The sequence below is a fragment of the Solanum dulcamara genome, chromosome 10 (genome assembly GCF_947179165.1).
Source record: "Solanum dulcamara chromosome 10, daSolDulc1.2, whole genome shotgun sequence".
In the NCBI taxonomy this organism is placed as follows: Eukaryota; Viridiplantae; Streptophyta; class Magnoliopsida; order Solanales; family Solanaceae; genus Solanum; species Solanum dulcamara.
Genome location: NC_077246.1, coordinates 1,112,580 through 1,173,527, shown reverse-complemented (window position 1 = coordinate 1,173,527; position 60,948 = coordinate 1,112,580). Strand labels below are relative to the sequence as shown.

The 60,948-nt window shown below is 33.1% G+C and overlaps 10 protein-coding genes, 1 non-coding gene and 1 pseudogene across 14 annotated transcripts in view; 6 read left to right on the top strand and 6 right to left on the bottom strand.

Annotated features, from left to right (window-relative positions):
• Positions 1 to 546: 546 nt before the first annotated feature.
• LOC129871323 (RING-box protein 1a) lies at positions 547 to 4,065 on the top strand. Its single transcript, XM_055946222.1, has 5 exons — positions 547 to 738; positions 1,643 to 1,693; positions 1,818 to 1,877; positions 3,602 to 3,673; positions 3,764 to 4,065. Exons 1-5 carry the CDS (start codon positions 609 to 611, stop codon positions 3,799 to 3,801), a joined length of 351 nt encoding a protein of 116 aa, XP_055802197.1. The 5' UTR covers positions 547 to 608; the 3' UTR covers positions 3,802 to 4,065.
• Positions 4,066 to 4,763: 698 nt separating this feature from the next.
• Positions 4,764 to 4,845, bottom strand: TRNAS-GCU (transfer RNA serine (anticodon GCU)). Its single transcript has one exon. It is a non-coding gene; the product is annotated as a tRNA-Ser (tRNA).
• A 1,162-nt stretch (positions 4,846 to 6,007) lies between these two features.
• LOC129871377 (protein LURP-one-related 6-like) lies at positions 6,008 to 8,280 on the top strand. Its single transcript, XM_055946278.1, has 3 exons — positions 6,008 to 6,241; positions 7,168 to 7,413; positions 8,072 to 8,280. The coding sequence occupies exons 1-3, from the start codon at positions 6,023 to 6,025 to the stop codon at positions 8,213 to 8,215; spliced, it is 609 nt and encodes a 202-aa protein (XP_055802253.1). The 5' UTR covers positions 6,008 to 6,022; the 3' UTR covers positions 8,216 to 8,280.
• A 1,086-nt stretch (positions 8,281 to 9,366) lies between these two features.
• LOC129870765 (proteasome subunit alpha type-6) lies at positions 9,367 to 14,532 on the bottom strand. The gene is made up of 9 exons (XM_055945627.1): positions 14,349 to 14,532; positions 14,129 to 14,223; positions 12,803 to 12,884; positions 12,235 to 12,331; positions 11,804 to 11,862; positions 11,590 to 11,672; positions 10,638 to 10,733; positions 10,096 to 10,155; positions 9,367 to 9,681 (listed from the first exon to the last, which is right to left on the bottom strand). The coding sequence occupies exons 1-9, from the start codon at positions 14,422 to 14,424 to the stop codon at positions 9,589 to 9,591; spliced, it is 741 nt and encodes a 246-aa protein (XP_055801602.1). The 5' UTR covers positions 14,425 to 14,532; the 3' UTR covers positions 9,367 to 9,588.
• A 5,179-nt stretch (positions 14,533 to 19,711) lies between these two features.
• LOC129870814 (protein trichome birefringence-like 16) lies at positions 19,712 to 24,819 on the top strand. 4 transcript variants are annotated; one of them, XM_055945680.1, is made up of 7 exons: positions 19,712 to 19,949; positions 20,093 to 20,211; positions 21,365 to 21,589; positions 22,245 to 22,403; positions 22,642 to 22,791; positions 22,954 to 23,149; positions 23,600 to 24,819. In XM_055945680.1, exons 3-7 carry the CDS (start codon positions 21,445 to 21,447, stop codon positions 24,426 to 24,428), a joined length of 1,479 nt encoding a protein of 492 aa, XP_055801655.1. In that variant the 5' UTR covers positions 19,712 to 19,949; positions 20,093 to 20,211; positions 21,365 to 21,444; the 3' UTR covers positions 24,429 to 24,819. The 4 variants fall into 4 exon arrangements, with proteins under 4 accessions (XP_055801655.1, XP_055801656.1, XP_055801654.1 ...); XM_055945681.1 differs by lacking the exon at positions 20,093 to 20,211 and having other exon boundaries at positions 21,371 to 21,589; XM_055945679.1 differs by lacking the exon at positions 20,093 to 20,211.
• Positions 24,820 to 26,027: 1,208 nt separating this feature from the next.
• Positions 26,028 to 34,225, top strand: LOC129870689 (uncharacterized). Its single transcript, XM_055945535.1, has 13 exons — positions 26,028 to 26,661; positions 28,000 to 28,152; positions 28,229 to 28,441; positions 28,523 to 28,612; positions 28,813 to 28,929; positions 29,316 to 29,585; positions 30,322 to 30,478; positions 30,871 to 30,948; positions 31,572 to 31,672; positions 31,854 to 32,024; positions 32,740 to 32,814; positions 32,968 to 33,072; positions 33,519 to 34,225. Exons 1-13 carry the CDS (start codon positions 26,266 to 26,268, stop codon positions 33,855 to 33,857), a joined length of 2,265 nt encoding a protein of 754 aa, XP_055801510.1. The 5' UTR covers positions 26,028 to 26,265; the 3' UTR covers positions 33,858 to 34,225.
• Positions 34,226 to 36,867: 2,642 nt separating this feature from the next.
• Positions 36,868 to 39,348, top strand: LOC129870905 (sm-like protein LSM1B). The gene is made up of 5 exons (XM_055945781.1): positions 36,868 to 37,066; positions 37,336 to 37,404; positions 37,534 to 37,649; positions 38,475 to 38,537; positions 39,141 to 39,348. Exons 1-5 carry the CDS (start codon positions 37,003 to 37,005, stop codon positions 39,216 to 39,218), a joined length of 390 nt encoding a protein of 129 aa, XP_055801756.1. The 5' UTR covers positions 36,868 to 37,002; the 3' UTR covers positions 39,219 to 39,348.
• A 999-nt stretch (positions 39,349 to 40,347) lies between these two features.
• Positions 40,348 to 43,514, bottom strand: LOC129871376 (uncharacterized). The gene is made up of 3 exons (XM_055946277.1): positions 43,306 to 43,514; positions 41,793 to 41,914; positions 40,348 to 40,910 (listed from the first exon to the last, which is right to left on the bottom strand). Exons 1-3 carry the CDS (start codon positions 43,445 to 43,447, stop codon positions 40,584 to 40,586), a joined length of 591 nt encoding a protein of 196 aa, XP_055802252.1. The 5' UTR covers positions 43,448 to 43,514; the 3' UTR covers positions 40,348 to 40,583.
• Positions 43,515 to 46,175: 2,661 nt separating this feature from the next.
• Positions 46,176 to 49,176, bottom strand: LOC129871227 (pollen receptor-like kinase 3). The gene is made up of 2 exons (XM_055946123.1): positions 47,616 to 49,176; positions 46,176 to 46,925 (listed from the first exon to the last, which is right to left on the bottom strand). The coding sequence occupies exons 1-2, from the start codon at positions 48,949 to 48,951 to the stop codon at positions 46,354 to 46,356; spliced, it is 1,908 nt and encodes a 635-aa protein (XP_055802098.1). The 5' UTR covers positions 48,952 to 49,176; the 3' UTR covers positions 46,176 to 46,353.
• On the bottom strand, positions 46,966 to 47,057 carry LOC129871836 (U6 spliceosomal RNA; annotated as a pseudogene).
• A 548-nt stretch (positions 49,177 to 49,724) lies between the features above and the next one.
• LOC129870396 (photosystem I chlorophyll a/b-binding protein 6, chloroplastic) lies at positions 49,725 to 52,493 on the bottom strand. The gene is made up of 5 exons (XM_055945170.1): positions 52,352 to 52,493; positions 51,382 to 51,543; positions 51,007 to 51,044; positions 50,006 to 50,520; positions 49,725 to 49,906 (listed from the first exon to the last, which is right to left on the bottom strand). The coding sequence occupies exons 1-5, from the start codon at positions 52,396 to 52,398 to the stop codon at positions 49,889 to 49,891; spliced, it is 780 nt and encodes a 259-aa protein (XP_055801145.1). The 5' UTR covers positions 52,399 to 52,493; the 3' UTR covers positions 49,725 to 49,888.
• A 2,572-nt stretch (positions 52,494 to 55,065) lies between these two features.
• LOC129870264 (probable polygalacturonase) overlaps positions 55,066 to 60,948 on the top strand; it is a 9,076-nt gene continuing 3,193 nt past the window's right edge. The window contains exons 1-2 of the mRNA XM_055944983.1: positions 55,066 to 55,857; positions 60,427 to 60,547. Coding sequence (XP_055800958.1) covers positions 55,420 to 55,857; positions 60,427 to 60,547 — 559 coding nt within the window. The 5' untranslated portion in view covers positions 55,066 to 55,419. The remainder of the gene's footprint in view (positions 55,858 to 60,426; positions 60,548 to 60,948) is intronic.

Sequence of the window (60,948 nt, the reverse complement as noted above, 5' to 3'; positions counted from 1 at the left end):
AGCAATATATAGCAATATTATGATAAATCTACACTTGTATTAAAAGTGAATTATGTATACAATATAAATGTATTATAAGTGTTTTAAAATATATATTATGTTTGTGTAGTAAGAAATTAACATAATATATTATAAGTCTATTAAAATATATGATAAATGTATTATTCATCTATAAAACTTGTATTATATATGTTTTATAAATAGTCTTCTGCAATATGTATTAAAACTGTATTATAAATGTATTATAAGTGTTCAATAAAATTATTTTTTTATTGCTATAAATGATAAATATTTTTTTAATATTGTATATTTATGTAAGTTTCCCTTAATGTTATCGATCGAGTGATCAAATGTGTAACTCCCCGAAAAGTAGCATCTTTGTAGGAAGAATTCACATTTTGTTTGGACAATTGGTCCAAAATAGTAGGCTTAAAGTCTTATTCAAACGGGCTTCGGTTAAGCCCAATTCATCTCAGGCCCAGGCCCAGGACCAGGACTGGCCATTAACTTCTCTTTACTTAAATCTCTCAATTTACAAAATTTTTCAGCTAAACGCACTACGAAATAATTTTGAATAATCCGTGAACTCTTCGAAGCTTAAAAATTCAATGGCGTCACCGGATAATGACGTGCTGATGGTTCCCGCCGGCGAGGGTACTACCGGAGTTGGAACGTCTAATAAAAAGCCAAAGCGATTTGAGATCAAAAAGTGGAACGCTGTTTCTCTCTGGGCTTGGGGTTAATTTCTAACCCTAATTAATTCCATCGTAGTTGTTATATGTATTTTTTGATGTAGATTTAACGATTTTATGCTGGTTTTTTAAAGTACCGGAATCCGGTGATCTATTCAGATTTTAAATCAGTGATTGCGAAGTACTATTGCTCTTTGCTAGTTTTTTCTGACATTGTTGTGAACTTAGTGTGTATATATGTTTAGGAATCCCGTGGAATTAGTTGAGTTGTGCTCAACCTAGACCACACACCACGGTTATTAGGAATTTTAAACTATATGTAATTTTTTTTAGGCAAAGGTAGTGAATATACCTATGCTGGCTGCCGAAAAATTGGATGTATGATGGATAGTTGTATGGTTTTTGATTCGGAAACAGCAGGTCTATGTATATTTGCTTACGTGAAATTAGTGGTGAATGTTAATCCAAAAATCTGAAGTCAGATATGTACTAATGGTAATACTGTTTTGTTACCTGCGCTTGTAGTTGCTATCCGTGAATCGGAATTAGAAAGGAACATTGACTAGAAGGTGCTTACAGCACTTTGAAGTTATTTGTAATTCCTTTTAGGAGGTGGTTTGATCATAGAGGCTTAGTTTACAGACAATTTACCATCTATGTTTAAGTTTGAGTGTTTTCAATGTACTCTTCTCCTTGTATTGCTTATTGTTACCTCAATAAATAAAAATTGTTACATCTTACAATTACTATTTCCAATTCACATTCAAATATATTATAAATGTAAGAGCAGTTCTGTCTTCCATGATTTTGCATTACACATAATATGCAATTGTTGTATTTTTTTTTGTTTGGTCGTGTGAATTTGATTTTATTCAACATGCACATTGTCTGAATTGCATTGGGCTGATCTTTCTGATTCTTTTAATCAATCTTGTGATTTCTGCTTGCAGATATTGTGGTAGATAACTGTGCAATCTGTAGGAATCACATTATGGATCTGTGTAAGTTTTGGTTCTCTTTTCAATACTGTTCAAGTCAATGGTTTCTTTTTCATTGGTATGATATCGTCACAAAATATCTTTTCCTCTCAATAGTTAATTTAAGTTATATGCTAATTTTTATTAGGTATCGAGTGTCAAGCTAATCAGGCTAGCGCAACAAGTGAGGAATGCACAGTTGCTTGGGGTATGTAGCTCTTGTTATGTGTGAGAATATCGATTTAGCATTTTAGTTTGTCAACTTGCCCCGATTTTTATGCTTTTTATGAAATTAATTTTCATAGTAATTGACTTTTATCAACTTTTGCTGCATCTTATGTGTATTACTATTTGATGCCTTAGATTTTGTCTAGACAAAAACTACTTGATTCTGCTCAATTGTTGAGATAATAAGAAGGATGTATTTGTGCCAATGGCCATGCAATTAGTGTTTGATTCAGTGCTATTAAAAGTGGGTGTCCGTTATTCATAGTGTTTAGGCGTTTGTTGTACCTTAATTGTTGGACGGTATTGGAATAATTAATACACACTGTAATCCTCCCATTTAAACATGAAACTAGGTTAGTACTTAGTAGAAAAGGACCAGTATTTGTATATCACTACAGTATGGATGAAGTAGGAAGTCATGTAGTAACTAGGGGAGAAAACGAAGAAAGTTTTTTTTTGGAGGGGAAATGATTTTTTTTTAAAACAATTTTTGTTGCCTGGAGTGTACTTCCTTTTGTTTCTTAGAATAACAATGAAAACCTGTTATCTGTTTCTTCTTTTGATCCTCAAAACAAAGCAAAACAAAATACTTCTTGTGGTCATGTTTTTGAGAAAACCTCTTTTCTTTTTTGAGAATATTGCTTTCCTCGAATTTGTTTTTGGGGGAGGGTTGTAGTTGAATTGTTGAAGGTTGCTGAAGAAATAGATAATTGGAAGCCATTCCATTGTGTAAGAAGTAGCACAGTAATACTGAGTTAGCACTTGGCTGGAGCATATGATTACAAGCTTGGGAAAGTGTTCTTTCAATGAGAGTGCTCTTTGTATGAGTATGGTGTGCCACTGTGCTGCATATTCTAATACAAGTCAAAGTGATTGTGTCTGTTTTAAATGGGATTTTACTTGTCACCATCCACAATGTATTAAAATAACCTCCTTCCTGCAATTTGTCACAATTGATATTGTGGTAGCTCAAGATATGCAAGCCATTTGTTGATGGCATTAAACTTCACATCGTTCAGCTGGTCATCCACTTGTATGTTTCCATGTTAACAACCATGTTAAACTTTTCCTCAAGTTTTGGTAACTCACCAGATTTGTAGTAGTCAAAAACCGAAATATTATTCTGCAGTTAGATTATTGTTGCTTTCATTATTTGAGTAATGTGCTTTAGTAAAGTCTGGTGGCTGAATGTCTACTATAATTGTGTTATAGTGCTTCTACTGTTTGTAGAATAAGATGTTAATTAATAGAGGTGCAGACTGATAAGGCATTAGTCACAAAAAGGTAGAAGGATCTTCAGAATTCAGATCATGCCTCTCCCTCAAGGCTTTCGTTCTAGCTAGTGTTAAGGATCTTCTGAATTCAGATAGTGCACATGTCTTTGGATCATTAGATAATCGATACTTTCCATTACTTGAGTGTGTTATTTCCCTCCTAAGCTGGTATCAGCTCTGTGCCTATAAAATTGTGGCATCCTTTGCCAAGAATTCTGGAAGATAACAAATAAGATACTCTTGGCAATGTACAGAAGGTGTCAAATATTCCTCTGTGAAGAATTTACATTTTCTATTAAGTGTATGAAATTAATGTTGGTGTAAAAGTTACACTACACTCACTATTGCTGTTTACGCCATTTTGGAATGGATTTCAATCTGTTGGGAGATCATCTTTTTTTTTTGTTGCCATATCTGCTGATCATTGCAGGGGTTTGCAACCATGCATTCCACTTCCATTGCATTAGTAGGTGGCTCAAGACTCGTCAAGTGTGTCCACTTGGTAAGTTGTGTATATATTGCCGTTTCTGCATATGTAAGCCACCAATGTATGTTGCCTGCTAATTAATGTACAACCTGCTTTATCTTGCAGATAACAGCGAGTGGGAGTTTCAGAAGTACGGTCACTAGAATTTACTGTTGGGGTAACAGTGAACGAGAGGAGTATCAGAAGTATGGTCACTACAGTTTTTCTGTCATCGACGTTGAAAAGAACAATTCTACTGCCTTCTTATGTTCCTTTCGTTTTTGCTCTGCAAATATCCAAAGCAATGACTCAAACTATGCTTTTAATTGTCGCATAACTATTTCAGGTTGCCTCAAAACTCAAAAGAATGAAATGTGATCGGAGACTTGAACCATATCTTATTCGTAATCATATTCAGGAATCACAAATTTTCTGTGTTTTGGTGTTTATTACTATTTGTTCTATCTGTTTTGTATCCTTTTTTTTGCCGTCTTATTTTCTTATAACCATCTTAACATATATCTAAAGGTATTTTTATAAGTAATATCATTTGCCTCCTGGGGTATTGATTATCAAATCTATTTGGTTGTCTATTAAAAATAATGAACCATTTATTATATATCAAATCGTAAATATTTTATTGGTTCATAAAAGTAAATATGAAATTAATCAAAGTTATCGAGAACAAAGATACGTTGATAAAAGGGGTCATAATAAAGTTTACCAGTCATTTTGTGATGTAACTAAAGGGAAGGAGTGTGATGTAACTAAAGGGAAGGAGAGGATTTCGTGAGACCTTGTTAGCAAACGAGTTAATCATTTACGACATCCTACCAATGCTGCTACTCCTCCACCAAGGAAGAACCAATTATAACAACATATCCAGTTTAATTTCACGTGATAGAGTTTGTAGAGGGTAGATCTTGTACGTAAATCTTACCACTACCTTAGAAGTAAATAGAGAATCTATTTTCAATAGACTCCCATTCCACAAGGTGAAATTTAGGGAGGATAGAGTGTACGCAAATCTTACCACTATCTTATAGGTAGATAAAGAGAGTATGTTTTTGATGGACCCTCAGCTCGAAAGAACCAAAAAACGTAAAAATAAAATAAAAATTAGATACGTCGCCTGAGAGATTCGAACTCTCGCGGGGAAACCCCATGTACTTAGCAGGCACACGCCTTAACCACTCGGCCAAAGCGACGGTTATTATTTTTTCACATCATATATATATATATATAAAATATATTCAATAAAAGAAAGGAAAGTCCTAGAAAGATTTTTCAATTTTCAAAGCATTTAGAATCATCTTTTTCCACTAATGATAATTAATGCACATATGGTTATTCTTAGTTATTATAATCATATGTATACACTTTAAATATTTTTATTATATATATTTATATAATTTAAGGTGAATATAGAATTCAACTGACAAAACAATAGATCGAACCTGTTTATATGAAAAAAAGGTAAGGTAAAATTATTAGTGCTTCTAAATTTAGTTTATTTATTTACTTTAACTCAAAGTCAAAAAGATTCTACTACCTATAAAGTCTACCCCTATTGAAGAAATATCATGCACACAAGTAAAAGAACATTTTTAGGGTCTATTTTCAACTAGATAATATTCCTTATACAATTATTAGGCAACCAAACTTCAAAAGGGTCAAGTACCCTTTATTGAATTGCTTGTAAAAGACATTTCATTATAATTAAACTACTATTATAAGGTTAAAATAGAAAAAAGAAAGCATACCTTTTTTGAATATATATATATTGCTTGTAAAACACATTCAATTATATATTAGTAATATGAGAAAAAATGGAAAAGTAAAACATATATTACTTTTGTTTTTTGAATTGATTGTAAAAGACATTCAATGAATTAAATTACAATTAATTAACATAACTTAGTGCGAATGTGATATGATGATACCGTGAATTACCAAATGTTGCATTAAATAATGCAACTCATTATATATTGGGGTTTGCAAACATTAGAAATTAATTAGTTACGAACTTCATCACTAGTTTATCGCTAATTTTTTTGTAGCTAACAAAAAGTTTTGATTATCCATCTCTAAACATATAGAATTTAGCGATGGGTTTTGATTCTTTAGCTACAAAGTTTATCCGTCGTGAATTCTTATTTTTTTTTAGTAGTGTAAGGTACAAGCAATACAAACTTTCAAACTCCATGCATGTTATAGTCAAGAAGATTCTTGAAGTTGATACAATAAGTCAATCAAGACTCTACCAAACTTTGGTTATTATTTTTTCAATAGTCACTTTTTAACATATTATAACCTATAAATACACATACTATATCATTTTCTGTTTCAAAAACAACAACAATCAACTCAAACAAAGTCTCAAAAATGGCTGTTGTTGTTAGTAAGGTGTTTTGTTCAAATTCTGAGGTAGTTCTTGTAGTAAGAAGTCGTCCACATGTTGTGAATGGTGGTGGATTTATAGTCACAAATAATTGTACACAAAATGTTGTTTTCAAAGTTGATGGATGTGGAATTCTTGGTAAAAAAGATGAAATGATTCTAAGAGATAGTGATGGACATGATTTGCTTCTTATTAGGAAAAAGGTAACATTTGTTATTGGTACAAACAAATGCTCTATCCTTTCCAAATTTTACTTTGGAATCACACCGAATATATTATTATTATTGTAGGCATGTTTTCACTAATGTGATATTTTTTTTAATTTTTTTTTGCTCAAATTATGTTACATTATCTCACTTTTTATGGACCTACTAACGGTAAACATGTATGTTGTTATCTTTTGGATGACCTGCCCTATTTTTCATAAGACCAATCTCACTTTTTATGGGGTGTACTATGTACATACATTAACATGTCGTTATCTTTTGGATGATCTATCTTATTTTTTCATGAGAGTAATCTCGCTTTTCATGGACGTATGAATAGTAAATATGTTGTTATCTTTTGAACTACCTGCCTTATTTTTCATAAGACTAGTCTCATTTTTTATGGTTGTATGTATGGTAAATATGTAGTTATTTTTTGGATGACCTGCCCTATTTTCCATAAGACCAATCTCACTTTTTATGGGGTGTACTATGTACATACATTAACATGTCGTTATCTTTTGGATGATCTATCTTATTTTTTCATGAGAGTAATCTCGCTTTTCATGGACGTATGAATAGTAAATATGTTGTTATCTTTTGAACTACCGGCCTTATTTTTCATAAGACTAGTCTCATTTTTTATGGTTGTATGTATGGTAAATATGTAGTTATTTTTTGGATGACCTGCCTATTTTCCATGAGACTAACCCCACTTTTGATATATGTATGGTAAACATGTAGTTATTTTTTTAGGTAATCTAATAGCATAAAAGATCTTTTATATTTAAAGTGTTTAGAAGTTAAATTCATAGAGAGAGAAAAAAAGTCAAAAATATATATTCATATAATAAAATTATCTCATTTTAAGTGAATCAACTTTAAATTTTGAATTCTGGTTGATTAATACCTTCAATTTTCAGGGAGGAGTAATTGAAGCACTAAGCATGCAAAAGAAATGGAGGGGTTATAGTAAAGACTTTGAAGGTTCTGAAAAATTGGTGTTTTGCTTGAAAGAGCCAAATAATTCTTGTTTCTTCAAGAAAATGCCAATCAAGATTTCAATTGAATCAAATGACTACAAAAATCAAAAGAATTTTCAGATTGCTGGATATTTTCCTGATAGAGCTTGTAGTATTATTGACTCCCATGGCAATGTTGTTGCAAAGGTAATTAATTAATTTCGTGTCGAAGACCTTATCGAAAACAATCTCTCAGCCACTGTCACGATAGATATTAAGGTCTATGTACACCCATCTTTTTTGCACGGACCCCACTTATTGGATAACTATTGTAGGCCTTCAAGAACTTAAAAAACACAAACATGAAAATGCAATTTCCTAACTTAATGTATTAGTTCCTCCTTCCTTGATCACATCATCAAATTAAACATGATATTAGAAATCAGGTACATGTCACTTCCCACCCGCTAGCATAGATATTGAATAATTTTGTCCTATCAAGTTTGGAAAGATGAAAGGAGATCACCTTACTTTTAAAAACATGGGATTTCATCTATGGATTGAACTATAGGTTGTATATGATCTAAATATCAAGAACACACATATATACACACAAATTCCATGTCTCCAAAATCAATCCCTTTATAATTATGAAAACTCCTTATACTCATGGTGGAGCTAGAGAGGTGGAAGGGAATTCAATCCAACCCTCCATCAAAAAAGCACATTATATATACTAGATAATGAACTTTCTTGATATGAAAATCTTGTTTTCACCGGCCACTGTTTAAACAGACGATGTATATAACTTAAACTGATAAATTATATCCTTTTGTAAATAGTAAAATATTTATAGTCAATGCAGGTTGGAGCTAGGAAAGAGGAACAACAAGTGATGCCAAGCAAAGATGTGTACACTTTGACTATTAAGGCAGGAATAGATCAAGCCTTTGTTGTTGGAGTTATTGCTATTCTTGATTACATATATGATGGATCTACAAGGTGCTAATTAATTAATCCTTTTTTTTCTTCTATATATGTAATGGCAAAGAAGAAAATGGTCACCACTTATTAATTATTCCTAAAGTTATATGTAAGATTCCTGTTATCATCTTCATCATTTAGAAATGAATGAGAATATTGATTCATTACCATCATTAAATTACTTGATGTGTTCAATTACGTACCTTGTACTCAAGGAATGTTTATCTATGTATTTATCATAGCAAAAAAAAAAATCTATCCATTTTAATTTGAAGTTTTTGACTAGGGACCAACATAATATTTATGAGCTTTAATTATTTGTTAAATTTGCATTTTGCGCTCTATAATACTCCCTCTATTCTATATGAACTGATTTTCTAAGGCAATGCACACATATTAAGAAAGGCATTTAAAGACAAAATTTGAATCATATTTTTCTCTATTACCCTTTTGTTTAATCAGGCTCATAAAAATGATTAAATGTGATCATAAATACAAATAGTCCCTTATTGAAGTATAACTTTGTAAGTAGTGTAGTTTAACTCTTAGAAAATTACAAAACTTCATTAATGCAAAGGGTAAACATGGAAAAAGATTCAAATATTTCTCTTGAATTTTGCACAATTCAACTATTTTGAACAATGAAAAAAACTCTAGAATTTCAGTTCATATGAAATAGAGGGAGTACTCAGGATGAGAAAAAAAAGACTTTAGCGATATGCTAAATATCAAGATATTATATAGATGCTTAATATCGAGCTTGTTTATTACTCTATTTGTCACAATTTATAATCTTACGAATATCTATAACATGCTTCAAATTTAAGGTACAACATATTAATGTCAAGACTCTTAAACTGGTGTCTTGCTGTGCTTGAAGACAAGCCCCCATTGTCAGCTTGTCAAATATAAGCCTTAGCGATAATCCCATTGAAATATTTCATAATCGCACACCAGTTTCCCCAACAGGTGTGATGTAAAAACGTAATCCCATAAGAATAGGGTACCGAGTGCATTACCTTAGGAGGTAGAAAGGCTGTTTCGATAAACCCTCGGCTCAAGGAAAAACATATCGAAGTGGACTGAAAGGGATTTAATGGAAGTTAAAAATCATGACAAAGCATTCTTGAAAAAAGAAGAAACAGTAACTACAATAAACTAGTGCAATAATCAAAGTACAAGAAACGGTAGATAGATAGTAATGGAAGGATTCAAACGTTTTGATGAAACTAAGAAGATCCCAAGAAATGTTACATTCAACAATTAGAAACTCATTATCAGCATATGTAGAAGGATTCTGTCTATTCCCACCAACTAACAATCAAATGGGATCTTTTGCAAATCTTGATAGCAAAACATACATTTCTAAAATGAAAACAGACTGTATCATGTGGCTAATCAGTCACGCTCACTGATGGCTGTTAAGTGCTCGTCGATTTCCTCGGTAGTTAACACTTTAAAGATGGGATCTTCTTTCCTCACAACACCAACCTGCCAAAAACCAGAAGATATTATAATACGAAGCAGTGAAACAGTGCAGTTGTACAATTCACTAAAACGACAATGGTGGAACCAATTGTGCGACACAGGTCTCATCTCTTTTGTCCTGAAATTACTTGTCCTAGTCGCTAGTTATAAGACGATTAAGCAACTACACTATCTGTTGGAATACAAATCTCGAGGTCATGGGATGGTGAAGTTCCCAGATGCAACTCAAGTATTTCATAACGAAATCAATCTCGAACAAGAGAAAGAAATGACTCCTTTGAAGAAAAACCAAGGAATAGCTAAAAACACTGCGCTCCCTCCCCTCCCCACTTTTCTCTTCCGCCCAAGTGGTGATCAACATAGGCAATAATAACTGCAAGAACCAAATGGTGGATCATGTGTAAAGAAACAAATTACCTCAATTTCACTGGCCTTGAAATCCTCTTGCAGAACAGATTGAAGAGCAGAAATTGTGGTCTGCAGAACAACAAATAATGTATCAGCAACAGTAAAGTGCATCCTCGGAGCTTTAATATCAAACTCATAAACACAGAATTCTAAAAATTACATGAACACAATATACTGAAACTTCACAAATTAAATTGTGCTCGATCTCAATCAAATGTAGAGCTTGTACAATTTATTTTAAACAACTGCAAAACTGTAAGCACTAGCCAAATTAACAGTTCTAAGGCTTTAACAAAAGAATCCATTTACCTGTGTCGGTATATGATAGAGAAAGCCACTTCCAGATTTTATTAGGAGGTTATATCAACTTTAATATCTTAACTCTAACTTAACAAAGTTTCAAGTTCTACTTTCTATCAAAATTTCTGTAGTCAATTACACAATGAGATGGGAAATTGTGTAGTCTTTTGCTAGTATATACAGTGAGGAACGGAACAACGGAAAGATAATAAAAGCCTTAAACCACATCTGAATACACCCTTTCCTTTTACCTGAACAGTTTCCTCATAGGAGAAAGCAGGGTTATTTTTCATTTTCTTCTCCAAAAAGTTAATTGCCTCTTGCTCTTTAGATCCAGCACTTGTAGCCTGCAACCAAGGTCGATAAATGCAATACATCATAAACAAGAAGAAAAGCCAGCAAAGTATCAATACTACCAAAGAATCTCAAGACAGGACTTAAAAGCCCTTAATGTGTTCTCGCACACTATAAATATAAGACATTATGGGAGCATATCCAAAGAAAGCGGTCACCATTTGCTAGTAATTACTGGATGGGACATGGTGTTCCTACGTTTGGGTCTTATAAGGTCAGTGTAAGCTACAATTAAATATTAAAAAAGCAAAGCAGGGAATCATGAAGTCTAGCATCTACCTTTCAACTCAAGCAGGGAATCATGAAGTCTAGCATCTACCTTTCAACTCAAGCAGGGAATCATGAAGTCTAGCATCTATCTTTCAACTCATCCAGAAATTCTTTCATGTGCATGCTTCATTTCATATTGAAAAAGGTGGGTGATAATAGTAAAATATCATTAATTTCCTTACAAAATCTAAATTAGGTTTTCAGATCCAAAGTAAAATCATCCTTTGAATGGCAGGATTTTATATACTTTTAAATAGAATGAATTACAGTAGGATTTTTAGGATTAGAGTTTTCATGTGCCACTTGAATCATCAATGGGCTCAAATCACCTGGTTGGCTTATGCGCTGTGTACAACAACGCTACAAAGCAGTGCTAGGATATGATTGAAGATAGCGGGACAATAGGGTTAGAAAAGATTCGGTGTAACTTGAGGCTATGCTACATTGACATGAAAAAAGAAATAGCCACTCAATGTAGTAAATTTGAGAGACAAGGAAAGGCTCGCCAAATGACTACCTGTAAGCAGGAAAAATTTAATCAGCTTTTATTCAGAAAAGAACATCAAATTCAACAAATACCTTATGACCAAAGAAATGGCCAGCAGGGTCACATTTGAAGAGTTGGGGCCCTTTCTCCTCATCAATGCCCAAAATCATAGCAACTATGCATCAAAAAAGAGACACAAAACAGGAAAGAATAAAAATGTAGACGCAGAAATGCATTCTCCTCCTTCCTCACCAACAAAAAGAAAAGTGGGAGACGCTTCACAATCAAAAGGGGCCAGCAACAAACCTACTCCAAGGGGTCTCATATAGGCATGCTGTGTGTAAACCTGAGACTTGTCTGCAATCCTGAAAATACATGCTCTATAGCTCAATATACAATATCACTGCGAAATTAAAGCTGGATATTCCTCTCTAATAGGTAGCTTTATCTGTTATGCATTCTAGCTGATGTATTTACATCGTGCCAACTAAACAGCAGTTATAAAATTCTGAAGCTATTTAACTTGCTTTCTCTAATAAGTTAAACAAACATTTGATAGCTTCAGAAATTAGAAGTTAATGGAGGAAAACATATAAGATATGTGACATATCATAAGCTGTTCCTACCCTACCAAAAGTTTGCATTTCCTTTAACCTAGAAAAAGACCATTGAGGATGGCACTGCATAGTTAACAGGGCAAGTACAAAGAGAAAAATATTATGAAGCAAAGGGAATACCATTTAGACAGTACATCTGCTGGCATTTCATAACCATATTTAAAGCGAAACTCAGCAGCTTCATTTCGAGCTTGTTGAACCAAAGTTCTTGCATCAGCTGAAATTGAGGACAAGTCAAAGCAAATTATGGAATCATAATCTCTGAAAGTAGCTATGCATTCTTGCATTCCTATTCTCATAGTCACAGATTGAAAGCAATATGTTACATGGCTAAATAAACCAAAAATATGACAAGTGGATAATTTTTAAAATCAAAGTTATCTCTAATTAGTTCATAAAACAAAACCAATAGCCTCAGTTGTGAAGTGTTCTCTTTTGGGGGCAGATCAACCATGCTAAAAGAGATCAATAGGCATCCATACTGGAAAATTGAGAGTGCAAGTTTTCACATTTTTGTCACAAATATGCATTATCACAAAAAGGAAGATATATCAATATGTTCTCTTTTGCTTCCAGAGAAAAAAGAAGATAGATATATAAAGTATCTCTATTAACTGATAGTTTATCAAAAAAAGATTAAAATCATCATTTGCTATATACTCCTTGAACCCCATAAAAGAGTGCAAACCTGTCATGCCAGTAGCCAATAGTCCAAGGTACTTGGTAATTGGGAACAAATGGGATACACTGGTCTGATCCAATAGCTTGTCCTGCTCAGCCAAAATACACATAACTTCAAACTCCACACAAGTGCAAAATTTCCAAAATTATGAGTCTACTTTTTGGAACATCGAGTCAATATTAATAGGATATACGAGAACAAACTACAACACTATCTGATTAATATATTCAAAACAATGGTGTCATTTTCTCACAATTCCCCCAACCTTTGCTATATCAGTAATCCTAGATCGGGTGGAAAATATAACTATATTATTGATCAACTAAGGTTCAACTTCAAACTAGCTGGGGCTGGTTTAATGAATCCTCCACATCTATTCTTCTTTATTCAAGCCCAATTCACTAGAATACTAAAAAAACTTGTCTTTGATTGCAAATTACGAGTTCTAGAAAACTAGATGTACTCTAAATCTCTCACTTTTCCTTACACGGACCTACAAGTCTCTCAACAGAACAAAAACATTAATGATTTACAAATTGCACCAAAAATTGAACTTACACAGGGACTTTCCTCCGAGTAACAACAGGAACAGAATCAAACAACTACGCTTCAATCTTTTAATGAATCCTCCATATCAATTCTGCTTTACTCAATCCCATTTCACTGGAATGCTAAAAACCTTGTGACTGATCGCAAATTATGAGCTCTAGAACACTAGAGGTTCCCTAAATCTCTCACTTTTCCTTACAGACCTACAATCCTCTCAACAGAACAAAAAGACTAATGATTTACAAATTGCACCAAAAATTGAACTTACAGGGACTTTCTCTGAGTAACCAATAGGAACAGAATCAAACAACTACACTTCGATCCTTTAATGAATCCTCCATATCAATTCTGCTTTATTCAGCCCCATTTCACTGGAATGCTAAAAACCTTGTGCCTGATCACAAATTATGAGCTCTAGAACACTACAGGTTCCCTAAATCCCATACTTTTCCTTACAGTCCTACAAGCCTCTCAACAGAAAAAAAACACTAATGATTTACAAATTGCACCAAAAATTGAACTTACAGGGACTTTCCTCCGAGTAACAACAGGACCATAATCAAACAACTAAGTTTTGATCCTTTTATGAATCCTCTATATATATTCTGCTTTATTCAAGTCCATTTCACTGGAATACTAAAAACCTTGTCCCTGATCGCAAATTATGAGCTCTAGAACACTAGAGGTTCCTTAAATATTTCACTTTTCCTTACAGACCTACAATCCTCTCAACAGAACAAAAACACTAATGATTTACAAATTGCACCAAATATTGAAACTTACAGGGACTTTCTTCTGAGTAACAACACAGACAGAATCCTTTCCACGTACACCAATAGATGTGATTCCAGCTGCCTTCACAGCCTTAAACGCATATTCTGTTCACATAAAAAAACAAAAAAATCACAAAATGACCATAAATCGAAAAAAATACGATTGAACTGAAGAAAACTCACATATTGGCTATGAAATTTGAATTGAGTAAAAAAATGAAAATGCTTACCGACTTGAAAGAGACGACCTTCGGGTGAGAAGATCGTAATGTGACGATCGTATCCGCCTCCGCTTCCTCGACTCATTGTTCGATTCTACGGTTTGATTTTCTCTTTTGAGTTCGATCTGATTACTTTTTTCGAACTGGTTTAGGGTTTTGAGTATTTTAAGAGATGGTAGATTTCGTGGAGAAGAAGAAGAGGAAGCTTTGTTTCTGAGGTGTCTAAGTGAAGTTACGAAAATACCCTCTCTAAGTCTTGTTTGTCTCGTCAAATGTGATTTCAATTGAACACATCAACTCCAAATAAAATTATTATACATGTTTTCATTCATGTGTTAGAAATCGTTTGGTGTAAGGTATAAGGTATAATAATTTCGAGATAAAATGTATGATTATTTTATTTTGAGTTTGGTTGGAGGTATTAGGTAATCCTTGAATTATTTATCCAACAATTTATACCTTAATAATGGGATAAGTCATTTCCTATACATGATGAAATAAATTATTCTGAAATTAATAATTTTGGGATAATTTGTTCCAAACCAAATGACCCCTTAGTTAGATAAGTTAACCAAATAAAATATGTCGTCTCTTTTAATTATACACATTAACCGCAAATGAAAAATGATGGGAGTTTTACAGAATATTGAGGTGAATGCGTATAATTAAAGGAGATGACATATTTTAGGTGGTTAACTTAACTACTTAATAAATGAATGACAACTAGGGGTGTTCATGGTTCGGTTTGGATCGGTTATTAGTTAAAACCAAATCAATTTAGGCGGTTTTTATATTTCTAAAACCAAACCAAACCAAACCAAACAAAAAAAATTACCATCGGTTTGGTGATTGTCGATTTGGTTCAGTTTTTTTGGTTTTTTCAGTTTGAAAGTAATAATTTTGTTAAGGGCATGCCATCTCGATACACAGGCACCTAGTACACTGAACAATCCATAGGGAAGCTACTGTTGCTATAATTAAACAATTGAAGAATACTAGAGTTATTATTACACAAACAAAGTGATTTAATTAAGCAATATTAAAGTCATTATAGACCAAAAATCAAAAGATAAGAAAAACATAACCAAATCTTTTCCAACAACTGAACTTCATCCAATGTACCAAGTTTCAGAAACCAAAAAAACTCATTTCCAATAGCATAAAGTTAGTTCAAAACGTAACAAAATACAAAGACTAAAGCAATAGACTTTGATGGACTTAGACTTAGGAGTCGTTTGGTTTGAATACAAGTTATAATGCGATTAGTTATGATGGAATAAGTTATGTTGGAATAAGTTATGCTGAGATTATTTTTTATTGAGTGTTTGATTTGTTGTATTCAAAATAATATACATTGCATAAATTTTAAAAATATGTTGTTTGCTTACAAAAATATCCTTCACTTTATTATTAGTTTTTATTTTCTTTGCAAGCTTTAGTTATTTAATATTCATACTTAAAATAAAACTTTCATCTTCTTTAGCTTAAGTATTTTTATGTGTGCATTTCCATGATGTCTGTATGTATTTTAAAATAAAATTTTATTCTTATTTAATTTAAAAATAGAATTTTCATTTTAAGTTTGTTAAAGTAAAAAAGGATTTATGAGAAATCAAAATATAAATAAGCATAATAAATAGTTAAATAAATTTATAAATAAAAATTATATTATATAGTATAATTTTTTAATAGAAAAAATATGAAGAATTGTCATAAAAATAAGTTGTGAAGGTTGTTATATATGGTATTAAAAATAATGTAAATATATATATAAATGTAAAAAATGAGGTATAAATGAATTTAAAGGGATATCTTTGTCATTTAACTATTTTATCCCGGAATAAGTTATCCCGGAATTAGTATACCACCCAAGAGGAGGGATAATTTATTCCAGTACTAATTATTAATTTCGGGATAAGTTATCCAAACTTGCCAACCAAACAACAAATTAAGTGTCACTATTATTTAATCTCAAGACTATTTGTTATTATCCTTCACACTAAACGATCCCTTAGGGTTTCAATAGTTGGGCTAAAATTTAAGTGTTGGGTTTGAGAAAATGATAAAGTTAAAGACTTAAAGTTATCAAAATTTAACAAAATATTTATATTTTATTTATGAATAATTATAAATATATATAATTTCTCAGTTCGATTTGGTTATTTTTACGATTTCTTTTTAGTTAAACCAAAATCAAACCAAATTGTATCGGTTTTCAAAATTTAAAATCAAACCAAACCAAACCAAACCAAATATCGATTATTTTTAATAGGCTTGGTTCGGATTGCGGATCGATTTAATTTTTAAACCATAACTATGAACAACATGAACAACCCTAATGACAACATACACAAACAAACCCCCCCCCCCCAAAAAAAAACTTGAAAATGTCTAATTGAAATATTTTATTAGGAGTTAATGCGTTTACTTGATACATGACTTAGTTTGAATGTCTAAGTGAAATATTATGACAAATTTAAGAGTCTGACTAAGTATTAAGCTTTTTCTAAACAAAAGTAGGACCAAATTTACCCCCATTCTCTTCGAGATAGATGCCGTTCGGATTGGCTTATAAGCTGTTTTAATTATTTTTTTTGAGTGTTTGACTGGCCAACTTAAAGTCATTTTGTGCTTAAAATAAGCCCCAATAAATAGTTGGATTTATTTGGATGAACTTATTTTAAGTAGATTATAAGTTGAAAACAACTTTTAAGTCAAAAAAAAAGTTGGTCTGCACCTACTTTTTTTTAAAAAAAACTTATAAGCAGTTTTCAACTTATAAGCTGCTTAAAAATACGTCAATCCAAATAGGCTAATAATTTGTATCTACCTTGTGTTTAAAGTTTCTGTTTTTGAGGCTTCTTTCAGTTTCTTAGTAAGAATGGGTGAGGGTATTCTGCCTAAATAGTAGACACAGGTAATAAATAAGAGAATACTTCGAATAGACATATACATATTCATGCACTTAAACTTGACCTTAGCTAGCAAGTAATAAGTAAACATCTCAATTTTAATAATGCACATTTAGACACTTTAACTTGATCTCAATTGATAACTAAACACTCCGACTTGTTTTTATTGTGTCTCGTGGACATCGGACACTAATATAACACATAAATTTTAAAAGTGTCTGAATGATTATTTTGTGTGTTGAAATGTTTAATTGATGCAATAAAAATAAATAGAAGTGTCTAGATGTGTATAACTTGAATTGAAATGTGCATAAAAGTTACTCTTGCCTTTTTAATTTATATGATACTAATATTGATTTGATATATAATTTAAATTTTGTTTTTGAAAAAAGAAAATTTATAATATAAAATAAACTTTAGACATTTAGGTGATTATTATTAGTTTATTTTAAGATAAAAATAAAATTATTTTTTATTATTAAAAAATAACTAAAAATTTAAAATGTATCATACATATAAATTAGAACACCAAAAGCATGATGTTAGCATCCCCATGAATATATTGTACCAAAGCATATGAGATCTACAAATGGAACACACTTGAGACAAATAAAAACAATTAAAATACTCAGCACAATTGCACCACATTTCAACTACTTTTGTGAGAGTTGTGATTATTTCTTGATCACATATCTTGAGTTTAAGGCTCTATATACATAAAAATATTGAAAGCACTTTGAGCTTGGGTATAAAAAATAATTGAGAGAAGTGTTTGAAAACACTTCTAAACTTGATACAAATTATTAATTTCATCCTCGTACTATTGACAAGCTTAAAAACACTCCTTTACTTGAATAACTAAATTTAGGCCTTATTTATTTTCATTAAGATTCAGAAGTTTGAATCTGAATAAGCATCTGAATATTAAGATGTGCATTAAGATCTAGATGTCTAAATCTGAATATTAAGATGTGGATTCTAGATCTGAACATTGAATAATTAAAACTGTTTGTTTTCAATAACTGGATGTGCATACGAAATTAAACCTTTTTTACAACAAAATGAAGAAAAAACTTATTAAATAATACTAATATTATTTATGTAAAGTTATTGGGTGTTGAATCATATATAAAGTCATTGGCAACCAAATTTGTTATTTTTCTTTTAGATAATCATAACGATTCTTCATCTGTTTTGGGTAACAATATTATTTTAACCTTATTCCATGAATTTGGCTTCAAACTATTTTCGAGTCTCCCGTTTAAGGATATTTCTTGAATACAATTTTCTAAAAAAGTTTTATCTACCGACCTCTAAATTCATCCAAATCACTCTTAAATTTTCACTAAATTGTTCCATAGTTGAAATATAAAATATAATAAATATAACATATGAACAGATACAACACCAAATAACTAAACAAAGATAATTCAACAATGATAATATATCTAGTGTAATCTCAAAGATGATTTGATCATACAAAGTCTCAATAAAATTAGTGGCTTAAATCAAAATTTTAATAAAACACCTCAAGTATGTACATAGTTCAACAACAATAATATATCTAGTGTAATCTCACAAGTGAATTTGATGATGAAAGAGTATTAATAAAATTAATGGCCTAAGATCAGATTCTAATAAGAAACCTCAAATATATATACAAATCATAGCCAGTATTTTTTTCACTCAGAAACTTGATAAACATCAATACACCAAAAATATTATTGAAACAAGAGTTCTTGACAAACATCAATACATCCAATAAAAAATGTTAATATTCAATTTTTTTTGAAAGATTATGAAAACTTACCGGTTCAAGAGGAAAAAATTAGTGTTTTATTGAGAAAAGAGAGGAAAAAAGTTTCTAGCAGTGAGCAAAGTTGTGCAAAGAGCAGAGATGCGATGCGTTATTTTTTTTATCGTATTTAATAAGTCTGAATGTTGTTAAGACTCTCCTACAAATCTGATTCGTTCAGATCTTTTCAGACCCATTAAGAGGTTTTTTTAAAAAAAGAAACAAATGGTCTTAATGAGCTGAATCTAAATAGTTCAGATTCAGACCTAAAAACCAAACATATTTAATGAGCTGAATTTAACTGATTAAGATTCAGACCTCCATTAAGTGCAAACAAATGAGGCCTTAGATGTATCCCGATTTCTCACATGACATAACAATGGACTCAAACTCTTGTAGGAGCATGCGACTCATAATAAAAAGACGAGAGAAGTGTTGACAACACCCTTAAATTTGGTGAGAATTTTAGGGGTATATTTCATTTATATTGTAAAATCAGAAGTGTATTTAAGTTCAGTTAGCCAAATAAAAAAATATTTTTAATAGTGTCAATAATTTTGAGATGAAATTAACAATTCGAGTTTAAAATTTCTCAAAATAATTGTGGTAAAGGTATTTCATATTAGTCGAGCTCTATCGTAAGATATAGAAACAATTAAAAAAATACTGCATTAGTATCACTTTCACACTGCTCCCACCCCCACTCCAACCCACATCTGTCCTCTTCTTCCACACTTAATGCACCTCATTTAGCCCCTTTTTTCTCTTAGTTGTTGAAGTGATTCTTATGTTTTTCAACCCAAATTCATCATTATTACACAATTTAATCAATTTTTTCCTTCATAAATCAGTTCTCCAACATCAATCCTACGCTTTCCAGATTCAAATTCATCCAATTTTTAGGTATGCATTTCCTTTATATAAATCCTCTATTTAGATTCAATACAACATTACTCTTTTATTTTTTTCTGTGATATTTTAGTAAATATTTACTTCAGATTGTTTTTTCTACCTTCAAATTTCTTAAAGATCCAATCTTTATACAGATTTTGTGCGTTACTGAATTGGGGTAACTGATTTATCTCGAGTCGAAAGTTTAACCCCACTTCGTGGGGTAAGGTCTGCGTATACCTAACCTCACATCCCACTTGTGAGATTAAATTGGGTATGTTGTTGGATGTATTTCTGTTGTGAATTATTGTTTTTGTTTCTGATTTTTCTTGGACTTAAACATATTCCAGACATTGGGTATTTCAAGATTTTATTCCATTTTAGTGTTACATTTTGTTGTTGCTACTTGTTCTTTTCCTAATTGTTTTCAGCATGGTGCCTTCACTACTTTATTTGTTTTACTTAGATATGATTTACTTGAGCCTAGCATCTGTTGGTAACAACCTATTTACCTTCATAAGGTAGAGATAAGGCTGCGTACCCTCTCTAGACCCCACTTGTGAGATTACACTTGGTATGTTGTTATTGTTGTTGTTGCTGCTGTTGTGTTTTTAGACATTTCAAGATTATTGATATCATTTCTTCATGATGGTAAAGCTACCATCTTTGTTTTGCAGTAGTATTAATGTTACTTTAATTAGTAGGATTAGTTCACCAGGTAGAAGATAATAGTGAGCAGGATGGATCTTATTCTAAAATAAAATTTGCCCCAATCTTTGTTGAAGGTGGACACTAGGAAGAAGCAATGACATTATTGTTATCAGTCCACGGTTTTGCTGGAAATGATCTATTATTGCATGATGTTACTGAACCTTGAAGTCTTTAGAGTTGGAGTTGGACTGAGTACATAAAGATATAGATTGGGATAACGGGTGAAGGCAGGATGCTTGTTTTTCATGATATAAAGTGAAGGAACGAGAAAGGGTCTGTAAATAGGGATGAGCTTTAAGTATTGGATGATTCTTTGTTGTGCTTGGACTCAACAACAACAACATATCCAGCGTAATCTCACAATTGGGGTTTGGGGAGGGTGGTGCGTACGCAGATCTTACCCCTGGCTTGGGCTTGATTGATGAAAATTGTAAAATTTGTCTCTATTTAGTGGATCAGATAGAGAAGAAATCTTAGGGAAGATAACTCTTTTTGATAGGATAGGAGTACTATTTGATTGGCGTTTCTTAAAGATGCCTACTTCCTAGTTTATAAAGTATTGTCCATTATAATCTGTCGAAGGTGGCTTTCTACGTTCTATAAGTGTCTGGTTTTGTGGCCCATATCAAGATTTGTGCCTGTGAATCTCTAACTGCACTTTTTTACACCAGAAACAGAACTCCTAATGTTGTCTCAATTATTTTCCTTTCACTTAGTGGCAGATGCTAATCTGAAGCAAAAACAATGTCCATTGTGGTGGAATGAGTTCAAGTCCAAACATCCCTAAGCTTGAAGGATGAAGGGAGGTTTAAAGGTGTCACAGATCTCTCTCATCCTTATCGGATTTGTATGTGCTACCATTCTTCTTTTGGCATATGTGAAAAGCCTATTTCTTTCTTCTTCGGTACTACCTCAGACTCATGTCTTGCAGCTTTCACCAGGTTTGCATAAACACTCTGTCGTACCAGTGCTGTCTTTTCATTTTTGCGTTACGGGTTAGTTAATATCATCAAGTTTAAAGATTATGGTAGTATTTTGGATTGGAGCTCTTTGACGTTTGGGCCAAGAGCATTTTCACACAAAATGAAGAAGTCCCTCATTAGTGATTTAAACATTTTATATATCTTTTGAGTGTACTAGGTCTTTTTTTGTAGCAACCAGCTTTTATTGTGAGGATATCTTTGGAAGAAAGCTTGTCTAAATGGGAATGTAACTCCTTGAAGTGAGCACATCTCATTTTTTATGCGACTTTACGATACATTCTTACTTGCGGACATGGAGTCTCTAATATGTACACCTTTTATCAAATGGTTTGGCTGGATCTTTACAGCAGTGATCTTACTTTATGGTGGGCACACTACTGACCTTGTTGATCTAGCTGCATTTTGCTAAACCATAGTTTTCTGTTCTCAACTATTTATTTCCTAACTTTATATGAAAGTACTTTTTATCTCCTAAGGGAATGGTCAAGTTCGTGTATTTTCTGCAACTACTTTTTAAGTAATAAAGGTACTATTCAGAATTAGGACTCAACCCCTTGGTTGACATGTTGTAGGATCCTGTTGGATTACTTATTTATACTCTCTTCTCTGGCAGATCTTCTAGTGAAAGATGAAGAAGGCTTGGGAGAAAGAAGCGGATTGGAGCAATCAGAGGACAGTGCTAACTTTGATTCTGAAAAATATCCTACTTATGCAAACTCTTCACCAGTAATTAAGGTGACTGAAGAATTGATTACTCATGAAGAAATAGGAGGTAGGTGTTGTTTTGGGACGTCATAATTTCCTCACCTCAAAGTACCTAAACCTTGATGATATAGAGGCATCCTTTAACTCATGAAAATGGCATATTGCATTGTAATGGATTACTTTCACAGGGTCGTCTCGACGTGCTTAAGTGAATGGACTCTTTCATTTTATTCTGAGATACTACTAAAGTTAACCGACTCTACTCTCTACAACTTGATATTTAATAGTTTTTTCCGGCAGTGCAGGTATTGCTCCCAACTTTACTGAAAAAGGAGATCTAAAAGATGTTACTGACAAAAAAAGTGGTTTAATAGAGCAGCAAACTGACGTTTCCACTGCTGTGAGTTCTGGGGATGAACGTAGTGAAAATTCGACAACTACCCTGGAAAGACAAGGTGACCTATCATTTTTTATCTTTATTTATCTTATCATTGATTTGTCTTTTCATTTTCTCCGTCCACATGATAAGTGATGTTGTTTAACTGAGAATTTGTCTACCAGTTCTTGAGATATTCCTTTCTTTGGGTCTTCTATAATATGATAAGCCTTGTTTTCAGATTGCAACTTTGCTAAAGGCAGATGGGTCATAGATGATAGCCGACCTTTATATTCTGGATTTGGCTGCAAGCAATGGTTGTCATCTATGTGGGCTTGCCGCTTGACACAACGTACAGATTTTGAATACGAAAAGTTACGTTGGCGACTCAAAAATTGTGAGATGGAAGAGTTTACAGGTGTTAAATTTCTGAAAAGGTAACATTATTTTTCTTACAGTCTTTATTTCTGATCCTTGAATTCAAGTTTTAGATGTGGTCTACAAAAGAAACAAAAATTTCTTTATTAACTGGATGAAAAGCTTTTCTCTATATTTATTTTGCACAACTTAAGTAATGCCTACATTCACTTTGTCGGGTATTTTTCCAAGGCTAATAAGATAGGCGTTTGGCTGAATCAAAATATTAAAACCTATGTTAAACCTGAAATGTACAATCTGTGACAGTAGAGCTCTCTTCGTATCTTGTGGCTTGTCGTCCTCCCTTTTCTTGCACGTACAGACATGCAAATCATGAAAAACATGTTTTCACAGCTTTTGGAAGGTTAATTCTTATTGCGTAGCATTGCCATCTCTCTTCCTTGAGGTGAAGTTATTTGTAGTAGTTATTCTACATGTAAGAGATTCACTAAAATTGATGTTGCATCCAGGATGCAAAACAAAACTCTGGCGTTTATCGGGGATTCGCTTGGTAGACAGCAATTTCAGTCACTTATGTGTATGATTACTGGTGGAAAAGATAGACCTAATGTTCTTGATGTGGGGCATGAATATGGTCTTGTGCAATCTCGTGGTTCTGCACGACCTGATGGATGGGCTTTTCGATTTCCAGACACCAAAACAACTATTCTCTATTATTGGTCTGCTAGTCTCTGTGACTTGACACCCATAAATCCATCCGATCTTGCTACTGATTACGCCATGCACCTAGACCGTCCTCCAGCATTTTTGAGTCATTTTCTTCCGAGGTTGGACGTCCTTGTTCTAAACACAGGACACCATTGGAATAGAGGAAAGCTTAAGGCCAACCGGTGGGTCATGTATGTGGGCGGTGTTCCTAATACAAACAGGAAGATTGCAACTATTGGTGGTGCCAAGAATTTTACAATTCACAGTATTGTCAATTGGGTGAACTCACAGCTGCCAAAATACCCTCATGTAAAAGCATTCTATCGGTCTATATCACCCAGACATTTCTTTAATGGAGATTGGAACACTGGAGGGACCTGTGACAACACCACTCCACTTTCCGAGGGGAAGGAAGTTTTACAAGACGAATCAAGTGACTATGATGCAGCACACGCTGTAAGAGGAACAGACGTTAAGCTTTTGGATATCACTGCTTTATCCCAGCTGAGAGATGAAGGTCATATATCTCGATACAGCATCAAAGCAACACCCGGAGCCCAGGATTGTCTACATTGGTGCTTACCTGGTGTTCCAGATACATGGAATGAAATTCTTTTTGCTCAAATTTGATATACCTCAACTCGCAAACGACTGTGTTGAAACTTGAAACTTCTTCTCCATCTGCCTTCGGAGGAACGTGAGTTGCCAAATGATGCAAAATACTACATGAGTAATATCGCGAAATCTTTGAACCATGGAGATACTAGTAACTATATGACATATACATTATTCTTAAGATACATACAGAGAACTACAGCTGCTGCTCTGCCATATGCTCAAGACTAGTTTTTTTTTTGTAGGATTTGAGGGTGGAAGAGAGCTCCACCATTGATTTGTACACTATATATTCCACATGAGTTTGTACTCTTTAGAAATATGAGAAAACTATCCAAGGTTATTTATGTGTTAATCAAGTGTGATTTTTATATATTTCCATTTTCTTATAAAAGTATGTTCCATAGATGGACTTTTTTCTAAAATTTTCATGTGATTAAAGTAATAGGCATGTATGACATTATTGCATTTACTCTTCAAAAATATTGACGGGTGTGTGTCGGATACTCTAGAAATAGTGCATGTTTGGAGAATCTGATACGACTGCGTTAATATTAAATATTGACGGGTGTGTGTCGGATACTCTAGAAATAGTGCATGTTTGGAGAATCTGATACGACTGCGTTAATATTTTTGGAGAATCAAGCAACATAGATCCCGGGTTCATCCAGTGCACACCAGGGTAGCCGCAAGGGGTTTCCTTAGGGAATTTTCAAATAAAGTAAATAGGTATGTATGACATTGAAATACAAGATAAAAATAGCATTAAGCCAGTGCAAGTTTTTCGTACATTTTCCCTCGTAGAAAATCAATCATGTTGTAAATATAAAAACTAAAGGGTCGTTTGTACCTGATTTAAAATCAGGTTGATTTTACGTTAAAATTTTGTTTGGATATGCAATTTAAATTTTTAAATTGTATTTATTCTCATAAAACATGAAAATATCACTTTTTGAAAATTATTAAAACTTTTCCAACTCTTATGCAATCTTACTAATGAACAAATTATAGTTCATAAATGAGATATCAAAATATCTAAATACGCCGAATTAATAAATCACATAACTCCATGTCCATTTATAAAAAATTCTCGCATACGGACAATCTATTCACATCGATATTTAAATACTATTTGAAAAAAATACTATAAATTATAAAAGTTGACAGCTCAAAATATTTATACTCGTATGAAAAAATCGCCACGACTTAAGAACAACTAGTTTGATTAGGGAGTTAAGAGTAACAACAACAACAACAATATATCTAGAGTGAATAATGTGTATACAGATATTTTTCTGACCTAAAGAGGTAGAAAAACAATTTTTCGATAGACCTCGATTCAATAACAAGAATATTAAAGCAGTTCAAAAAAAAAAACACATAATAAAATAGTAAAATATATTATAAACCAAATATTCCAAAATAAATAAATAAAAAATACATAATACATAAATATATTATTTTTAATTAACACACACACCCTACTTCATATCAAATCGCATCAGAGGAATATATCTCGCATAATCACATGAGATTTGCCATGCATGAGGCATGCCTGTTTACTTGTTCAACTATATCTAATTGTGTCCGCTAATTATTTTGAGTCGAAATCTCAAACTAAAGTGAGAAATTGTATGGCAGCCATTGCTAGCAAAACTTGCAAGCCGTGGCAATAACGTGTTAACAAAGTTTATATGATAATAACATCACACCATAACGTCGGTTGGCGATCGGAAAAGTTTGCTCCCCAAGAAGAAGAGGAAGAAACGAAATCCAACATTTCGCAAAATCCTCTTCTTCACCATTATATACACACATTTTTTTGAATGTACATCTATTATTTGATTTCACAATGGCGGATCACGAGGAATTTGTGAAATCGGTAGAAGACGGGTTGAGGTTATCAAAACGGATATATTTTGGGAAGGATCGTGCGGTTGCGCCGCCGAAGCAGATGACGGCGATGGTGAAATCGGTGGAATCGTATTTTCCGACGTCGCCTATGATGTATGCTGTGATTGAGAATCCTGCATTTGTTGATAACCCGGATATTCCGAGTTATCAACCTCATGTGCATGGAAGGTGCGATCCTCCTGCTTTGATTCCGTTACAGATGAACGGTGTTTCGGTTGCGGCGGATTGTTATTTCGATACGGCGTTTGTTACTGTTACGGGTTCGTGGCGTTTGCATTGTGTTATGAGTAGCCGGAGCTGTGATTGTCGCATTGCTGTTCCCATGGGCGAGCAGGTAATTACAGAAATTTAAGTTTTATCTCATTTATTTTTGTGAGGTGCGGGGCGTTAATAGCTCAATTGGTTGGTTACGTGAACTTTTATCTTGTTTTGGTGAGAATTTAATTCACCTTGTAATCTGATGAATGGAATGTCAAGACTTAAAAATCCTTTTTCGTTTGAGCTAGTTATAACAGCCGGGGTTGAAGTGGGCCCTGGAAACCGGACAATTGGAGGGGCCGGATAATTTTCCTCCTTTTGAGTTAGCGAATAGTCTCTGGGGTGAATTTGGTGCAATGCGAGTTGTTTCCATCTCGTGATATCTATGGTTTGAATTTTGAGGCTTGAAACTCATTGTGTTTTGTATTATTGAATATGTAATTCTTCTAATTTCCCCATAAAATTTCGCACTTTCAATTATGTAATATATGTATTATTGAATACGCAATTCTTCTAATTTACCCATAAAATTTCACTCTTTTTCTATGATGTAATACATGTTAAGTGTTGGATCTCAATAGGTAGAGAGTAATTATAAGTGTTTTTGAGTGGGCTAGAGTCCCACCACATTGGTTGCAGGATGGACCGGTGATTTGCTTATATGGACTTGGGCAATCCTACTCTTGAGATAACTTTTGGGGTTTAGTTAGGATCATGTGTCATATCTTTATAATAATGAAGCTACTTGTTTCAGTAAATGCAAAGAGATTATCTTTTTGAATGACTTCTCTTGAGCTGATAATAAGCACTCAAGAGGGGAAGTTTTTCTTTTTTGTTTTCCACTCGATGTCCGGTATCTGCTTGGTTGTTATGGTATAACTTTTGGTAGGAAACAATATTTTTGTCTAATTACTATTTGTGAACTACAAATGTCATTCTCACAAGGAAAACATTTGTAGTTCAACCAAAGATGTTGGTGGTCATGATTTAGGATGTCAAACAGGTTTTATAGCTTTGAATGATTTTGGTTAAGTATTCACTGTATTTTGCCTCACAAGTCAATGGGTTCTTAATGTTAAAGGCAAAGTAACATATCTTGAAAGCAATGACCTATCGAGATTCTTTTCTAGTTCTAAGGCTTAATAGAACTTCTCTGGATAGCGTGCTCTTCTCTGTTCTTCCCTGCCTCTTCCCTCCCTTTTTCCCCCTTTATATGCAAAGAGAGGAGCATGAATGGTTTGGCTGGTTTGGTGCTTTAATGATAAAGGTAGTTTCCACCTTCATGTAAGATTTTGGGAAGTGTTGTATTGTTGAATCTTTCTTATTCTTTTTTAATCCTTGCCATTCTCCTGTTTCACAGAAGTGAAACATTGCTGATTGTTTGTTCTCAAGTGATGCATTATTTGGCTAACAGGGTTCAATTCTAGGTGTCGAGGTTGAGTTACCCAGGAAATCATACAGCACTAAACTAGTTGCCGAGGATGATGAAAGGGAAAATAAAAAGTTAGCCAAAATTGAAGATGGATGCTTTCTGAAGCCCCATATTTTTACCCTTACAATACCAGAGGTAACTGTCTGCTATATAATGTGCTTTCTTATTTCGTCCATGATTGTTCATTTTACTAATGGAATTACCTTTTCAGGTTGATGGGGGAACCTATATCTCAGTCACTATTAGATGGTCTCAGAAGTTATTGTATCGCGATGGCCAATTTACCTTGAGCATACCCTATAGTTTCCCGGGGTACGTGACTCCAGTTGGAAAGAAGATATCTAAGAAAGAAAAGATACAGTTTAATGTTAACTGTGGTCTGGGAACTGAGGTTTCGTATAAGGCTATCAGTCACCCTCTTAAGGTAGCATGTTATGCATTCTACTGATTTGTAATTTGTGGTTGATGAAGTAATGTGACATTGGTGTTGATATTGGTCTTTTAGGAGCTAGAAAATGAAGATGAAAAGTCGGGCTTGTTCTATGAAGCTGATGTCCTTAACTGGTCAAGTAATGATGTTGTAATTACTTACAAGGTATGCCCTCCATGAATTTGTTTCGTATTCCTGGAATAGAAAGTTTAAATTATGTGTTGACTAGGTTATATGTCACAATCTGTTGTTTATAATATACATGTATGTTGCAAATTCATTTTAGCAACATTAAAATGATATAAGAACTGTTCTATAATTTGGGTTCTGAGGAACTCTCTGCTCTGTCATCACCGTCATTTTAGATCTCGAGTCCCAACTACCAAGGCAGTGTACTTCTGCAATCTCCCCAACAACATGACACTGATCAGAGAAAGATGTTCAGCTGCTATCTTTTTCCAGGTGCCCAGGAGTGTAGAAAGGTTGGTGCCTCTTTTTTCATTGTCTTCTTTTGCATTTCTCCAGAAATTTAATTATTAGCAAAGTTGATATAGTTATTCTTCTAAAATTAGCATCTATTGAATCCAGAAAATGATTTATGGACAAAAGATGTGGTAAACTAGCTAAAATATGTTTGAACAGCAAGCTACATAAATATTTGCAGTTTAAGGTTTCTTGATCATCTTGGTTGATTTATAACTTATTGATATGTCAAGAAGACTACTTGACACATATTTACCTTCACCTTTATAAGGTGGAAGGATAAATTAAGAAAGTAAAACATTTTTTTTCTTTTGTTTGTTCAATTTTATTTTGTGTGAGTATGAGGGGGCGCTTTATATTTCATTTCCTTTGAATTTTGTGATAGGTCTTCAGAAAGGAAGTGATATTTGTTGTTGATATAAGTGGGAGCATGAAGGGAAAACCAATCGATGATACCAAACAAGCACTCTCTGTAGCATTATCAAAACTTGATTCCCAAGATTTGTTTAACATAATAGCTTTTAACAGTGAAGAGTACCTATTTTCATCATCACTGGAAGTAGCAACCAAGGAGGCTATTGGCAATGCAATTCAGTGGATTGACATGAACTTTATTGCTGGTGGCAGTACAAATATCTTGAATCCATTGAAACAGGTCATTATATTCTCATCTACTTTTCTGTTGTATGCTACCATTTATCAGTGTTAAGGAAAGAGAAATAATAGTGTTCCACCTTGTGTTTATGAAGCTGCTGAACCTGTACATCCTGAATTAGTGCATGTTTATGAATAACAGTGCTGAAGAATGCATTTATTACTTTACTTAACACTGTTCTTTGCTTTTAGATTTTACATTAACTAAGATGTGGTGTGTCGTGATAAAATATCAATGCCAGTATTATCTCAGAGACTTGCATTTATTACTTTCATATTAATTGCTGTATCTACTTCTTCAATCCTTGATCTCTCAATCAAGTGCGACGGTTAGAAAACTTGTAGCTTTAGATAATCCTAATTTGCCTTAAGAGGCAGTATTTAGTATTGGATTGAAATTGACTTGAATAGAGCTGAATGGATGTGATGGTTTTTATGGCTAACTTAAGCAGTTTGGGATTGAGGTGTAGTTGAGTGATGTTCTACAGTTAGAGAACTTGTAGCATTGAGCAATCCTGATTTGGCCTTAAAAGACAGTATTTATTGGATTGAAATGGACTTGAATAGAGCTGAATGGATTTGATGGTTTGTATGGCTAACCCAACCAGTTTGGGATTGAGGTGTAGTTAATTGGTTGATATATCCAAGTTTTATTTCAAATAAAGTAAGCATATGTTGACTTAGATATCTACTCGTTTTTGTGACTAATCTGACAGAAATGCCTTTTCCTTTATCAGGCCATAGGGATGTTGTCTAATGCTGGAGAATCCATGCCTATCATTTTTCTGGTCACAGATGGAGCTGTTGAAGATGAAAGACAGATCTGTAAATTCATGAAGAGTCATTTCACACAAAACAGAACAATGTGCCCACGGCTTTACACATTTGGCATAGGTATACATTACATGCAGCAGCATCACCCCTCATCTCCACCCTCGAAACAAAGGGAGTCGTTTGTGTAGGAGATGCATGATCTTCTCTGTTGTTGTTTTAAAACCTAGTGACATCATCTCAGAACTGTACCATATCCATGTAACAATAGTTCGGATTTGTCATTGTTCTATGTATTTACAAACTTAGGTCTTCAGGTTGTTACGCGTTGAGGCTATTACTAGCTCTTTACCATATAATTGATACTCTCCATAGCCACCTAAATCCCAATGGTTGCATGCTGTTTTGGATCTCTGTGCCTGGATTCTCTCTCTCTCTGTGCAATAAGTAAAATGTCCTTAGTACAGTAGGGTTATTCTTTTCCAACATCTGATTCTAATTTGAGATTTTTTCAGGATTATTCTGCAACCATTATTTTCTGCGCACACTAGCAATGATGAGTCGTGGTCATTATGATGCTGCTTTTGATGTTGGTGAGTTTTCTGCTTGTACAAGGTATTTCTTTTGAGAATTGTTGCCAAAATGCTTTTGTGACATGATTGAATGGTGGGATTATCATTAAACTGGTTTGATGGTTATTATCTTTTGGTTTCTGCACAACTAATTTCACCCCCTTAGTTGCCTTCTTGACCATTTCTTCATTTACCATGATTTTTTTATTAATTACATTATTTATAAGAGAAAGAATAAATTCATTTACCATGATCGTCTTACTTGAGGTTGGACAAATTTGTATCAACAATTTTTCCAAAATCAAACAATGACTTCCTATTTTAGAGATGAGGCATTTTCTTATTGCAAACACATGGACGACACTTGTTTGGTGTTTTTTAGATTTATGGCCCCTCAATGTCTGCAAGCTGAATAATAGCACATTTTTCTTTGGCTGAGCACGACGACAATGGCGTGTTATCATAAAGCACATGTAGATGTAGTTTCCAAGTGTGTCCCAAAATTATTGTTTCACGGGCCGGTGTTTTGTAGCAGCTTTTGGTCGTATTTTGCTAAAGACGCTTAGATTCAGTTACCTGCTTTTGTCCTGTAAATTCTTAGCTGTTGTGACATGTAACCATTTCTCATGTTGGTGCTTTTTCAGAATTACTTCAAGTTCGTTTGGAGAGGCTATTCTCCAGGGCTTCATCTATCATCCTTGCAAATATTGCTTTTGAGAACCTTGATGGTCTTGAAGAATTAGAGGTTTGCTTATGAATATATACTCTCTTACTGATATATCTGGCTATGATCTAATGAACATAAGTTTTAATGATTTATTATGAGCCCTCAGTGTCGTTTCAAAAGACTGCCATAGTTACATTGATGCAGTTTTACCTATCTAAATACATGTTTCCTGAGAAAGAACCGTTAAATTTTGTGATAGGTGTATCCCTCTCAAATTCCAGACCTTTCATCTGAAGGACCTGTAGTCTTATCAGGCAGATACCAAGGAGTGTTTCCTGAGATGCTTAAAGCTAAAGGAAAATTAGCAGACATGAGCAATTTCTCTGTGGAGGTGAAAGGGTTCAAGTCCAAACCCATACTTCTTGACAAGGTGAGGCAGCATAGTCAGTTATAGATGTATAATCAATAGACGATGCATGTTTTCTGGCTTTTCGAATTGCCTGTCAATCTAATCAATGTCTATATATATATATATATATATATATATATATATATATATATATATATAATATTGATGATAATGATAAATATCTTTTGATTTATCATTGTGGTATTATTCATTATATGAAAAATAGGAGTTGCTTTCCTTTAAATTCTCTAGTATTTCCATCATTGCTTCTTCATTACTGTATTCCCTTCTCTTACTTGCTTTGATATGCTATACTTGAGCTGAGAGTCTGTCGGAAACAGTCTCTCTACCTTCTCTACCTGCACAAGGTAGAAGTAAGGTCTTCGTACACAACACCCTCCCCAGATCCCACACATCCCACAAGGTTATGTTGTTGTTGTTATTGCTCTCCTTTAAACGACTCTTCCCTTCTCAATTTAAATTTCCGGAGTAGTTAAAGCTGATCAGAAAAGGGTCAGTTTTTTCAAGCCATTTCATTCTAATACTAAATAAGGAGTTCTCTATATCTGTTAGTGCATACCATAGTGAAGACAATTGCTCAGTTTGTCTGTCTATTTTCTTGATCGAACTACTGAGAACAGTTTATGGCTTTCCGCTGAACTCCATATTAGTGAACTTGGTTTAAGAGGAGCATCCTGTTTTATATCAATTTAATTCCTTGTATTTGAACATGCAGGCAAGGGTGAAGCAGCAGATTGAAATACTCACAGCTCAGGCATGGTTTACAGAAAATAAGGATCTTGAACAGAAGGTTATTACCTCCCACATTTTTATGTTTGAACATGAATGGTTTATCCTGATCCTATATATTATTTCACCCTTTATATTCTTGACGTAGTTCTCAAGTAATTTTCACACCTTAGTCCTCAGCTTCCATTACTGAGCCCTTCTACTTTCATAGCAGATTGCAAAAATGAGTATACAAGATGCAGTGCTCTCTGAGTATACGCGCATGGCATTCGTGGAGACTGAAAGAGTGAGAGTCATTAAGCCAACCACAAAGAGGAAGGTAAGGATGGAATTTGTCAAGCTTCAACTTTTATATCTTCTATCTACAATTCTGAGTAGACAATTTGGTGTAGGATTCACAAATGACTAAACTTGCTCATTTAACGCATTTTATAGTAGCTCATTCATCTACATGCTAAATGAGTAATGGCAATCTCTAGAAGTTCACTTTCGAGACACTCTGACAACTTGATAACAAGTCAAATAGCTACATACTAGTATTAACTTCAATCTGATGGTATTCTTAATATTCGTGGAATCGAAATCCAGCAGGGGAAACCACACACCAGACTAATAAGAAAACAAGTTTAGAGTTTTTTCAGTAGCATGTTGCCATTATGGCATATCGTATAGACATAAGACTCATAATAAATTTATCATATAGTAAAATGATGTACTTCATTATCACACTCGTCTTCTTTCTGTAACGGAAGCTTAATGAATCAGGTTTATTCTGATGATGAGAAGGTAGAGGAACGCTTAGTACAGAAGACAATATTACTACACTACCTTGGCTTTGGTTTTGGTAACCTCACTGCTACAATTGAGAATATTCCTCCTGGAGCCATCGAGATAGAGGACGAAGCAGCAGATATCATTGCAAAAGCAACGTCGAATTGTTGCGGAAAGTTATGTGTTCTATGCTGCTGTTGCAGTTGCTGCATTAGGACATGTTCGAAAATGAATCATCAGTGTGCAATTGCACTCACCCAGTGTCTAGGTGCCGTGGGATGTTTAGGTTGCTTCACTTGTTGTCAATACTGCTGTTGTGAAGATAATAAGTAAAAAAAAGGGTAGCCCAATGGACTAAGCTTCCGCTATGCGCGCGATCCTAGAAAAGTTCGGAGCACAAGGGTCTGTTTTGGAGATAATAAATGAGAAGAAAATTACTACTACAACTTCAACTTTTCCTCAAGATTTTGTTGTATATGTTGTGTCAACTAATGACAGATTATACAATTAGTTGATAGAGAACATATTCATGGTTTTTTTAAATCCTCTCCCCATATTTTTGTATCATTGTTTTATTACAATATTTTTCAATAGGTACATATTTTTTATTCTACTAAGAAATTGATCAAGAATGTTATCAATTTGTAAATAACTGTATTCAATTGATTTTGAATGTTTGTAATTGGGGAGAAGAAAATTCCTTAGTCAACACTGATTATCCAACTTACTGTAGCTTTTGACTAATCTAGTTTTGCTTCGGAAATTAGTTTCTATCAAAGATAATTTCATTCTTGACGTAAATAGGAGACCCTTGATTAATGATAGAGAAAACTTTACCGATGGTTACCATCCTACCAATCTTTAATGATAGAATTTTTTGTGTTCACCAAAAGTGTAAATAAGTTGTAAGATAAAATAGATTATTTGTTGTTTCAATTAGTTCCAAGTCAACCTAAAAATCAGTCTTGCTATTAAGTTGCAAGTAATGTAGATGTCATGTAAAGTAATTATTTCAAATAATCGACCAATAAAAAAATTGTGGGGACAAAGCAAGGGTCATGGTTTGGTTTGTCCGATTAAATTTAAATTCGCGTTAATTTTTTTTTTATTAAAAATAAATTATTCCCTAAAAAATAATTTTGTGTTCAATCAAGCTCGAACCTGAAATATATGGTTAAAGAAGGAAGGTTATTATTGTGATGTCCCCACTCTTTTTTTTAATCAACTAATCATTAAAGCAATGAGCTATGATTAAATTAAGAAAGCTGAGATTTTAAAAAGCATAAACAGACAAATTATCTCAAAAGCTTACGTGATTAAAGCATTAACAGATGTCAGATTAGAAGGAGAGATGGAAAGCAAATAAATCTTTCCTCAAATCAAATCATTCAAAGTATTTTTTTTATAGTAAATCACATTGCATGGCTTCAAGCCCCTTTTACTTTCGTTCTTTTTTCTCAACTATTTTTTCTTAAATAAGAGATCTATCGAAAATAACCTTTTGATCTACGAGATAGATGTAAGATTTATATGCACTCTATCATCTTCAAACTTCATTTTACGATATTACGCTAGATATGCTAGATATATAAGTTGTTGTTGTCAAATTGCATGGCTTCAAGCTACAAATTAATTAAAATTTGCATGGATTAAGGTAATTAATAATTTGATACTTTTTTTTTTGTATCATTTTCATGATTGAATACAAAAATAAGCTATTGTTGTAAGACATGTAAAGTTTCTCTTTTGTGAGAATATTCGATTTATGATACTTTGAAGAAATGTAAAAATAAAGGACTTAAGTACTCTAAATATTTTTAGACAGTAAATACATTAAATTTAAACTATAAAAATGCACTATTAAGTATAGTCTAGTGTTCGGATTATTTCACATTATTCATCTGGGTTCTAACCAAGAGTTTCACCACAAAGGAGTTTAATGTAATCTGGCATAAGCAGAGCTATCAAAATAGACTGGCCAATTCAACCGTAAAAGACTAGCGAGTTAAATGAAATAGGACGAGTTGCCCATTTTAACTAAATGACCTATAAAATAGCAGTTCAACCCAACTTTAAGTGGGTTACGGATTGGAATTGATTGATCCTTCAATCAAAAGATGAACAACATTGACCTCTTAGAAAGACTATCAAACATTGATGAACATAACACCAATACGTCAAAAATTCATATGTCCATGAGTTGCACATACTTTAGTGGAATATTTACAAAACAACAAGATAGGAAAAATATAATAGTCAACGTTCATAGGATTAATCAGAACAACATACATTACATATACATTACATGATCATTTTTCCTCCTAAACTAGACAAGAAAGGAGAAACGAAAAATTAGGCATAAACACAAAAGTAAAAAAAAGGTCAAAGATTCATAATTATAACAATTTTAATTGCTTAGTTGCCGTAGATTTAACAAAATAAAACACTACTTAAAATATATATAATAAATATTTTTAAAATTCACGACCCATGGACTGGCCTCAAGGCCGGTGGATTGAGCCTATGAGACTGGCGAGCTAAATGAAGCTGAGCTAAAAAGTTTCGTTCCTAAATTGACTTAAATTTTTTAGCCCAACCTCACCTAATTCAAGGGTTGGGTTGGGCCAATCTCACTGATTAAATCCATTTTAACAGCTCTAGCCATAAGTGTCAATAGCTAATGTCACAATTAGCTCAAATTCATAATTTATAAATCACCCAATTCGACAGTAATTTTACTGTTACTTCAAAACCTCCTCCATCAATTAAAATACACTATTAATATAAGAATTATTTACTATATATAACATATATTCATAAGTAAAATACTAGTGCTCTATCTTATATATATATATATATATTTGTAGCATCCTATAAAAATATTTAGTGCTTGGAAATGTCATGGATAGAATCATGGGAAATTGGGAATTGGAAGAAAAAGATGGCATATATATCTCTTTTTTTCTGCAAAAGCCACCGTCCAAAAAGGCTCACCAAACACTTACACCACTTATAAAAAACCAACACATCTAAAAGTGAATGACTTTTTTTCATTAAAAAAATATTATCGTGACGAATTTATCTGAATTCAATAATTTTTTTGCACGAAACATAAGTTTAAATGTAAGAATCTATTAATATTGTAGTAATAAATTGTAAATTTGAACTCACAACTTAAAAATTCAATACCATAATATAAGAATATTAAAAATTAAATCATAAAATTTAAATTTTGAATCTGTCTCTAAATATTAGGTATTATTATATGCATTGTATAGTCATTATGCATCTAACTTTATTAAATCCATTTCTATCCATCTTATAAATCTCTCTTCTTCATCATTTCAAGATGAATACATCAACAAAACTGTTATTTCATCTAAATCATGTTGTGACATAAATTAGTTTCTTTACCTTGTTTTGTAAATAAAAGAATAGCGCTAACGAGCAAGAAAACAGATGTACTAAGACACAACAAATGTCTAATTGGTCAGATTCAAATGACAAATTATTCTCATCAAGCCTTGCAAGCTATCTTGATAGTATGAATCCTAATTCTCTTTTCCTTCTATTTTTTTCTCCTTTATGTAATTAAATATTCATTATGTGTCAATTAAGAGTTTAAGTTATATATACGATTAGTAATATAAAGTTACTTTACATCATCAGTATAATTTACATACATAAGCAAAAAAAATGAATAATTAACTGATTTGATTCTAGATTTTTGATTCGTATGATCATGTATGTATATTATTATATTTTTTTTAATTTTGTGGTCTTTATACGAGTGAATCACTATTTTTTATAGGAAAAATTGTTATATTACTACGAGATGGTAGAGAACTCTTGGGAACTTTTCGTTCTTTCGATCAATATGGTAAAGTATTTCTTGATATTTATTCATAAACTATATGATTTTTATGCCTCGTCATTGCTAAAAATACATGAATTAGTAACGGACAAATTCTATGTTTCTTGACAATTTTTTTTTAATGTTTGAATATAGCAAATATAGTATTGGAAGGTACATCAGAAAGAATAATTGTGGGAAATCTTTATTGTGACATATCTTTGGGTCTCTACATTGTTCGTGGGGAAAATGTTATGCTCATCGGACAACGGGTACGTAAATTTTTGCGTTTATTTCTCATAAAATAATATATAAAATCTCAGAAAATTATTGGTCTTTAATCATGAGAAATTATTTTTAATAAGGTGAGTTATCAGTTAGAGGCGGAGCTATAGCCATTCAAGGGTGAAAAATAAATAAATTGACCAACATTTTATATTAAAATTTTGTGGTTATATATATTAATAACTTTAAACCCAAAGCTAAAATCGATAAACATGTTTTATCTTCTCATCTTTCTGAAAAAGAAAAAAAATTCTTTGCTGGTGTGATTTGTTTGTCGCATATAAAGCTAGATACATTTGTTCAATCAGTATTTCACTTTATACACAATAATTAATATACTTCTAATTATATACAATCAATGCATCAGAAAAAGAAGAAGAAAAAACTCTATTGTTTATATTTTGATAGTAACAAATATTGGGATTGTTCATGGTACAATCGCTAAGTTAAAATCATCAACTTGTGTTAATTATGTGTACATACATAATCTGTCATTCTTACTAATAGAATAATTCAATGAAGTGTTCGGATCACGATAACGTGGGCGTTATAGACTCCCAAGATGTCCACTGAATTTTATCATTTAAAGGAAAAAGTATAGGCTAATTATAACAAAGTTTACCTATAGGTCAATACGTAAATCTATGAAATTATCATTATCGAAACCTGCAAAACAGAATGACTATACTAATATGTAGGATGTTATTCTTTTTGTGACCACCCTTTACTTTATTTTATTTTTTTCTAAATAGAATACCTTTTTTTTCATAGCAAAAAAAAATTATTTTAATTTTTGTGTTTTATATATGTAGGAGTCTAACGAGGAGGAACTCCCCCCACACATGACTTGTGTGTCAGCAGCAGAAATCAAAAGGGTACGTATTTTTACATAGTTTCTAAATATATAAATTTTAAGTATTATTCTCAAAATTCAAACGATATTACATAAATTGAAACATATATAACTATGTTTCTTGTCAAATCGCTGGATCAAGTGTATCCTATATTGTTGTTGCTGCTGTATCCATTTCATTTTATGTGATCATGTTTGACTTGATGCAAAATTGATGAAAGAAAGGATTCATAATTGAAGATTTTTGAAATGTATAATTTTAAACGTGTGTCATTATACATTTTTGTGATGATAAAATAATATACAATAACATGAAAAAGTTTAAAATTTTAAATTTCCAAATGTAAAAAGTTAATACTAATTCTTTTTAGAACATTATAATAAAAGATTGCTGGTTCCTTAAGAACTAAGTTTCATAGCATTGTTTTATGGGTATATGCCTTGTGGTAATTAATTAAATGATAGTACTAATATTAGAGATGATAAAATTAACTCATAAAAATATATTCAGTCTAATTCATTTAAATTTGGGTGAATTATTAACTCATTTATTTTAATTTTTCTAAATTCAATCCAATCCGCTTATTTAACATCTCCAACTAATATTATTGGCATATATATGTAGGCTCAAAAGGCAGACAAGGATGCAGAAGAACTTAAGGGTGCCACTAGAAAGAGAATGGAGTTTCTTGACTTTGACTAATATTTTTTATTATTATTATTAATGGTTGCTATTAAGGAGTAATCTGCCTCAATATTAAAATTTAAATCAGTAATTAACTCTTTTTTTAAGAAAATAAATTCAAACGATTTGATGATATAATTGTTTGTAATAAATTTTAAAGTGATGAAAAATAAATTATAATCACAAATAAAATATGAAGAAATATAATTTTATTGATAAAGTCATAGAATAATGTAGGTACAAATCTGTTTGTTCCCTTGATTTTTTTCTCCTAAAAGATTTTCCGTGATTCGAAGGCCGTTAGTGGCGTATTTCTCGAACTAGGATGATTTGGACTTGATCTCCATGAAAAGATTTGTGGATTTTCTTGAAGTATTTGCAAGAAGAATCTGAAATATTTTGATCTCTTTACGAATAACCCAAGATTTTATGGGATATTTGAGATTTTGATCTTTATGAATACTCGAGATATGGGATATTCGAAATGCCTTTTCAAGAAATATTATAGGCATGAACTAGGGTTTAGGGTGAACCGGTGAAGTAACCTCCAAGAATCCTAACTGAAATCGAACACATCTTGTAGAATCCCAACGCTATCCTTTAGTATCTTTCTAACTTTCCATATAAAACGTAACTAATATAATGTCTCTTCATTGAATTTTACTCTACTTATGTGTCATAATTGAAGTGTTTATAGTCTTCAAGAATAATTAATACTAAAAATAAAATGAGAAAAAGATAATTATTTTTGTCTTGAACTTCTAAAATGACAAGTATTTTGAGACAAATATTTTTAATAAAGACGATAAATATTTTAAGATGAGGAAGTAAAAGTTTGTGGATGATTATGGCAAATAAGCTGTACATTATGATGGGCAAATGAATTATGCTGAAAGAGATACAACACCAGCAGTTCCACAAAGTCTATCCATTATGATGGGCAAATGAATTATGCTGAAAGAGATACAACACCAGCAGTTCCACAAAGTGGCATCTGGAGAGGGTCGAGTGTACGCAGATAGCCAGATCTTTACCCTTACCTCAGAGGTAGAGAAACTGTTTTTATAAACCCTCCAGCTCAAGAAAAAACAGTCTAAAAAAAGAATAAACGAAAGTGAAAGCAAAACAAAACATTCTGAACCATACATGAAATAACTTAACTGATTGCCTTTTATTGCCACTCTGAACAAATTACACACAACACAAGTACTAAGATGAAACAAGAAACAAGTAAGTATTTCAGTCAAATATTTATAGATATTTTACTAAGTTCGTGAAAAAGCTACTAGGTTCTGTGAACCCGTAGATTATGCTCTAGATCAACCACCGAGTACATATTCCTCGGAAGGAAGTGGTGAAAGAACAACAACACAATAAGCATGTTCACAGCTCAGGGAAGGCGAGCAAAGAGAGGAGGGATTCGTGGGCAGGAAAACGCGAAACAAGATCAGAACGTTTTGCCAATTCAAAATCTTCAAACTGAAATGCTGGAGCACAGGTACATCCAACTAGAGAGAAATGCTTCTCACCATCTCTTGTAGGTGCTTTCGTTACTTGCATATCGGAAGATATGTTGTAATCCCTCGTGGGAAATGCACCAAACCATACATTCGGAGGTACTGTATACTGCACGAGTTGATCATCTACAATGGGATCAGGTCCGATGCAAGTTAACTTCACCTTGCCATCAATCTCGTTTAGTTCCATCACCTGAAATTAAAGCACAGAAAGTGTTTTTCATTGTCATTTCTAGAAAAAAACCATTGGTGAGTAAGTAATGCATAACTCTTAAGCGGGGAATAACAAATGTTCTGTTATCGTAAAGAACGATTATGAAGATCCAAAATAAGAAACTTTTCCAAGAAGAAGAACATCTCGTTTACTTCCAAAGTTCAAGACTAGATATGATAACTGATATGTGGAGGCGGATCCAACATTTAAACTGGACAGGTTCAACCTATAACACTAAACTCATTGTACTTTTGAAATTGCGGGTTAATATTTATGGCTTTTCACATACTCCCTCAGTTTCAATTTGTTTGTCGTCTATTTAAAAAAGAATGCCTCTTCCCTATTTTGGTAATGAATTTTAATGACCCTTATGGTACCTACAAGTTTTATTAACACTTGTGATTGAGTCATTCCAGCAAAATCCTTTCCGGTTCGCATAATACAAAACAAACACTCAAATTTTGCCCCGGCTAATAATTAAGCACTCCAACTTTGAAACTACACATCTAGACACTTCAACTTGGTCTCAACTTAAACTAAACACTCCAAACTCATCCCTACTGTGTCTTATGGAACACCCCCATCGCTGACGTAACACATAATTATTGGAGGTGTCTAGATCATCATTTTTGTAAGTTGGAGTGTTCAACTGACGCAATGGAGATGAGTTGAGATGTGTACATGTGCATTCGCAAAGTTGGAGTGCTCACTTGTCAACTGAGATCAAGTTTGAGTGTCCAAATATACAGAACACCGCAGAAAGACAGCTCAGACAATGCAGAGATAATCCTGATCTGGTGCATAAAGATCTATGTAGACTACAGGAAAGATGATCATCCACTATAGTGAATTAGTACTCACTGTGAGTGGCTCTCCCATATAAAAATGCCATGTTTCTGCACACGGTATCCGATGAAGATGAGATGCGCTTCCAGAAGGTAGCAAGAAGTAGATGCACGTACTGATAGGTCGATCAACCTTATCTGCAATGGTGAAGTCTGAAAGATCAGGGAAAAACCAACTAATTCGATAATGAAAGTTTCAACCTGTACTCTCTCTTCTGAGGCAAATGCTCAGGGGTGGAGCCACGCAAGGCCAAGGCAGTCAGAACTTACTAAACAGAAAACAGAATTCCATCAGCTTGAGGAGACATTTTACGTGCTCAAAGACGAAGGGCTCCTCCAACCATGAGTCAAATTACACATGGTTAGGTGTCCTCTCGCATATCATAATGAAGATGTAGAATGGTATCAACGATATAATACATATTTTCTTATTACACCATCTAATTATGCTACTTCATAATATGTTATTAGCATGATTGTTTATGTTCACCCCTAAGTTGAGTCTTATTTTCTAAGACAATCATGCTGATTATATTTTACAACGTAGCAGAATTAGAAAGTATAACATAAGAAATACTATGATACCGTTAATATCATCTATAACTTCATCACGAGGTCGTTTTAAGACCTATTTATATGGGTTTGAGAGGGAACCTAACATGAGGCACAATAACCCCGGGCAGAGCTAAGAGGCACAAAAACACTGTATATATAGTAAATATTGAATTTCTCGACCTCTTCGTGTATTTATTTTTTTATCGTGTATTTATTTTTTTATACTATGAATCCTCTTAGTAAAAATCTTGGTTCGCCCTTGAAAGGTATAAGATCTAGGCAACAGACTACCTTCACGACGAAGATGTGCTGGACAAACTTGACAAAATTCAAGAAATTCACATCTGAATAGTGCTTACAGAACTCACTAGGAAACATAAATAGTAAAAATGTCTTCTTTTTCACTGGAAATTAGAAGGGCCATTTGGAAATGCGATATGAAATAATATTTGAAATCAGATTGATTTGAAGTTCTAGTTTTCCACTAGTCAACAATAATAATAACTAGTCTCTACACTAAACATGAGTCTTAATAATGGATCTCTTTTTTATAAAATATAAACTTATGAGTAAATTTTATATTTTTTTAAAAAAATTGAAATCACCCTTTGGAACCCCAAATAATTTTTTTTTTAAGAATTTGAGATTTGGAATCAACATTTGCTTAAATCATACGTCCAAATGCTGATTTGATTTTTTTTTTTTTGGATTTCCCCTCCAGTGTCTGGGCTCCGCATTTGGAGCCATTCTGGTGACACGACTCGAACTCAAGAACTCTGATTAAAACAGTTCCGCCGCTACACTACAAATGATTTGAAATTATTATTGCACATTTACATAAATACTGCTAGAGACATAGAAAAAAAAAGTGATCCAAGATCCAAAAATAGTATGAGCAGTCAAGAAAGATCAGAGTCAAGAAATTGAAGATCCATAAATCAAAAAGTAAAAAACTTTATACATAAAGAACTTACATGTAGATGGAAGATGAGATCTGGAGAGAATAACTGAGTTATCTCTGAATGTTTCTGAGTAAAATCCACCTTCTGGATGTGGCTTCAAGTTAAGCTTAGCAACAATTTTAGAAGCTGTAGGCTCTGTAGAATATGATGCCATTTTTTTTTTGTCTCTGTTCTTTTTTTTTTTGGGTTTGGCTCCTCTTGCAAGTTGTTGGAAATTATATATAAAGTTCACTTCAACTTTTCTAGGTGAGATTTGATATTTCCTTAATATTTAATTTCATTTAGTCAATATCATCAAAGTCCAAGAAAGAGATATATACTATGATTACATCATTCTTCCCGGTTAGCGGTAACTCAATAGCTTTTTTTTGTTTAGATGATATTGTATATATTAAAATAGAGAAAATAGACAAATGTCCCTCTGACTTATATTCGATTTTTCAATTATACACTTTAATTTTATGAGAGTTCTATCACTCTCCTGAACTATTTAAAACTGAAATTATTACACTCTCAAAAAGCCATAATCACATTTATGTTAATCCGTGAGATACACGCATTTAACACATGGAAATTCAATTTTTATATTAAAAATTTATTCTTTTTCCTTTTTGGTTTAATATTTTAAAAACTCCATTAAATATTAGTTCAAACGCTTGAAAACTCCATTGAAGTTTGGTTGTTATTTGAAACTTGTTGATTCTTATGTTGGTTGTTATTTATTGTTTGACTGAGTTCATCTAAGATTTTTGGATCTGAAGAGTATCGGATCTCCATGAAAATCAACAAGCTTCCATATGAAATTTTTGGATCTATATTCTTGAATTGAGAGCAGTTGAGTTCGTTAATGGCTTGAAGAGTTCTGCATAGCTGAAAATTGAAACTCAAGGTTGAAAATGCGAAGCATCAGCTTGAAACCCACCATTAAAGTTAATTTAAAAGTTTGAGTTCAAATTTTGGCTTGACACAAACGAGCTTCATTTTGAGTGGGTAATATATCAAAAGAATTGAAATGTTCAGAGAAACTTATATCTAACATTTAGGGCAATTTGGAGAAGATTTAGGGTGATTTTGCATCAAATTTCCGAGGAAATGTACGAAGAAGGTGATGGCTGCATTTTCATAGTTGCACGAAAATGACCAATTATTAAAATTAGTTGAGGAATATTATGTGGAGCTAAAATCAAGTTTATTCATAAAACTGACTGCCCGAAATTTGAAGAAACATATGTGAAATGCCATTAACGGATCTGAAAGCTTTAACTTGAGAGAAATCAGATTACAATATTGAAAAGTCACTACAAGAATTTTGTGGGTATGTTGGGTATTGAATAACAACAACAACAACAACCTAGTGAAATCTCATAACGTGGAGTCTGGGGAGGGTAAATTGTACGCAGACTTTATTCCTACTAAGGTAGGACGGCTGTTTCCGAGAGACCCTTGACTCAATAGAAGCATAAAAAGAAGTCAGATAAGGATAAGAAATTCAAAATGATATGGGAAATCAAATAATGATAGCGACACAAATAAAATAGGGTAATCAAAGTACAAAAAGTAACAGATAATAACATAAATTCGAGCACAAGAAAATTATAGTGCGCTAATGCGCCTACTAATACGGAAGAATAACGAGACTATGTACTAGCCTTCTACCCTAATATGAGTTCTCCACCCCCCCTATGTTGGGTATTGAATATAAAATAAAAAAATTCCTTAGTATTTAAAGTTCATTGAAGAAAATCAATTGGGTGCCATTGTATTAAGCTTATTCAAGATTAAATTTGCTTTGATTTGAAGAATTTTGGGTTTGTAGCTCTTGTGGAGAATAAGGATGGAATTGTTATTTATGATTTGTAGTATATCGATTGATGTAGTGATAACACTGATCTCAAAATAATGAGTGATAGGCGAAATTGTATACTCTACTAAGTGAAGAAGAAAACAAATTAGAAGTGAAATAGAATTAAACAAATAAGAAAAATAAAGATATATAAAAATAAAATTTAATATCTTTGGTCTTCACTCTCTCAAAGAGAGTGAAATACGCTCACTTTGCCACACAAGCACTTAGGGAGGTAATAATTTCAGTTTTAAACAGTTCAGGGGTGATAGGACTCCCGTAAAATTAAAGTGTGTAATTGAGAATCCGAATATAGGTTAAGGGGGCATTTGACTATTTTTTCTATTAAAATATTAATTAAATATTTGTAAATTGTTGATTGTTAATCGAGTTGCAATTCTATATATAATTTGAGATCGCTATAGGAACTCATAAACTTCAAATACTGAATCTGGCTCAATGTTTAATTAGTGAACTACAAGTAATTCAAATCATTAAATTTTGAGGATTATTTGTAGGTTTATGATCATCATTTTCTGTTGATATGCTTCACTTTAGTTTTTGACTATTTTGGTCATACTCTTAAAAAAACGCCACGAAATAGTGTTAGATCCTCATTGTGCATTTTTGGAGGATCAGATACTCCAAAGCAGTGCATTTTGGAACTTTTGGTGGATCTGACACAGGTGCAACTACATTTTTCGAGAATCTAAGCAACATAGGTTTTTAGAACTATCCAAGCTAGAGATCATCTTGTTTACTAACTCATCTAATGCTCTCCTTATTGGAGCGCGTTAATTAGATTGTGTGACAACGTGACAAGCATAAAGGAGGAGAAGCCGGAAGGTTGTATTCAAAATCTATGTCTAAATTGATCATTGCATTGAGGATCCATGTTCCTCTTTAACTCACAAAAAAAGGAAAACAATACTATACAATAAAACAGAACATGTACAATTAGAAATCAACATAAAGTTTTTGGTTATTTAGAAGTCTCATTTTGGTACTTTATATAAAGTAAACTCTGTTTTGTTTGGCAAATGAACCTCAGCTCCAGTAATTTGTCTTGTCTTCAAGTAGAATGTGACTGAACGAATCGAGAGACGTGGTAGAGTTTGTCTGAGATAAAACGGAATCAAAGGAGGCTTAGGATCGCTCTGGCAGGTAACGAAACTAAAGCTTCACATGGATCTACTAACCTATTACCTTTTTGTCCATCAAATTAAACTTATCTCTTCTATCCTCCTTAATGTTTCCTTCATGTCAATCCTCTTATCCGGATTGCTTATAGTACAAGCAGCTCCTACATGAAGGAGCTTCACCATTTGTTCAACGGAATCTGTTGCAGACGCTATCTCTGGATCAATCAATTCGGATTCTCTTTGGTCAGCTATTGCTGATTGCACCCATTGAACAACGTCCGTTCCACCTTTTTGATTGTTGAGATACTGAGAAGGGAATTTCCCTGTAAGGATCTCGAGTATTATGATTCCAAGACAATAGATGTCGTGTTTTGGAGTAAGCTGTTGATGTTGTGCTGCTTCTGGTGCTTTATACGCGAAAAGGGATTGAACAATTTGTGTGTTGTTGATAAGTGGATAGAAGGCGTAATCTGATAGAAGTGGCTCGTAGTTTTCATTTATTAGAATGTTGCTAGACTTGAGGTTCCCATGAGGTACTGCATACGATGCAAACTCGGAATGAAGATAACACATTCCACTAGCAACTCCCTGGATGATCTTTAGGCGAGTAGGCCAATTTAGCTCACCGTGTGATACTCCTCGATCACCTGAAATTACATGTGAAATTTCAAATTTAGGATAGTTGACATAAAAGAACAAAATGTGTATCATCCTTGCGTAGGGATCATGCTAATCTTCTTTGTATCGTTCCAATTTTAACTGGATATCCCCCAAGGGACTGGTAAGATTATAGATCGTATCACATTATTGGGTAATATCTACTAATGAAAATGTCAAAAACAAGTTGAAGACCTTAAAATAACAGTACAATATTTCACTATAACGGTTCACTGTAATCGTAAAAAAATGAACATAAACTATCATTTTTCCGCTAGTTTCATATCTCAAATATCAATTATTCTCTTTACATACCTGAACTATCACTCCCTTTGTATTAAAACACACCTCAATGCTGAGTTGGACAAATATTTGTTCTCATTCGAAACAGGTGCGTGTAGGACAACTCAACATCGAGATATGTTTCAACACAAAGGGAATAATAGTTGAGGTATGAAACTCTCACAATGCTGATAATTTAGGCATGTTTGTTACTACTAATCTATGTTATATTATATGTTCTATATGACAACATTTTGCTCTAATCTATGTTATATTATATGTTCTATATGACAACATTTTGCTCCAGCAGCCAAAAACTTATCTAGACCAACGACATTGTTACAGAGAGGTTTGACTGTAGACGAAATTGAAATTGGAAGATGAAAAAATTGGCATACCATGTAATAGATATAATAGGCTGCCTTTGGGAACATATTCAGATACCATCAATTTCTCTTCTTTTCTGTAATGATATGCCAATAGTTGAAGTATATTTTTGTGCCTTAACTTTCCAAGTTTTCTCATCTCTGCATCAAAAATATCTCTATTCATTTTATTCATCTCTCTCAATCTCTTAACCACAACAGACATTCCATTTCCCATTTTTGCCTTGTAAGCTGATCCTAACACCCCGTTTCCGAGTACCTCAGCAGCTGCCTTCATCAAATCAGGCAATCCAAATGTACCCTTTTCGTTGTTCAGCAACACGAGGTCCCCCATAGCCTTACCACCCTGTGACCCTCCCCTTCGCGTTGATCCATGAAACGAGTCACCTCCTTTGCTACGAATGCTCATGCTCTTCCTAATCGAGCTTGCAACGTGCAACCCCTCATCAAGATTCTCTTTCCCAAGCTTGTCGAAATGATCTTCCTTGTGCTTGACGCGAAAAAGAATCGTCACCAATAAAAGACTAACTACTATACCAAGAATGATCCATTTCAATTTTGACATTGGTGCTCCTTGAGTCTTTTTGATTTCCTTATTGCATTCTTTCCCTAATTGTTGTCCACACAAGTCTGCATTTCCTTTAAAAGGGTCAGCACCAAATTTCGACATCCCCTGAGGGATTTTGCCTTGCAATTTATTGTTTGATAGATCAATAGATGTTAAACTCACTTGTGATAAAGATGGAATATGACCTGAAAATGCATTACTTTCAAGATGAAGTTCCATCAAGTATTTCAAGTTTGCCAATGATTCAGGAATTGTTCCTGAAAATTTGTTTCTTGAAAGCCAAATCTTTTTAAGAGACCCCATTTTGGAAAAGAAATCTTTAGGAATTTCTCCTGAGAATTGGTTTCCATCTATATAAATAGATTTAAGTGCACCAAGAAAGAAGAATTCAGGAATTGTTCCTGAAAATGAATTGTTTGCAATTTCAAGAACTCTGAGTCCTGGAAGTGCTATCAATGGATCAATATCAAGTTCTCCTGATAAGCCAGCTTCATCTAAAAGGAGGCCTTCTACCGCGTTCCCTTCGCATTGAATACGAGCCCATTTCTTATTTTTGTCACATGGACTTGTACCTTTGAGCCAAGATGAATCTAAAGCTGTGGTGTTCTTTAAAGATTCTTTGAATTTGATCAAGGCCTCGTCTTCGGAAATGGAGAAAGAAATTTGTAGATTAGATAGAAAAATGAGGAAGAACATGGAGATATGAAAAAGGAAAAGATGGTGTTTTTTGGGAGACGTAGTTTGAAGAAGGAGAAGGAGGAATAGGGGAATGGCGGCCATGTTTGTTACTAGACATGTCCACCTTCCCCTTAAAGAAACAATCTACAAATGTTTCTCTGTTTCTTTTCTTGGAAAGTGTTTGATGATTTTCTTGACAGGATTTGGTTGTTTTGGACCCTGGAATGATGTGTGTGTGGTTTGCGTGGGGGTGGGGGTTAGGTGCTTGAGGACACACAATGTTGTTTGAGAGAACAAAATTTTAGAATTTTGGGTAGAAATAAAGGTGAATCTTGAATTGACCTTGTCTATGGTATTAGAGACTTTTCAGCTAAACTAATTAGGGAGATTTCATTCTATACATTTTTTTAATAGTAAAGTTGGAGTCAGGACCAGTTTGCATGCTTCTCGATTATTTCGTTGGGTAAGTACTACCTTCCACCATCACACGTATCGGGTAAGTACCTACCAAGACTTAATGGAAAGAAATGAATGGATTTAAACCTTGACTATATACCCCAAATGTCTTGGACTTACTTTCTTTTTATGACGGGCAATGTCTTGGTCAGTTTACGCGTACCTTTTAATTGTATTTCGTCACGTCCTGCATAACCAATCATTGAGTTCTGGATTCAAGATTACAACAGAAATCAGATACTCCCTCCTTTTCAATTTGTTTGTCTGGTTTTGACTTGATACAAACATTTGACTCTTACGATCTTAAACTAAAGATATGTAAAATGTACCAAAATGTCCTTTAATTTTGTCGTCATATGTGGAAAGCTGAAATTAAAGAATTGACAAAAAAGGAAAGATACATTCTTTTTGAAATGAAGTAATATAAAGAACTGTCATATTTGTCAAGAATGAATTACAGAGACCTTTCCATTTACATGAATACATCAACATTAACAAGAATTTCTTGGTAAAATAGAGTCATTTTTTCATTGTTGGTGTAAGTACCATCATTTCTGAATCTCTTCTGTCTTATATAAAGCCATCATTGGGATGTAAAAGCCTGCAAAACAAACAAAATGAATGTTAAGATGAACAAATCACATATAATTTGTACTCAACTTTCTTGAAAATTGTCAAGATAGATGGTATTTTTTCGTACCGCGAATATGTTGTTATGGCCAGGATCAGCAAGATGTGACATTAAATTCTCAATAGGGCCTTGTCCAGTATACACAGCTTGAAAACAAAATCCAACAAAGGCTAACATAGCGAGTCGACCATTCTTGATCTCCTTAGTTCTCAACACCATAACCGGCTCGGGTGATCCTCTTCCCCACATAAATGGATCAAACCATAATCCACCAGGATATCCAACATCTGTTTTTGGTTTCTTCTTGTGAGGTACTTTTGGTTCAATGTCAACACATCCTGGATTGACTATATCTGCCCATCTACGACCCTCGACCCAGCCCATTAAGACTAGTTGCACAACAAATAAAGTTGTGGAGTCTGCAAAATACTCTCTTTCACCAGCATCATACCATGAAAAGTTGTTGATGAATCCGAGACTTTCTAGCCATTCTGGAATTAGAATTCCAGCTACTGCCAACATAGCCCATCTGCTGTGTATTAGCTCAGCTTGAGCAAACCATTTCAATAATTCTGGATCGGACCCTGAAAGAGCCAAAAAAAAAACAGGTATCGGTCATTAAAGAATACAAACGAAAGGATAAAAGAAATGAAAAGAGAAAGAATCTCTAATTTACAAGATGTGGTCTGGATCTAACTTGTCAATCTAAAACTCCACAAAATAGCCCTATAACTTTGCGAGAAAGGGTGCCTACTCATCAAAGTATAGGAGTGACCATGTCCAGGAGGTTGTAAGTCCATGTGTAGAGGCTAATGCCTACCCCAGTGTATGAAGGTCAAGGAAGTTGGTGACCAGATAGCAAGGGGAGACTGCGACAGATGAATGACAATTAACTATAACGGGCCTAAGGTAGTGAAATTCCTTGTTGGATAAGTTCAGACCCTACGAAAACTTGAATTTGAGATATAACCTTCCTCATTTTCTCCAACAATTGCATCAAAGTTCAACGTTTCTCATAATTCTAAAACTATAGTGCAACAAAAAAATATTGTAATATTTATGTTATGTACCTAATCCCAGTGGGTCAAAGCCGAAATCTCCAGGAAGACTGCAATTCAAGAACAAGAAAACAAATTAAAAAATCTGGAAAATGAACCATTTACAAAGCGGAAAGAGTTAATGGTCAAAAACAACGCCTAAACTATCATTTTTCGCGAGTTTCATACCTCAACAATCAGTTGTTCTTTTTACCTACCTACATAATATTAAAACACACCTCAGTGTTGAGAACAGGCGCGTATAGGTGAACTCAACATCAAGATGTTTTTTAATACAAAAAAAGTGATAATTGAGACGTGAAACTAGCGAAAAGGTGATAATATAGATGTATGCCTTATCATTAACTCAAGAGGAAAATGCACTAAAATTAACAAGTTTAATGTGACCTGCCATCAAGCCATTCAGGTGGTGAACTTCCAGGAAACCATAGTGGCCTATCTGGAGGAAGTGGTTCACAAACACTTGAAACTTCTTTACCAGCATATAATCTACTTTTTCTAAACACACATGTTGTGAATTTCCCTGAAAAAGTTTTTGTAGGTAGCTCCCTGAATCAAGATAAAACCACAATCCATTGAGACATACTATAATTAAGTAATTAAAAGCGTGCTCTGTCTAAATTGCCGCTAAATATTTTTGCAGTAATAAACATTGCATCTACGAGGAAAATCTATTGCTACTAAATGTGTTTTTTTTGTTATGGTGGTGTTTGCTCCATGAAAAAGAATCAGACTCACATGTATTTAAGAGACTATATTTGAGTAACTAAAAGTGCTCTTTGTAATAGTGTAAGCATTCAATGGGATGGTTACATATATAATTCAACATGCTCGATATAATAGCAACCCAAAAAGCAAAAAACATTTCCACATTTTCAATCTATGAAAAAGAATCAGACGCACATGTGAGGATGTATGTTGAAACATAATATAATTGAGTAACAAAAAATAATGTGATCTCTCTAATAGCATAATAGTTTAGATAAAATGGTCACACATTTCAACACGATATATATAACTACAACCCAAAAATCGAAAAGCATTTCCACGTGTTTGATTCATGAAAAAAAATCAGATCCACATGTGAGGCGAGCCAGGTGGCACATTGAAACATATAACATAATTGAGCAACTAAAAGAACACTCTCTCTACTAGCTTAAAAATTTATATAAGATGGTCACACAATTTAACAAAATCGTCAATTTTCTGGAGAGTGTACGTAGACCTTAACCCTACCACGTAGAGATAGAAAAGTTGTTTCTAATAGACCCTCGGAATATAATGTTCAAATAATGCAATAAAATTGTTTTTTTTAAAAAAAGAACAGTAGAAGAAGTGCTAAATTTATGTTACTGACCTGACTGGGATGCTAGAAAATGCAGTGGAGTGAATGGCTAAAGCCATGGAAGAAAATGAGGACTAAACAGAGGCAATGTGTAATTTTTAAAAGAGAAAATTTGTAAATGTTTTTTTTGGCTATGTATTTTAGGACAAAAAGCTTATCTACATAGATTGTGAAATGGATGATGAACACAAAAAATGGGCCAATCAAAATTAAAAGATTGGTTTTTGTCTTTTGTGACTAAATTGATATGTTTTACTTGAGTCGAGGTATCGAAAATAATTTCTCTATCGTCTCTAGATAGAGGTAAGACTGTGTATAGACCATCCTCCAAAACTTCACTTGTCAAAATTACACTGAATATGTTATTATTGTCGTCTTTTGGTAACAAAATATTCCACTAGCTATATTTTTTACTCAAAAAATAAGAAGCTGTGGAAGTCTTTTTTTGTTGAGAAATTAATGTTATTAGTTTGTTTATTTGGTGTTCGGTATCTGTTTTTGGATATTAAGTAATTTGGATTTGCTCCGTATAAGACTCGTTAAAGGATAAAATGCTTACTACTATGATTTTTTTTTTCATTCTTATAGTTTCAACTCAAGATTGATAATTAAAGATAAATATATTTTATTTATTCCACCATAACCTTTGATAGTTTTGGAGTATGATACCATTTTGTTTCTCAAGTTAAAAGAATTACATATATTGCTTGTTTTCATAATATATAAACACCGTATCTGGGCTCGTTCCTCGGGATAAAATAATAAGCTTATAGTGCTTATTGGTATCAAATTTCAATAAAGGAGGATGTTGTGGTATGCTGACAGTAAATGTAAAACTAATTTATAAAAAAGTAATTATCTTTCTAAAAGTCTAATTTAGAAATTTTGAGAAGAAAACATAGCAATAAAATATTAAAATTATAGAACTTACTAGGAATTGAAGAAAAATGCTGCCAAAAGAATAAAAATGATGATATATTACTCTTTATTAAATAATAATAATATCTTATAGCAAGTTTAATATTTTTTTAATATCAACATAAAGAATTAAATCTAAACCTTATATATGACAAATGCAGTCAAATTTATAAATTTATGATTTTCATTATCAATTCACTCCTTTAAAGTGGAAAGAAGTATTTGATTTTTGAATATTCAGTTATTCACGAGTATTAGTGTTAAAAATCTCTAAAATTGAACGCATTTGACATGATATATTATTTGACCCCTTTCGTTATTTTTCTTAACTATTATTCAGATGCAGACCTTATTTGTGAAGTTTTATTGGACATATTGTTATATTTAGATATGTACCTATCACATATATATCACATTAACGATAATTAATAGAAAAATATATTGACTCTTAAACGGGAAAACGTTAAACAAATTAAACTTCTTTTGAAGTTGACTGACTTAATTGAGCCTTAATTAAAGTCATTGATGTTTAAAGTGATGTGCATAGTAAATTGATAGTTACATTTAGCCTAATCAACTTTAACGTTTTTTTGGTAGTTAAATTGATTATTTACATATTTAATTCTACTTCATTTATTAATATTTAACCAGCACCTCAAATAGATATACTCCTAAGTCCTAAGTTATCTAATCCTAATAGTAGTAGTTATTAGCTCATTTAATTATTTCACTTAAAAAGAGAGTTTTTTTTTTTAAAAAAAAAGTAATAGTGTCTAATAGGGGTTGTCTATATATTTGACCTTTTTGTTACTATGGTGAGAGATTTATGATTCTTATATAATAACATAAAGTTAGAAAGAAAACTATAATTTAGTGATGGGATAAGAAAATTACACTAATTTTCTCATTTCCTTAATATACTCAATTAGGGGTGGATCTAAAGGTATATTTATGATTTCATATGAACTCAAAAATAATATTAAAAAATGTATAAAATATAGATAAGTATTTAACTTATATTAACTTACTGCCGGAATAGAAATTCATAACCTTAAAATTTTGAATATGCATCTAATCTTAATTAGTTTTTCTTGTAGATTATGATAAGCAAAAGGTAGTTATAGTATTAGTCTTATAGTTTCTTGTTTTTTGATTTTTATTATTTAAATGTTATTTTGTGTAATTTGATAATTGTATTATTTTATAGAATTATTCTACTATTCTTTGTTGTTTTTGTTATTGTTTGTAGTTTCTTTTTCTTTTTATATGCCATTTTTCTTTTGAGTCGAGTGTCTATCAAAAACAACATCTTTACCTCTAAAGTAAAGATATAGTCGTTGTACACTTTATTCTCCCTAGCCTCCATCTTATGGAACTATCTTGAGTATGTTGTTATTGTATTATGATAAGCAAAAGAGCTTGTCAAAAACACATTTAAATTATTATTTTGTTAACGAATTTTACATGTCAATTATTTATTGTTATTTTTACTTATCTAAATTATTACTCCCATTATATTAAAATACATTTCAATGCTAAATTCATCAAATGTTTGTTTCCAATCGATAAGAGGTGAGTTGATAGATCAACTCACTATCCATGTGAATTATGAAATAATTTAAGTAAGAAACTCAAAAAAATAATAATAATTAAATAGTTAATAAAACACTAAATAGTTTAGACATAAAAAAATGCAAAAAACATAATTTTCTTTCCATTAACTTTTAAGCAAAATCTTATATAGATGAGGCTAAGTGTGTCACCTAGATCAACACTAAACCTTTTGGACTCGTTTAGGGGAGGAACAAGTGACCTCAAAAAATTAGTAATTTTATCTTAATTAATTATAAAATAAATTCAAGATTAGTTAATCAAAATCAATGAACCATGGCTTCTAAATCTATCTTCTTCCTTTGAATGTACTCATTCCAGTTAAACCTATCACCATCTTCCTCAACCATTCCACTGATTATGATCAATACACTTCACCTTCCAATTCTTGAAACCCCATTAATGTTTCTCTAAACCCCATTCCATTTCTTGATTTTTCCACTTACCATTTTTAGAAAAAAAATAGAATCTTTGATTGGTTCTAGGAATTGGGTTGTTATTAATTTTCTGAAAAAAACAAGATTAAGATCTAAAAATTAATTATATATTATATGGTGGAGACTGTAACGTCGTCGTTTTGGTGGCGGTGGACGCAACCCCACCACCACCCACGTCGATGGATGCCGTCAGTTTTCACCACCCATAAAGCCATTGTCACTGTTGTGTGGATCGCGTTCTTGGTAACCGTTTTCTGGTGGCAGATTGATGCTACTACCGGAATCTTGATTTTCCGGCGGATTTTCCCGGCGATACAGTTACCGAAGCTACGGCCGGTGGCGTTTAACTTGACGGATTTTGGTGGGGTTGGGGATGGTGTAACTGTTAATACGGCGGCGTTTGAGAAGGCAATATTAGCTATTGCTAAACTTGGGAAAAAAGGTGGAGGGCAGCTCAATGTGCCACCGGGATATTGGCTGACGGCGCCGTTTAATCTGACCAGTCATATGACTCTGTTCCTTGCTGAGGGAGCTGTTATATTGGGTGTTGATGTAAGTTTTTAACAAATTTTCTTAATATGTCAGCATTATAAAGTTCTAATCTTTGCTCAATGAGTTGATGATTTAGTTTTTCATTTTGTTCTCATTTATGCTAATTGTATGTGGTTTTTTGTTTGATTGTTTGGTTGGCTTTGGTTAGACCTTTGTGTTTTCACATAGTGCTAATAGCTTAGTGTCTATGTTGCCACGAATCTTCAAAAATGTCGACAAAGTAGTTCATTTTTGAAGGATTCGACAGATACAGTATCATTTTTGGAGAGTCCGAACAACATAGCTTGGTGTTACTTTTTTTTTGATAAACCACGGTGTTGGTGGTGTTCAGGCCAAGATTGGGCATAGCTGGACTAATTCCACGGGTATTGCTACCTCCCACCAGCAGAGGAATTGAGTAACCCTGTCCTTTGAGGCTAGGATAGATGGGAAGATGTCACCTAGCTAATTGCTTAGTGTTATTTATGGAAGCCTTTTACACTATTGGTGGATTCGGGCGGTAGTTTGGATTTGTTTGATGCTGATAGTCCAGCTAGCTTTGGATTAATTGAGTTTATTTTGGATTGATGAGAAGTGAGAGATGATGTTGATTTTGTTAAAATCAGTAATCAATCATCTGTTTTTAAGAAAAATGATGAAATAGAGAGTGAGAATTGGAGAGCTATTTAAGTCGTATTGCGATAAAAGAGCTGAAAGCTTAAAAGGTTAAGACTGGACAACACTATTTATACAAGGACCAAAGAGCTTCCAACCACTTCTTAACAAACTAATTAATAGTTAACTAACTGAATAATTAATTACAGTAACCCTTTAACTACTTCACTCCAACCATACCTTATTAAAAAAAGAAACGAATTGACTCAAACCAAAGAAACTAATTGACTCCAACCATGATTTGCTAACACCTCAACTGTTTCATATTTTACAGTTTCTATTATCTTGTGCGGATGTATTTCCTAATATGTTCACTGTTCAGAGGCGAGGATTATTGCAGTTTCTTGTGATGATGGTGGATGAGAATTCCATTTGTAGCGTTCTTTGTGGATAATGTGCTGCCTTTTTATTTTATGATCCACCCAGCGACATCTTTCTACTGCTTAGATATAGGGTGTGTTTGGTATGGAGGACTAGGAAATGTTTTCTAATTTTCCCATGTTTGGTTGGTCAAAATGTTTTGAAAAGCATTCTCTTCAGGAAAACAAAATCCTTAAAAATGAGGAAAATGACTTCCCTAATAGAAGTAGGGAAAACAAGTTCCATAAGTGACATTCCAAGTTCATTGTCTCCTCCCCACCCATCCAATGCCCCTAACACCCACCCTACCCTCGAGACCCCACTCCTCACCCCATTCCTTCCCCATAGTGGGTTGCTAGATTACATATAAATGTTCTTGGGACTATTTCTTTTCTCTTTGTTGAGGACTGGCGTTTTGTTTGGTTTCTTTTTACAGTCTTCAACTTTTGATCGCAATCTGTCCCTCAATTCTTTTGGCAATCATTGGTGCTTGTAGATAAGCATATGAGCTATTAAATGTTTATGTTCCAAGAATCACCTTTGAAAATACACAGTTTCTAGTTGTAATACAAGATATAAGCGGGAGAGTGAAGGAAGAAAAAATGCTTTTTTTTTCTAGAAACTTCGTTTCAAAAGGTAAAATCTTACTTTGGGGCTAACTTGAATCTTGAAGTTTAATGATTAAATTCTAAATGCCAGGGGAATTTCTCCTGATTTAAAGTGTTGTCAAGTATTGATTTTAAACCCGTAAATCCGTATCCAAATTCCATATTGTTTTTGATTTTGAATGCCAATGCAAATTTTTGTACTCTGTCCCATTTTATGTAACACTATTACCATTTGGGGAGTCAAACACTTTTTCTTTGATTAGTATTTTCCTGCACTCTTTTTTTATATTTTGAATTATAACTACGTTGTTCAAATATGCAAATTTTGTTTCATAGAACTTGAAGAACCTATGCCTGAATTCCCACTGAAATGAAGTGAATTGACCCTTGTACTCTGAACCGCTTCACATAAAATAGGAAAAAGGGAGTACTAATAAAAATGTATTTAATATAAAGCGCTAACACCTCAATCAAACAATATGCCTCAATGCTAACGCTTGATACCTACAAAGATATAATAAGAGTCTTATAACTGCTAGAATTCAAATTAGATCAATTTTTGTAAATCCTTTAGGAAGCACAGTATACAAGACGTCAGTTTTGGATTAGAGATCTATAGCATGTAAAGTTGCCTGTGAATAGTGCCTCACTTGTGAAAGTTAATTGTTTTTCGACCTTTTTACCTGACATTTCATTTGCGTTCTTTACGGTTATTGTCGACATGGCCCTTTGGGTCTCTTTATTTGCTTATTAGTCATATTCACATCTTTTAGTAGTCATTTCATTCACTAAATTAGTAGCTGCCTCTCCTCTTCCAATCAATGCCGGTGCTACAAAGGGTTTGTAATCTAGATTCTACTACCTTTGCATATTATTATGCAATTACTTTTCACTTTTGATAACTATCGATGTGAATGTAAACTACAAACAAGTCAAGTGCTACTCCTCAATCCCAAGTTAGTTGGTATTGCATATGAATTCTCGCTATCCATGTTGCTCTATTTGGACCTGTTTCATTCCAATATTTTGCAGGTTCTCTAACACTAGAAGTTATCTACATTTTCGACTGATATACAAATATCTAAACATTACTGAAAAGTCTCCTAGCAATACTATACCTAATGTAAGAGTAGCATCATGACTAAGCCTTAAGCCCAACTAGTACATACACTTATATGGATCTTTTGCTTTCATTGTGTCCTATTTTTTGCTATATATGTTTGTATTCTGATGTCTTGTAGGTTTTTTGCATTAACTTCTTGTAATTAATTAATTTTAGGTCTATCTCGTCTCTTATTAATACCTGAAATCATTATTGTATCACACATACAAACTGGTGTATTTGGAAGATTCTATAGGACATGATCAAACCATCTCAAACGACCTTATCTTACCTTCTATCAGATCTGCACATCCATCTTAACATCCACATATTTGCAACACTTGTTTTTTGGATATTTTTTCACCTTTGAGACTCGGTACACTCTCATGTAACAATTTTATTTTACAACCGTTTTGTGGAACTTCCTTTTATCTTTTTTACAATAGCAAATGTAGCTAACAAACTACGGGTTCAATTGAACCCTATACTTTTACTATGGAGCTTAGTAATTTTCAGTAAATATTATATTTGAACTTATAAGTCTAAACGTGTAATAATTATAGTAGTGAAATCATAAAGATTGAACCATCAATTTAATATTCCGAATCCGTCGTTGCTTTTGTCAGCATCCTCCTATCGCATTACACTCCCACAGCACTCATCCATTTCAACCATCCTATTTTAATTCTGTGTTACATCTTCATCTATCTTACGGTTCTCCTAGAAGGTTCGAACAAAGAGCTTAGCTATCTTCATTTTCCAACTTTTGTCAGCAAAAGGGCTTTACAATCTAGACTCATAGCCTAGTTCTTGGAGGTTGTTATACATTAGATATCTAAATGCCTGGGTGTTATATTATGCTCTCTTTCTTACAAGTACGATAGCACAATACGCTGGTTTGTATTTCCTCTGAGCATCTCGTGTAGTATGCAGTCTGCTACAGTGCTACGAGTTAGAGTTATGCCGGTACGCGATAAAATATTGATTGGTCATAAAGCCCCTAGTTTAATTTTGAAGCATTTCCTCTTCTAACAAACTTCTAAGGGAGTGGTGTAATTACGTTGTTGCCTTCTATAGTTATTCTTCATCTTTTAATTGGGTTGACCCTAATGAATTAATGTAAAAATAAGTGATTCAAGTGCAAATCGTTTCAGGGGACAAGCCAAACAGAAAGCTGGTTCTGCTTTCTGGAAACAAAAGTAAAAAAAAAACGACCGTTCTTTATAAACAATCCTTCTAGCATGCACTAATCTTATTCATCCAAAACCAAATCCAAATATACATTGCTAAAAAGCAAAGCAAGACAAAACCAAAACTAAACAGTTTTCAGATCGAATTGCTGAGTGTGTGTCTCTGTGTGTGTGTGCTAGTCATGATAGGGGTAATTGAATAAGGACCTTCTCCTGGAAGTAATAGACAGGTGGAAGTGTATTAGGATAGCCCTATTGTATACAAAATAGGAATTATTTACAAATGAATTTGTTGGGCCCACTAGTTTAATTTAAGAATTATCCATTTACTTGTCAGTTCCGAGCAATAACTATGTAGGGAACATTTAATGTGGAAACATTTTTGCCTGCAAAGTTCAGTTTGGATTGCTAGTTATAATTTGCAAAGGGAAAGTGAACTACAATTTTGTTATTAAATCGGCATTTTTGTGCCAATCATGGAAATATTGTTCTCTCGCAATTGTTTTCTTGACGATCAAAATAACTTGATAACCTCTCATCTGAAACATGAGTATACCTCCCTTAATTGAAGCCTTGTTTTTTCCTCTTTTTAGTTGAGAATTAACAGCAGCTACATTATTTCTGTATTTCTATTCGTAATTGTGGCATGCAACAGGATGAGAAATACTGGCCTCTCATGCCTCCCTTACCTTCATATGGGTATGGAAGAGAGCATCGTGGACCACGCTATGGAAGTTTAATCCATGGACAAAAACTGAAAGACGTGATAATCACAGGTGCTTTTGACTCTTACCTCAGTTTGAAATTTGAACTTTCCAAAAACAGCACAATGTTTTAAAAATTTGAAGTCCTTGAGTTATTTCTTTTATTGTCTATCGGAAACAACCTCTCTATCCAACAAAGGTAGGGGTAAGGTCTGTGTACATCCTATCCTCCCCATACCCACTTGTGGGATTACGCTGCCTATGTTGTTTGTTGTATTGTTGTCTTTGATGATTTCTTACTATCGCTGTTATTTTTGCTGGAAATTTGAATTTATCTATTTTTGGATCCTATTTTCTGTTAGTTAAGTGATGCAAATCATTGAGATCGCTCATGTGGCAAGTCCATGTATGATTCTATAGTCATAGTTTTTCTCCAGGCACGGTCAATTGCTGTTGCTTAGTCAATAATTGCA

Coding starts and splice junctions, on each gene's coding strand:
- LOC129871323 (XM_055946222.1), top strand. CDS start 609: ATGGCGTCACCGGATAATGACGTGCTGATGGTTCCCGCCGGCGAGGGT. Junction 739..1,642: donor TGTTTCTCTCTGGGCTTGGG/GTTAATTTCTAA, acceptor TTCTGCTTGCAG/ATATTGTGGTAGATAACTGT. Junction 1,694..1,817: donor GAATCACATTATGGATCTGT/GTAAGTTTTGGT, acceptor AATTTTTATTAG/GTATCGAGTGTCAAGCTAAT.
- LOC129871377 (XM_055946278.1), top strand. CDS start 6,023: ATGGCTGTTGTTGTTAGTAAGGTGTTTTGTTCAAATTCTGAGGTAGTT. Junction 6,242..7,167: donor TGCTTCTTATTAGGAAAAAG/GTAACATTTGTT, acceptor TTCAATTTTCAG/GGAGGAGTAATTGAAGCACT. Junction 7,414..8,071: donor ATGGCAATGTTGTTGCAAAG/GTAATTAATTAA, acceptor TAGTCAATGCAG/GTTGGAGCTAGGAAAGAGGA.
- LOC129870765 (XM_055945627.1), bottom strand. CDS start 14,424: ATGAGTCGAGGAAGCGGAGGCGGATACGATCGTCACATTACGATCTTC. Junction 11,673..11,803: donor TATGAGACCCCTTGGAGTAG/GTTTGTTGCTGG, acceptor TTTGATGCATAG/TTGCTATGATTTTGGGCATT. Junction 10,734..11,589: donor GCCATTTCTTTGGTCATAAG/GTATTTGTTGAA, acceptor CCTTGGTTGCAG/GCTACAAGTGCTGGATCTAA.
- LOC129870814 (XM_055945681.1), top strand. CDS start 21,445: ATGAAGGGAGGTTTAAAGGTGTCACAGATCTCTCTCATCCTTATCGGA. Junction 21,590..22,244: donor TGTCTTGCAGCTTTCACCAG/GTTTGCATAAAC, acceptor CTTCTCTGGCAG/ATCTTCTAGTGAAAGATGAA. Junction 22,404..22,641: donor TACTCATGAAGAAATAGGAG/GTAGGTGTTGTT, acceptor CCGGCAGTGCAG/GTATTGCTCCCAACTTTACT.
- LOC129870689 (XM_055945535.1), top strand. CDS start 26,266: ATGGCGGATCACGAGGAATTTGTGAAATCGGTAGAAGACGGGTTGAGG. Junction 32,025..32,739: donor AACCCATACTTCTTGACAAG/GTGAGGCAGCAT, acceptor TTGAACATGCAG/GCAAGGGTGAAGCAGCAGAT. Junction 32,815..32,967: donor ATAAGGATCTTGAACAGAAG/GTTATTACCTCC, acceptor CTTTCATAGCAG/ATTGCAAAAATGAGTATACA.
- LOC129870905 (XM_055945781.1), top strand. CDS start 37,003: ATGTCTAATTGGTCAGATTCAAATGACAAATTATTCTCATCAAGCCTT. Junction 37,405..37,533: donor TCGTTCTTTCGATCAATATG/GTAAAGTATTTC, acceptor GTTTGAATATAG/CAAATATAGTATTGGAAGGT. Junction 37,650..38,474: donor TTATGCTCATCGGACAACGG/GTACGTAAATTT, acceptor TTATATATGTAG/GAGTCTAACGAGGAGGAACT.
- LOC129871376 (XM_055946277.1), bottom strand. CDS start 43,447: ATGGCATCATATTCTACAGAGCCTACAGCTTCTAAAATTGTTGCTAAG. Junction 41,915..43,305: donor ATCTCATCTTCCATCTACAT/GTAAGTTCTTTA, acceptor TCACCATTGCAG/ATAAGGTTGATCGACCTATC. Junction 40,911..41,792: donor ATATGGGAGAGCCACTCACA/GTGAGTACTAAT, acceptor CTTTAATTTCAG/GTGATGGAACTAAACGAGAT.
- LOC129871227 (XM_055946123.1), bottom strand. CDS start 48,951: ATGGCCGCCATTCCCCTATTCCTCCTTCTCCTTCTTCAAACTACGTCT. Junction 46,926..47,615: donor CCTATTATATCTATTACATG/GTATGCCAATTT, acceptor ATGTAATTTCAG/GTGATCGAGGAGTATCACAC.
- LOC129870396 (XM_055945170.1), bottom strand. CDS start 52,398: ATGGCTTTAGCCATTCACTCCACTGCATTTTCTAGCATCCCAGTCAG. Junction 51,544..52,351: donor TTTTCTAGCATCCCAGTCAG/GTCAGTAACATA, acceptor ATCTTGATTCAG/GGAGCTACCTACAAAAACTT. Junction 51,045..51,381: donor CCTGAATGGCTTGATGGCAG/GTCACATTAAAC, acceptor CTTGAATTGCAG/TCTTCCTGGAGATTTCGGCT.